The sequence below is a fragment of the Haemaphysalis longicornis genome, unplaced genomic scaffold (assembly GCF_048455015.1).
Source record: "Haemaphysalis longicornis isolate Haplotype H1 unplaced genomic scaffold, Haemaphysalis longicornis Haplotype H1 scaffold_20, whole genome shotgun sequence".
NCBI classification, from domain to species: domain Eukaryota; kingdom Metazoa; phylum Arthropoda; class Arachnida; order Ixodida; family Ixodidae; genus Haemaphysalis; species Haemaphysalis longicornis.
The window spans coordinates 7,781,246-7,853,334 of record NW_027526296.1 but is presented as its reverse complement, the minus strand read 5'-3'; positions in this window follow the sequence as shown (position 1 = coordinate 7,853,334).

Here is a 72,089-nt window from a genome sequence, read left to right as displayed (position 1 = left end):
CGGTATCTTTTTGGTTAGACGGAAATAGCTCTCAGGTTGTACCGTCGCTCAAGAATATTAAATATTACTCGCATGCAAATGCACAGCTGTAGTTGTATATTAAAAAAAATTTTTTACGATATTGGCCATGATGATTCCACATTAATATGGGACAAAATTAAGAACATCTGTTTACACTGCATTGACTACTTCAATCCTACCAAGTTGAAAAACTGCACCATGGATTACCGGGTTGATTATTGTTTTGAAACGCAAGGCTAACCGCCTGCGTTACAAATGCAAATCTTCGCCTAAGCTTACCGACATTTGCGCAACTCTGCCGGATGCAGTTAAGAATGGGCACTATTTTAACACTACTTTGACTAGCTTAATGGAAGATAGCCCATATAAAATCTAGAATTTTACTTGTGTGCGGAAAAAAAGAGTTGGCCACATTGCGCATAATTGTCACCTCTTAGCTGATCACAAAGTTACAGTAGACCACTTCAATAACTACTCTTACTGTGTTCCTGCACATTCTTACCTGCAAGTCGAAAAGAGTATGCATTGGTTTTTCCCAGTGCCCAAGTTTTCTCGTATTCTGGTGTGTCAGGTTGAAAACAAAATCATCCACTGGTCCCGATGGTATATCTAACGCCTTGCTTCGGCGTTATGCAGCAACCTTGGCTTGTTTTCTCCTTCCTATGTTCCAGGCATTCCTTAGATCAGCTACTTTGCCTCCTGATTTTAATGTAGCATGCATTGTTGCCGTTGATAAAAGGGATGATCTTCTTTTCATTCCGAAATTGTGGCCTATTTCACTTATCTCTCCAGCCTGTAAACTTCTTGAACACATTTTAGCAACTTGCATCTCTGATTTCCTAGACCAGCACAAAATATTCACCCATTTTCAACATGGATTTCAGAAATGCCTGTCTACAGGTACTCAACTATATACATTAATTCACTCCCTTGCTTCCACTCTATATAAACACGGCCAGGTTGACGTCATTTTTCCTGATTTCTGTAATGCCGTCGACCGTGTCCTTAAGGCCTTCGACGTGTAATAGGAATTCCTCGTTTCCTTATGCCATCGGTTTCTTCCTATCTCACTAACAGTAAGCAGTACGTGAACTTTATTACCACATTTCCGATCTCCTCCCAGATACATCTGCTGTTCCAGAGGGCAGCGTACTTAAGTCCCAACTTTTTGTTACCTATTGTGATGATATTGTTGATGTTGTTGTTGATCGTGTACAAATACCATTGTAATCTGTTTAATATCATCAACTCTTTAGATGACCAGTGAGCCCTAGAATATTCTCCTAACGGTACCCTCTTATGCTATCTTGGCATCAAGGCTGACAGAACCGAGGCCCTCTGTAAGCTTTCGCAGGATAATATGATTTGGAAATGAGGGCCTCGTTAGGACATACAGAAAGAAATGCCAGCAGTCTACAACGCCAAAGGATGCATAGGAGAATAGTTAGACTGTTTTTTTGACAGTTGGTGAAGCTATGTTTTTTTTATACATTTACGTAGAAAGAAAGAACGAAAGAAAAAATTGCCCCCACCTCCCCGAAGGGAATCGTCAGGAAGTGCGAATGCATTTCTTGCGCCGAGAGTACACGGCGTAGTAATTCTGACATCGCCTTGAGAGGCGCCCAGCCAGCGAACGGTCTAAACTGGAGCAGAGCGAGCAGGAGACTGTAGCGAGAGAGCGCGCGCGAGCCGACCCACGGAGGTCTGGCGGTTTATCGCTGCATATAAAGGGGGGTACGCCGCGCTGAGCGCGCCGAGCCAGGTGGCTGAGAGAGAAGGCGGGCGCGCGAGAGAGAGGGGTGCGTGCGCAGCTGCAGCCAGCGAGGAGAGAGGAGGAGCGAGCGAAAGGGGAGGGGGACGCGCGCAGCGGCGCACGGCAGCTTCCGGGAGAGGAGGTGGTGCGTGACGTCACGGCGCGGGTAAGGAGAGGGATGCGCGCGGCGCACACCGCCGCGCCGCGAGGGAGCGGTGAGGGCGTGGCGTCACGTGGTGAGTGACGTCACTGCGCCATTGCTACCGACGCTACTCTCCGCTCTGCGCCGTTGCTAGGGAGAGCAGGGCTGCGGACGCCGCTGCCGCCGGCAGTGGATGGTTTGGGGTCGCTTATAAAGTGCATCGCACTTAAAACACGCGCCCCGATTGGGGACCGAACCCAGGCCTTTCGACTATATATCGAATGCCTTACCAATTCGGCTATCTGGGCGACTGTGTTCTCCTTCATTTTCTATGGTATTTATATTTACTACAACTGTATTTTACGATCGAGGGTGGTAGCCAGCGCCACTCAGACTATACCGGGAGAAGGGGACCTTCATTTGAACCGCGGGGCGTGACTCGAATGTCTACAGCCTGTCATGAGCGCGTAACTGTGGGTAACCCTTTTATACAATATTGGCATTAAGGCTGCCAGAACCGAGACCCTCGCTAAGCTTTCCCGGATAACCTGTATTGGAAATGAGGGGCTCGTTAGGACATACAGAATGAAATACCGACAGTCTACAATGCCAAAGGAGGCATAGGGAAATGGTTAGACCTTTTTTTACCATTAGTGATGTTATATTACTTTTATTATTTACATAGAAAGAAAGGATGAAAAACACGCGCCCAGAGTGGGGACCGAACCCACACCTTTCGATAATATCTCAAATGCCTTTCCAATTCGCTTATCTGGGCGACTGTGTTCTCCTTCCCTTTCTGGGGTATTTATATTTACTCTAAGTTTATCTGAAGCTTGACGGTGGTGGCAAGCGCCACTCAGACTATACGGGAATAAAGGGACCTTCTTTTCGAACGCCGTGGCGTGACTCGAATGTCTACAGCCTGTCATGAGCGGGTAACTGGTGGGAAACCCTCCCATGCTACCTACTCATCAAGGCTGTCAGAACCGAGGCCCTCGCTAAGCTTTCGCGGTTAATATGATTTGGAAATGAGGGGCTCGTTAGAACATACAGAAAGAAATGCCGGGAGTCTACAATGCCAAAGGAGGCATTGGGGAATGGTTGCACTATTTTTTGACCGTTATTGCAGTTATCTTATTTTTTTAGGTTACGTAGAAAGAAAGAAAGAAAGAAAGAAAAACACGCGCCCAGAGTGGGGACCGAATCCACGCCTTTCGATTTTGATCTCGAATGCCTTACTAATTCGGCTATCTGGGTGACTGTGTTCTTCACTTTCTGGGGTATTTATATTTACTACAACTGTATCTCACGCTTGAGGGTTTTAGCTAGCGCCACTCAGACTATACGGGGAGAAGGGGACCTTCTTTTCGAACCCCGTGGTGTGAGTCGAATGTCTACAGCCTGTCAAGAGCGGGTAACTGTCGGGAAAGCTTCTTATTCTAACTTGGCATCAAGGCTGCCAGAACCAAGGCCCTCGCTAAGCTTTCGCAATATAATATGATTTAGAAATGAGGAGCTCGTTAGGACATACAGAAAGAAATTCCGGCAGTGTACAACGCCAAAGGAGCCTTATTTTTTTTACCGTTAGTGAAGTTATAATTTTTTATTATTTACGTAGAAAGAAAGAAAGACAAACACGCTCCCAGACTGGGGACCGAACCCACGCCTTTCGATTAGATCTCGAATGCCTTACCAATTCGAGGTCTTGGCGATTGTGTTCTGGTTCACTTCTTGGGGTATTTATATTTACTACAACTGTATCTGACTCTTGAGGGTGGTAGCCAGCGCCATTTAGACTATACTGGGAGAAGGAAACCTTCTTTTTAAACCCTGGGGCGTGACTCGAATGGGTACAGCCTGTCATGAGCGGGTAAATGGCAGGAAACCCTCTTATGCTACCTCGGCATCAAGGCTGCCAGAACCGAGGCCCTCGCTAAGCTTTTCCAGGTAATACGATTTGGAAATGAGGGCTTCCTTTGACATACAGAAAGAAATGCCGGCAGTCTACAACGCCAAAGGAGGCATCGGGGAATGGTTAGACTATTTTTTGACCATTATTGAAGTTATAATATTTTTATCATTTACGTAGAAAGAAACAAAAACACGAGCCCAGACTGGGCACCGAACCCAAGCCTTTCGATTAGATCTCGAAATCCTTACCAACTCGGCTATTTGGGCAACTGTGTTCTCCTTCACTTATGGGGTAATTATATTTATTACAACTCTACCTGACGCTTGAGGGTGGTAGCCAGCGCCACTCAGACTATACGGGGAGATGGAAACCTTCTTTTCGAACCCCGACGGCTGTCATGAGCCTGTCATGAGCGGGTAACGGGCGGGAAACTCTCTAATGCTACCTTGGCATCAAGGCTGCCAGAACCGAGGCCCTCGCTAAGCTTTCGCAGAATATGATTTGGAAATGAGGCGCTCGTTAGGACATACAGAAAGAAATGCCGGCAGTCTACAACGCCAGAGGAGGCATAGGGGAATAGTTAGACTATTTTTTACCGTTAGTGAAGTTATATTATTTTTATTATTTACGCAGAAAGAAAGAAAGGAAGAAAAACACGCGCCCATAGTGGAACCGAACCCACGCCTTTCGATTAGATCTGGAATACCTTACCAATTCGGCTATCTAGGCGACTGTGTTCTCCTTCACTTTCTGCGGTATTTATATTTACGACAACTGTATCTACGCTTGAGGGTGGTATCCAGCTCCACTCAGACAATACGAGGAAAAGGGGACCTTCTTTTCAAACCCCGGGGCATGACTCGAATGTCTACAGCCTGTCATTAGCGGATAAATGGCGGGAAACCCTCTTATGCTACCTCAGCATCAAGGCTGCCAGAACCGAGGCGCTCGCTAAGCTTTCGCGGATAATATGATTTGGAAATGAGGGGCTCGTTAGGACATACAGAAAGAAATGCCGGCAGTCTACAACGCCAAAGGAGGCATAGGAGAATGGTTAGACAATTTTTATAGTCGGGGGTTGTCGTGCGTCCCTTGGCCGGCGTCCGTAGCGCGTCTGATGATGATTGTGGCATGATGCCCCTAAGGATTGGCCAACCAAACAATCCATCACGAGATAGCTTCGCGTTCAACCACCATCGTCATCTTCCGGTAGGGGAACCGCTGAAGAAGAAGGAGAAGAAGAAAAAGCTGCGAAGAGGAGGGCTGCGTGAGTTTTGGCTACCGTTATCCTCCTCGGCCAGCGCATCTTCCCGATCTGAACCCGGTCAAAGAGCGGCTCATCGCGCCTCGACTCCCCTTCATGAGCATCAGGCGGCTGACTCGAGGCAACGGGCACGTTGGTATCAAGGGACAGGCGGTGAACGTGCCCATCGACGTATAAAAGGTTGTGCGGTGCCTTCCTCGGATGGTTCCCGAGGACGTTGCGTTCGACGTTCACATCAAGCAGAGGCTGATGAGTCCGGCAACGTACAAGCGCGGGTTGGTGAAGCGCGGCAACATCCTGGCTTGGCTCAAGCACCTGGAACACACCCCGCTGTATCGCGCCATGAACATTCGGGTCGATTGGAGTCGGCTCTATCACTTCGATGACGGTGGCGAACGAGAGGAACCTCAGGAAGACGACGTCGATGATGCTGACGGTGAGTTCGAAAAGATTCCCGACGACTTTGACGTGAACGATCCACTGCAGTTGGCGGTTGTGCTCAACGCGGCCTCGAAGACGCTTCTCTATAACGAAGCGGAAATGACGGGTGTGGGAAAAGAAAAAAAATAAATGATTACGCTCACACTCTCGCCTCTCTCTTCGCGATTAATCGCATCACACTCATCGGTGCACCCAATGCATTTCTGCATCCTCAGAATCCCCCTCGGGGAGGTGCGGAGGAATTTTTTGACCGTTAGTGAAGTTTTAATATTTTTATTAATTTACGTAGAAAGAAAGAAACGAAGAATAACACGCGCACATAGTGGGACGGAACCCACGCCTTTAGATTAGATCTGGAATACCTTACAAATTCGGCTATCTAGGCGACTGTATTCTCCTTCACTTTCTTGGGTATTCATATTTACTACAACTGTATCTACGCTTGAGGGTGGTAGCCAGCTCCACTCAGACTATACGAGGAAAAGGGGACCTTTTTTTCGAACCCCGGGACATGACTCGAATGTCTACAGCCTGTCGTGCGTGGGTAAATGGCGGGAAACCCTCCTATGCTACCTTGGCATTAAGGATGCCAGAACCGAGGCCCTCGCTAAGCTTTCGCCGAAATATGATTTGGAAATGAGGGGCTCGTTACGACATACAGAAAGAAATTCCGTCAGTCTACAACGCCAAATAAGGCATAGGGGAATGGTTAGACTATTTTTTAACCATTATTGAAGTTATATTTCTTTTAATAATTTACGTAGAAAGAAAGAAAGAAAGAGAAACAAGCGCCCAGAGTGGGGACTGAACCCACGCCTTTCGATTTGATCTCGAATGTTCACCAATTCGGCTATCTAGGTGACTGTGTTCTTCACTTTCTGGGGTATTTATATATACTACAACTGTATCTGACGCTTGAAGGTGGTAGCGAGCGCCACTCAGACTATACGGGGAGAAGGGGACCTCCTTATCGAACCCCGTGGTCTACAGCCTGTCATGAGCGGGTCTACAGCCTGTCATGAGCGGGTACCTCGCGGAAAACTCTCTTATGCTACCTTGGCATCAAGGCTGCCAGAACCGAGGCCCTCGCTAAGCTTTCGCGGATAATATGATTTCGAAATGAGTGGCTCGTTAGGACATACAGAAAGAAATTCCGGCAGTCTACATCGCCAAAGAGGCATAGGAGAATGTTTAGACTATTTTTTGACCATTATTGAAGTTATAATATTTTTAACAATTTACGTAGAAAGAAAAAGACGCGCCCAGAGTGGGGCCCGAACCCACGCCTTTCTATTAGATCTCCAATGCCTTACCAATTCGGCTATCTGGGCGACTGTGTTCTCCTTCACTTGCTGGGGTATTTATATTTACTACAACAGTATCTGACGCTTGAGGGTAGTAGCCAGCGCCACTCAGACTATACGGGGAGAAGGGGGCCATCTTTTCGAACCCTTGGCGAGACTCGAATGTCTACAGCCTGTCATGAGCGGGTAACTGGCGGGAAACAATCTTATGCTACCTTGGCATCAAGGCTGTCATAACCAAGGCCCTCGCTAAGCTTTCGCAGGATAATACGATTTGGAAATGAGGGGCTCTTTTTGACATACAGAAAAGAAATGCCGGCAGTCTACAACGCCAAAGGAGGCATAGGGGAATGGTACTCGATGTTGTGTTCTTTCATTGTTCTATTTTGGATTACAACATTGCTGCGGTGTCCGAAATATCCGATCACGAAATTATAACGGTATCTTTTGTTTAGATGGAAATAGCTCTCAGGTTGTACCGTCGCTCAAGAATGTTAAATATTACTCGCATGCAAATGCAGAGCTGTAGTTGTATATTTAAAAAAAATCTTTACGATAGTGGCCATGATGATTCTACATTAATATGGAACAAAATTAAGAACATCTGTTTGCACTGCATTGACCACTTAAATCCTAGCAAAGTTGAAAAACTGCATAGTATACACCATGAATTACCGGGTTGATTATACTTTTGAAACCCAAGGCTAACCGCCTCCGTTACAAATGCAAATCATCGCCTAAGCTTACTGACATTCCCGCAACTCTGTCAGATGCAGTTAAGCATGGGCACTGTTTTAACACTACTTTGACTAGCTGCATGCAAGATAACCCATATAAATTGTGGAATTTTACTGGTGCGCGGAAAAAAAGGGTTGGCCACATTGCGCGTAATTGTCACCTCTTAGCTGGTCCCAAAGTTATAGTAGACCACTTCAATAACTACTTCTACTGTGTTCCTGCACATTCTTACTTGCAAGTCGAAAAGAGCATGCATTGGTTTCCCCCAGTGCCCAAGTTTTCTCGTATTCTGGTGTCTTAGGTTGAAAGCAAAATCATCCCCTGGTCCCGACGGTATACCTAACGCCTTCCTTCGGCGTTATGCCGAAACCTTGGCTAGTTTTCTCCTTCCTATATTCCAGGCATTCCTTAGATCAGCTACTTTGCCTCCTGTTTTTAATGTAGCATGCATTGTTGCCATTGATAAAAGGGGTGATCTTCTTATCATTCCGAAATTGTGGCCCATTTCACTTATCTCTCCAGCCTGTAAACTTCTTCAACACATTTTAGCAACTTGCATCTCTGATTTCCTAGACCAGTACAAAATATTCACCCATTTCCAACACGGATTTCAGAAATGCCTGTCTACAGGTAACCAACTATATACAGTAACTCACTCTCTTGCTTCCACTCTATTTAAACACGGCCAGGTTGACGTGATTTTTCTTGATTTCTGTAAGGCCGTCGACCGTGTTCTTAAGGCCTTCGACGTGTAACAGGGATTCCTCCTTTCCTTATGCCATCGGTTTCTTCCTGTCTCACTAACAGTAAGCAGTACGTGAACTTTAATTACCACATTTCCGATCTCCTCCTAGATACATCTGGTGTTCCACAGGGCAGCGTACTTGAGTCCCTACTTTTTGTTATCTATTGTGATGATATTGTTGATGTTGTTGTTGAACCTGTACAAATACCTTCGTCTTCTGGTGATTGTATTCTGTTTAATATCATCAACTCTTTCGATGACGAGACAGCCCTAGAATATTCTCCTAACGGTATTCTTTTGTGGTGCATGGAATCGGGTATAAGAAATATATACGAAAAAGATTATCCTAAAATTACCAATAATACCTTTTCTGGGAAGTTTTGTTACATGATTTTCAACAATTACTTAGCTGAGGTTGTTTATTATAATTATCTCGGTGTTACAATTACTAAACACGGAAGCTAGAATACTCATTTCAGAAAATTTGCGCTTCAGCGTTCCGTAAAATATGCCAACTGAGACATAATTCTGAGACACAAATTAGAGATTCTCCCTTTCATAATAAATACCAGGCCTACACAACCCTCATAGGAGCTAAATTAGAATATGCTGGCACAGTGTGGGACCCATACATCACAGTTAACATTAACAATCTCTCGAAAATCCAAAGAAGGGCTGTACTTTTTGTCTATTCAAAATATAACCGCCTTGATTCTGTATGTCAAATAATGAACACGAATAAGATCGAAACTGTTGAACTAGGGCGCACATATCTTCGCTTGAAAGTTCTGTACGAATTGGTCAATACAAAGCTGGTATTAGATAGTAGTTTGCACGTATCCACTTTCATCCAGAACTCGTCACACCGATGACAAATTTCTAACATCATATTTTGCTCGGAATAACATTTTATGTTTTCATTTCTTCCCCAACTATTGAATAATGGAATTTGTTACCTGCTGTTTCTGCACTTTCTTCTGTTGAATCCCTCGAAGCATGTTTTAGCCCAAATGGTAGTGTGGTGAGCTGATGCCTCGCCCTTGTTATTTCAATTGTTTTTTATCTCTATACCTTGTATTATTCCTTACACAATTGTGACTCACGTATTCTGGTATTTTGTACGTTTGTTGTCCACTCCTGCTTGAGCTGTCAAGCCTGCAGTATTAAGTAAATAAAATAAATAAATAAATAAACCTTCTATCATTTGGCCGCATATTCCGCGCGCGCTGCCTACAGTCACCGATGGTTGATGGTTAATATGTCACCTCTCTTCCCTGTAGTGGAAGGAAGGGCTTTGCTTTAGCCTGGTGCCCTACAACATCCGTACTTTGGTCCTTGTATCAAAAGGAACTCTTCAATTTCTAGATAGCATTCAAGTGCAAATATTGCGGGTTTGCATTGGTGTTCCAAAGACAACTGCTGCCGTCGGAACTCTTACACAGTGCTGGTGGCTCAGACCAGCTCCTCTGGGAACGCCGGAATTATTTCTAGCATGTTTTCCGACTCTGGCAAAAAATCGCGGCAAACATTTAGCAAAACGCAGGGCGAATTAAGTGCGCGACTTGCCAGAGCAGATGTATCAAGAGCCTGCTCCTGTTGAGCATCCGCCCTGAATGTTCCTTCCCATACCCCATCACGACTATTGTGCCCGAAAGTAGCAGAAATGAGCATTTTCTGGCTCCTGCCGTGACGCCTGTCTCTCTGCACTATATTTTCCGAAAGTACAAAGTCCACGTTCGTCGGCACACTGATGGGTTGGTGTCATACTCATCATCCCCTATTGTGGTATCGATATCAAGATCACATACCACTGCCGGAAGGTGGCACATCAAAGATGTCGGCGGGCTCTTCGCTTGTACGAATATTGCCCAAAATACCAGGTACTCCCGCTCCAAGCCGACGACAACACTTCCTAGTGACTCTTAAACATGCACTGTAACGCGAGAGTGCTTTGCCACCTTCTGCCATCCTAGTTTATAGCATCTACAGCCGTTTGTGTAATCTTGTCTTTCTGGTGGTTGGAGCACCGAAGCAACGAGGATAGCGGGTAGACCCAATTGATTCGTCTGTTCGCAGCGTGTCACGGTCAAGCAGCAATATTTTTTCTGTGCTTCGTTTGGCAAGTGCATGCATACAAACTATATTTACGAGCCCGACCAGAATCTCAAACTTCGCGCTTGTGAGCTTCCTTTTCACTGCAAGGTCCAAACCCGATGATAACACTGTTTGGTCAGCCGATACAGCAGCGTGCGCCTCGCCTGTCTCTCGATAAAAAGGCATTTTAACCCTACCCTGACGATCTTGAAAGCCAACTGGGCAGGATGAATGACCTTGTCAATGTGGTGCAAGGTATTTTGTTTCTAACGGATGAGCAGAAGCAGCTACGGGAGGAGAACGTCCGTCTTTGCAGGAAAACGTCGCAGTCATCGGAAGTACAGGTGACCGTAAGCTTAATCATTGGCGTGTGTTATCTTCATCGAACTCTAGACATCTTTGCATTCGGGTCTCGCTTTTATCACCGCCCACAAACTGTACACTCTGGAAAGTGCAACATTCTCTTATTCAAAAATTTTAACGTACCCGGCTGGTGGTACATTGAAACCCAGGGGAAATGCTGGCAACACTTTCAAAGCAGCTTAGTTGTTTAACTTCTCATTTACCGGATTGGCTTATTCCGCCCACCTCCTAACCCCGCAGGAAACGTCCTAGACATTTCTTTCTCCAACTCGACTACTTTCGATCTTAAACAAGCTCGAGCAATTGTTGTACCGGTGGGCCTTTGGCATAAACCTTTCACCGTCACGGTATTATTACCGGTTGCTTTTGAGCGGCGCATAGAGGCCCCTTACTTTGATTTCCCCCCTGGCAATTATAACGCACAATACGCAATGCTCAGCGGGACGAAATGGGAGGCAGTCTACACTTCACATCATGCTGACGCATCGGTGCAGTAGCTAACAAAAACTGTTCAAGAATGCAATAGATGAGCACATACCGGAAAAGTGTAAGCACCCTCCAAAATTTCTCTTCTGGTTTAGCAAAGAACTCCACAGGGCGTTGTGCTCAAAGTGTCAACTCTTCGAAGAAAAGGAAAGCTACTAACGCTCTGCTCACCTGCATGAGCTCCAAATACCAGCGCTCACTTGTGAAAGCACTCGTTGCTCTGAAAATCTTCGCTTACCCGTTCCCTGCGTAACCTCTTGCGAAACGCAAAAATGTGCACAAGAAAGACCCCTGAGCGGATTACTTTGCAGGATGACGACAACATCGACTCCGACCCATCAAGAATATGCCAAATATTTACAAAACACGTCTCCTCTGCGTATTGCTCGTCACGAGACGGCGGCTGCCCACTTGGATTCGCGCACCTACCGGATGTCGTACAGACGCCGAAAATATCTGCTGAGGATGTCAAGGCTGCTTGCGGCAGTCTGCCTTCAAAGCACTCTTCTGGTCGCGATAATATCCCATTCCTTATTGCCAAAGGTTCCTCTGATGTTCTCTCACCGTTTCTCTGTCTCATCTTTTGTATTTTGCTTAAAGCGCTGCATTGTCCGACACATTGGAAACCTAGCCTTTTTTTGTTCTCCATCAGTCCGGAAATGCGTTGGTGCCTGGGAATTATAGACTAATTTTATTCCTTTCTTCTTTATCAAAAGTTTTCAAAAAAGTGGTACACCGTCATCTCTTGACCTAAACCCGTCCGCTGATACACAGTCAGCGGGCTTAAGGCTGCCCTGTCTGTCGAGGTGGAGTTTGCCCGCTTTCTGAGTTACGCCAGCAAATGCGTACCTTCGCATATTCAAATAGAGGTCATTTACGTCGACTGCAGTAAGGACTTCTACCGTGTAAACCATGATATATCTAAATTTAAACGCTAGGAGAATACTAAAGAAATTACCTAGCCTTCTGTTCCTTGTTTCAGCGCGCTCTCCTAACGTTATCGGCACAACCGAAACGTGGCTACATGGTGGTATTCTTGATTCCGAGCTCACAACCCCAAATACACGGCAGTTCGCACTGATCGACTCGTTGGGAAAGGGGGTGGTGTTGCTTTTCTCATCGGTTTTGAATTAAAATTTGCTGTGATTCGAGGCCCCGCCCACACCGAGCCTGTTTGGTGTATTATTTGCCTCGACAAATGTGCAATTCTCATTAGCGTTTTCTATCGGCCTCCCAACTCGACTATTGAAACGTTAAAATTCCTAATAACTCCATGTATGAGCGCAATTTTAGTACATGCAACTTCAATTGCAAGGATTATTTTTGTGCCCCAGGCATCTACTGGCCTCTCCGTACGTGGGATGTTGGCGAAATTATTATTTGCAGAGAACGCATTGATTTTACAGTATTCTTCGGCCTATCTCAAATTGTTCATGGTGCAACCAGGTTGAATGGTGTTCTGGACCTCGTATATTTAGGCACCGCCCTTTCAGATAATTGCTTTTACTTCAAAATTATTAATTTCTTGCGGGACCATCACGCTGTTTTCGTTTCCCTTGCATGCGAAATCAATGCGCCGCGATGTGTTTTCACTTCGTTTCCTGACTTCGAACATGCGGATGACCTTTCTGTTTTAGACGCTTTTGCCAATGCGTACGATGCCTTTGTGCTACTCAGCGCTTCAAGACACATTATTACATTAACTAACACTTCTGAAATGCTGGTAAGATTATGCATTTCGGACTCTGTTTTTTTAAAGACTAAAAAACACTGACGTTCCCTGGACGAACCGCGACGTTTTGCACTTGTCTCGTAGAGTCCTGAATCGTCTGGTAATCGAGAAAGCATTGTCAGGTTTAATGAGGCCAAGAGGGAACTTCTAGGAACATCGAGAAACCACTTTTTCTCCGAGTTCAACTGCAACGTCTACTATTTGAAAATATCCCGGCAAAGCTTGGCATTGCGTCCTGCCTTGTGATGCCTCCTACAATTCCTTGAAAATGAACGACGGAATCATAAATCATCCAGTAGAAATTTCAAACGCCTTTATTCGTTTTTCAGTGTCTTTTTACAGTAGAAAATCGTGTTCTTTCTTCTTTTCTACCTCAAATCCAACGTCTCCAATTCGAGATATAGCGGTCCGTGAAGAGGGCGTGTTAAATCTCGTACTTAATCTGGACAAAAAAAAATGTAATGGTTCTAACATGTTTCTGGTTCGCTACTCTCTGTGGACCTTTCTCTACCTTACAGTAATTTTTAATGAATCCTTAAAATCTGTAGCGTTCCCAGACCTTGAAAAAACGGCAAAATAGTACCTTTATATAAATCTGGTTACAAGCCAGTCTTCAGCAATTATAGGCCCATTTCGCTTGCTTCTCATTCGTGCAAGCTATTAGAGCACATTATCTACAAACACATCATTGAATTGCTCGAGTTAAGCAATATGTTGTCTCATTTCCAACACGAATTCAGGCGTGGTTATTGTACCGGGACCCTGTTAACTGCATTTGATCTCGAAACTGCTAGCAACATGGGCATTGGGAATCAAGTTGATGCACCATCTATTGACTTCTCGAAAGCCTTCAATACTGTACTTCACTCTATATAACTATGAAAATAAAGACCATTTCGAACAACCCACAAATAGTTACTAGGATTTCTAATTTTCTTTCTGACACTCCCAATACGTTTCTTATAAGTCGGCTGACTTCAATGTTGGTATGATTCAATTAAAGAATTTTCTGAATCGTGCGTAACCTGGAAAATGAGTATTAACTTTAACAAATCTGTGCTTATGTCTTTCACAAATAGCAAGCCCTCTTCCTGCTGCTCGTATGCTTTTAACGGATCCACTCTAAAAAAAGTAACAGAATACAAATATATTGGTGTTATCCTTTCTACCAACCTATCTTGATCTCCACACATTAACACTGTCTGCATGCGATCTTTAAAAAAATTGGTTATTTAAGACAAACGCTGTCCCAATTCCCATAAAGCACAAAAGTATGAATGTACAAACTTTATTTGGCCCATGCCTGACTACGCATGCCTTGTATGGAACCCTTACAAGCAAGGCGACATCGATAACACTGACGCCATTCAAAAAAGCCATCAGATCCATTTGTAATCGTTATGACCTTTTCTTCTCGCCTTCCCTTTCCCTTCCATCCCTAGAACTTACCCCACTATGCACGCCCCGGCTATGAAACGGCTTCACTATTTTATTCATTCAGCTTATCGCTTGTCTGATGCTACAAACATTTCATTTGCCTACTTGTCCACCCCGCACGGGGCACCTTGAGTAATCTTGGTGAAGGTATTGGTGACACCGTGGACCCCGAGCCGTCAACATAAGCTGTAACCTACCGTAGTGTTGTATTTTTAAGGTGAAGGGTAGAAACCTCAAACGGTGACCGTCGGAGCCCAGGTCAAGCTCCAGCGGATGGGCTCCCTGTCTGTCTACTAGGCAGCGAGCTCCGCGACCTCTCTCGGTATCGGGGTAATCGAAGCGAAGAAAGTACCCCCGTCCCCTGATTTTCCTATGTCATATGATAAATCGAAAAATCCCTCCAAACTTGATCGAACCCTGAAAAGGGTCCACCGAAGTATTTTTTCCTCCTATTCCTGCCATCAACTCCCGAAACTCCACAACTACCCTCGCTTTTTGATAGTTGAATCTGTTGACAAACCCAAGCCTCTTTCTTCACAATCCGTATTCCTTGTTCAAGTTTCTTGAAGAGATACAATACTAAAAAACTAAGAACTGGTGAGGTCTTAGTTCAGGTCGACATGCAGCAGCAAGCCACAGCTCTCATGAGCCAAACCCGCATGGCAGTCCTGGATATCAGAGTTACACCCCACCGCAGCCTCAACAGCTCCCAGGGTGTAATATCTGAGCCAGATCTCCTAACCGAGACAGAGACCGATCTGCTCGAGGGCCTAAAAGACCAGAGCGTGGCAGCAGTAAGGCGCCTCATTATTAGGAGCGAAAATAAAGAAATCGCCACGAAACACCTGATACTGACTTTTGACCGCTGCACACCACCCGAGCATGTCAATGCAGGTTTCATTCGCTGTTCTGTCCGGCGGTACAGAACAGCGAACCCGCGGCGCTGTCTCAAGTGCCAGCGGTTCGGGCATGGTACCAACTCCTGTCGTAGCAGAACAACATGTGCCAAATTCGCCCGACAACTGCACTGCAACCAACGTCACCTGCCCGAATTGCCAGGGTCGCACGAAGCATACTCTCGCGCTTGTGAAAAGTTTCAAGTGGAGAAAAAAATCATTAACCTAGAGGTAACAGAAAACACCACCTCCCCAGAGGCTTGAAAGAGGTTCGCCTCTTTCCCTCTGAGGAGGTACGCCGACTCGGCTCACTAGGGGGAGGAGCGGCGTCTCGTTTCAGCGGGAACCCAGTACCGCTAGTCATACTTGGTCCCGCCCCAGCACCCCCCTTGGTTGCCTCAGGCAGCCCAACCCGCCTCCGCACCGCTCGCTGAGCCAGCAGCGGTGGTGGGGGCATTAGCAACTGTTGGACCTGATGCCCTCCGGCCCCGGCTTCGTCACCCCCCTGCTTCCACTGGAGCATGCGGAGGACATTGACACCGAGGGTCCCGCATCGGCTTCCACCTCTGCATCCCGGCCACTGCCATCTGTGGGGCTCCCGACCCCATCGGCGGTAGCGGCTCAGAAAACAAAAGGCACTCGAACGGGTGCCAAGTCCAAGCCCAGGCGGGCCAGAAAGTGTGCCCCAAGACCGGCCCTTCTATGGCCGTTTTCTGGCATGTCCGGCCAGCATCCAGGATCTGGCAGCCACTGATCATGCGTTGAACGGCCAACATTCGGCAACCAGCGCTTCGGTATTTTTCCGTGCACCCGTGTCCGGACGCACAACGGCAGCTAACCGGCTGCCAGATATTCAGTTCTCGTACGGCTGCCGATGTTGAGAAAGAGAACGGCTGAAGTACCGCCTTAGGGCATCCGTTTTTTCTTCGGGAAGCGGTAATCGGACGAAGCACGGCAAGCGACCGGCCACAGAATATGCGTATTCTTGCGGCAGTTGGTGTTCGAAAGGAGACCGGCCGGAGCGCGGCTGCCGTGCATTCGTTGTTTCAACGGTGAACCGCGCGTTCAGCGGTAGAATATTCCTTTTCTTCGGGCAACCAGTGTTATGAAGGATACCGGCCGACGTACGGCCCAGAATATACGTTTGTCATTCGGTTAGCTGTCCTCGGCCGAATTACGGCAAGCGAATGGCCACAGAATATTTGGCAACCGGTGTTCAAGAGCAGAACGGCCTACGTAAGGTATCTGGCTATACGTTATTTTTTCGGCAAACGGCATACAGCCGAACAACGCCACGCGCCTGGGCACCGAGAATTCATGCACAGACGTGTTTGGAAGCACACCGACGGGTTTTTTCCTGGGGGGAGAAAAAGCCGTTAGGGAGCTGAACGACGGGGACGCGTTTTTCATCCGCTCCGTGTTTCTACGTTTTAAATGAACGAACATCGTTTGTCAAACAGTAATGAGTGTTCTCGGTGAACGATCAAGGTGCAAGGACTCACTGGACATTAGCAGGGAACCTTTTAGGCCGTCGAAATGTCATTTATTGCCACAAGAAGACTGTGCCACACCGACGGGTGAGCTAAGCCTCGCCAGTCATCGCCGCTACCACGCCTCTGCCGCCGGCTTCGTCGACGCATCAGCTCGAGGCTATTCGCCCGCTGAAGAAATGGAGAGCATTGGAGACATCGACCCAGCAGAGATGTCCGATCCGAGATGGAGATGGTTCACCAAAATAACTGGCCTTCAAGGGCGTCGAGCAAGCGGCCACCACGCAGGAGCTAAACCGCCACCATGTCAAGGACTCCCCACCAAAGAAAGGCAAGTGCGAGCAAAAGCGCAAGTTATTCTGCTTACAATTAAACTGCGACAAGCAATGCTGCACTATGTTGTTTGGGATAAACGTAGAAGAGACTCGCTCATGCATTGGTAGGATCAACTTCATGCCCTGCATTATGTTACTTCATGAGATTTTACGACTGCCTATTTAGAAAAAAAATCATTTTAAATTTGCGATAAAAAACAGAGCCTTGTCAGTGACGAAGCCGAGTTGTTAATTTAGTTTCGATGTTTAAGGTGAGCTTAGCTACTCCTGGGATATGACTCATTTGGTTAAACATAATGGCCAGTATCCTAGCAACCACGGATTTTGTCAGGATTTTCTTGCTCAATGCAGATTGTTGAGTTCACGCACGATTTGGCTCTTGCAATAGATAAGCTTAAAGTGGTTGACTGTATATTCTTGGACTGCAATAAAAGCAAATGATGGTGTTCCATATCACCTTCTGCGTAGCACATTTCATCCTATGAACTGAATGAAACGGTTTCTGCATTGTTATTACTATTGGCCCTAAAGCTTTGTTCAAAAGTACTGTGTAGTTTACCGGACTATAGCCAATGAACGTGATTCCGTATACCTGCAGCTTTATTCGAATTTATTAACATCCTGGTGAGCTGATTCAGAAAAGTTTTTGGATGTTAAACAGTGTGTTAACGGCACCTTTACAAGAAAACCTTCATTTCAATTGAATACGTATACCGTAATATGCTGCTGTGACAACGGCCGAGGAATATAAATACCTAGGAGTTTATTTAGGGAGTGGTTAGAGGTTAAATAGGCAGGTTCACACCATAAAAGTTACGGCTGGATATGTTTTTGGCTTTCTGAGACGAAATTTCAGTGAACCTCCATGTAACTGAAAAGAACAACCGTATTTCACTCATGTGAGCTCAATCTTGGAGTACGCATGTGTTTTCGTGGATGCCTACACCAAAGAGCTGGTTGATACGCTCGACAACATACCGAATATGTCAGTGTGATTCGTATTAGGTAATTGGCACGCTCAACTTAGCATGCGAGAAAGTAAAAGTAAACTGAAATGGCAGGAGGTGAAAGATGACAGACAAAACCAAAGGTTGAACTTTTTTCGTAATATCTATCATTCGAAAACTGGGGCGGTATACTCGAGTTTTGTTCCTTTTGCGTCCCTTTCAAAGCAAACAGCCGGAAGGGGTGTAACGCAAGCGCGGCAAACCTATTGCCAATTTTCCTCCATGCTGCTAAGGTCCACTTCTTAACCGGAAGTACGTCACGATAAAAGGGACGCAAACGGGACGTTTTCAAAAGGGACACTTACGAGAATACCCCCCCTGGAGAAGAAGGGGAGACTCCCAAGTGCCATTCTACATATCGCAAAGTGGGACCGCTAGCTTAAAGCAAATTATTAACTTTCCTTTAAAGGTGACGCCTTGCGCGATTCATTTTATTTTACATCAATACTGCAGTGTAATTATCTTCCACGTATGATTGCATTAACGGTTTATAATGACGATTTTCAGCGCGCTTTGTAGAATTATTTTGTTATTTTGTCTCATATTTAATGCTTAGTGTTATGTATCTCCCTTCTGTAATGCATGCAAAGGCAAGCAGGCATCAAATAAATAATTGAATAAAACAATGAATATAAATAAATAAATAAATAAATAAATAAAAAATAAATAAACTTCCAGAGGCGCAAGTTTGCCTCCGACGGGATGAGAACCCTACGCATTTAACCTTGACAAATAAAATATTTATTACCCTGTTCGTTGCAGTATGCAAGGTTTTCTGTATGCATGATACAATTGCTATGTTATTGATTTGAAACAAATTATGTAACTCTAAATTTACGCCTTTCCTTGCGTGAACACAGAGGGATACAAATGCAGCCACCTGAAGCAGGGCGTCATTCGCAACGTGTCTAGAATTTTTTTAACGTAGTATGACATTAGAAGAAAATGAAGTTCTTTTGGACTATTCAGTGGTGTGAACGTATACTCATGAAAACAACATTAAAATAGATTGAAAATGAAAGTACCTGTTCGCTGCTTTTTAGGATCAGTCCTGCGCAAGATCATCAGAAACGTTGATCGAGTAGAAAATGTCTTTGCAAGGAAAAAGGGCAAAAACTGGACATACGTTTTTGTGAAGGAGTTATAATTAATGCTCCTGGGTGTTTTGTTGATAACCGAAACGCTTCGTAAAGGCATTCACACCGGTTTTATATACATCAAAATTGGTCAAGCAACTGTTATAAAAATAGTTTATGTAGTCATAGCATGAAAGTGTTCCTGAATATTGCCCTAAAAGAAATTGGCTAAAAGCGGCGGAATTTGTCCCTCTGAAATTCAACCCACTAAAGTATGCGCCCTCCGCCGCCGCTCCCTCTTTCCCCGTTTATTACAGGTAAGCCGCCCCACAGAGGATATCAGGATCTGGACAATACATCTATTCAAGCTCTACAAACAACTGAATATTTTCTGTGTTCGGCAGTAAAAGAGGCGCAGCAATTAAAGGAACGACAATTTCTGAGCACTGTTAATTAAATGAATTTTGCTGTCAACTGAGGCTGGTAATTAAGCAAGGCTGCGCTGAAAGCTTGACGGCTGGTGGTTGCGCGCGAGCTCACTTTGATGTGGCTGAATTGGACCCAAAATGCTGGGTTCGTGCTGCTTCTGCACTGCGCGAATGAGGCATCTGCTTGAGCGACATGCAGTGACCGGCCTCAGTAGACTTAACGTACTGTGGCTGAACTCCAATGCCCGTAGCACGGCTGTATTTCCGTTAGCTTTCGTCCGGCTGGAGTCCGATCACCACATCTCGGCTGTCCTCCGGCAGCCGTACTTCGGCCGTACACGGGTGGCTTTGGAATGGCCGGAGCCCTACAGCTGAAATGTGGCCGTATGACCGTAAGCCGGTCGACTGGCCGACGGACACTGGCCGTTGGACAGCCATGGGAGTACAGCCGTATACGGCCAAAAGGCCCACATTTGGACATGGGCCGAACATGGCTGCCTGAAAACGGCCGGGGAGAAAATCACCGGCCAAAGTACACCGGCCTGTTATAGCCGAACAGTCCTGTGCTGCCTGGGAAGTCCATCGGGCAGCCCTAGGACATCTGAGGATGAGATGAACGTGGGACCATTCCTGTTTGCGTCGCAAAGAAAGGAACGGGTCCATGCATCGAAACTTGTAGAAAGGCCGAAAAATCCCCATCCGACAGTCCAAGCCCCGAAAGACGTTACATAAACAACACACTCCAGTATCTCCGAACACTTCATAATGGAAAGAGAAAACATAATACAATATAACTGCAGATGCCTTCTTAATAATTTTGATGAAATATGCTAAGCAGCCAAGGGTAATGTCTGTTCAGGAAACACTTGAATTCTAAACGCACCAATTTCTTGAATAGTTACCTGGTATAAGGAAAGGCGAGGAATGGTTGCACACACTCTTCTGCCGGTGTTGCCATAATCGCCCGGAAATTCTTAGCTTGCCAACCTGTCACATTGAACACTGTCCTTGAGGCTGTGCAATCTACACAATAATATTTCGTAGGTTGATAACGATATATTCCTATACATTCCTCCTGATCTTGCACTTTGCACCTCTGATGTCGAGCGCTGGTTGACCAGCTTCCCGAACCATACGTCCTAAGAGGCGACCTTAATGCACACAACTCTCTTTGGGGCTCTTTGAGGTCGCCTGATAGAGAAGTTGTTAACATCCTCTGGGGCATGCCTTTTATACGAAACAGCCCGCATACCACAGTATAAGAATCAACACAGTCATTTCTTGACTTGCCTATTGGCTACGCAGTTATCTTTCCTTGTCTCGAGTGGGGTGTGGGCACTGCCCCATATGGCAGTGACCACTTCCCCACCTCACTAACATATACAGGTAAGGGTCCATGCAGTTTATCTTCCCAGGACAGATTTAATGAAGCACGAGTAACTCAAATACATTTACAGAAGCACCCAAACTACACAACGCAACCATAACACACCTACACGTAGATGAAGCCGCCCAACTCCTCACGGCCGACATCCTCGACACCGCCGAAAAGTCCATTCTCCACGCCTCTGGTGCCCTGCGCAACCAGGAACGGCCGTGGTGGAATGACGACTTAGGGCGAGCGCGAGAGGCCCAGAGAAAGGCGTGGGGTATCCTCCGTCGGTACCCCGCGTCGGTTAACATCCTTTGGTTCAAACGGGCCAAGGCGTTAGCAAAACGTGTCCCGTGAGGCAAAAGAAGAGAGTTGGCACACCTTCTTGACATGGATTAATTCATACACGGACACACACAAAGACTGGACACATCTACGTGAGCTCAAAGCACAACAGACACACAGCCTGCCCTTGGTTAGCACAACAGGGGACACACTCGAAGACCAGGCTAACACACTTGCGCAACACTTCGAACACGTGTCCAGTTCAGCACACTACCCTAACACCTTTACGAAACACAACACATCTGTAGAAAAGAAGTCCCTGCGTGATAGCAACAAGTGGTACACTGGCTACAATTTTCTTTTTTCAATTCATGAGCTGAAGGCAGGCCTGACCACATGTAAGCCTTCAGCTTCAAGTACACACAAAATCACCTACACCATGATACAACACCTACACTCAGACACCCTTGGAACACTTCTACATCTATACAATAAGATATGGCATTGGGGACACACTCCATTGTCTTGGTGGGAGGCTATAGAATGTGGCCTTACTGAAAGAATTGCAGGACCATTTCTCTCCTGCCAGTTACCGGCCCATTGCTTTGACAAGCTTCCTGTGCAAGCTCCTCGAGAAGATTATAAACGGGAGGCTCGTGTACTTCTTGAGGGCTGCCAGGCCGGCTTGAGGGAAGGGCGATCCACTAACGATAAACTCGTCGCGCTCGAGTCTTATTAAAGGATGTGTTTATTCATAAATAGTTTTGCGCAACGGTGTTTTTTGACCATGAAAAGGCCTATGACACCGCCTGCCGCTACGCGATCCTCAGTGACCCGAAGTCATTCGGTGTCTCAAGCAACATGATGAACACTCTTGCTAGTTATTTTTTCGAAAGAACATTTTGTGTGAGAGTTGGTAGCGCACTCTCAAGGGTTCATACGCAAGAAAACAGTATTCCGGAAGGTGGAGTTCTAAGCTGCACTCTGTTCATAGTTAAGATCGACCCCCTTCGGAAGGCATTGCCGCCTACAATTTCTTATTCTATGTAAGTAGACGACGTCCAGGTATCTTGTAAATCATGCCATATGTCCATCTGCGAGAGCCGTCAATCTCGGTGTCAAAAAACATGCCAGAATGGCAGAAAAGAACGGTTTTAAACTTAACCCAGAAAAAAGCACTTGCGTTGTCTTCTCCTGGAAACGTTTTATTCATCCGGGCATAGACATTAATCCTAATGACGTTTCAAATCCCGTTAAAAAGCCCAAGTTTTTAAGCGTAAGATTCAATAACAAAGTAAAATTTGTTCTACACTTGAAAAATCTTAATTTAAGCAAAATGCCTAAAGACTATATATTTCTTAATGTTCTCTCCCACCAGTCGTATGTTGCAGACAAGAAACTCCTTCTGCATGTGTATAGCGCCCTATTGGGATCTCGCTTGGACTACGGCAGTGTCGTATATGAGTGTGCAACAAAAATGGCTCTAAAATGCTGAACCCGGTGCTGCATTTAGGAATATGCCTATGTAGAATATAAAGTCTATATGTAAAATGCAACAAATGGTCCTTAGATCACCAGAGGGTGGATATGAACGTTTTATAAGCCTCAATATATTGTCTATGACAAATAATATTTTTACTCCGACCATAATGATGTATCCTCACTTCAACTCTTCTTAAATCGCCAATAAATCTCCATGCCGTTTCCTCTAACAGTGCGAGAAGAAGCTTCTGAGCTATCAGTCTCGTTTTCAGGCATCCACAAGACGCCCATCATTGATTCCATTCCACCATTGGCATGCCCTCCCTGTGTCATGTGACCTGTCTTTTATGCAATTTATGGGACCTGTCTTTTATACAAGAACAGGTCACCAAGAATAGTGGTTCTGCAGCATTTCTTGTTTGTGCAGGACAAGTACCGTTGTGCGTTTTACAGTGACGCGTCGAAGACTGGAACTGGTGTTGCTTGTGCTGCGCATGGACCAATCTTTCATGTCAATAAAACAATGAACTGTTGTAGCAGTATATTCACAGCGGAAGCATACGGTATTTTAATGGTATTAAATCACATATTCCAACATCAAATCTTCAAATCTATCCTGTACCCGGATCTTCTTAGCGTTGTACCTGCACTTGCATCCGGAAAGCGCCCAAAATACTTTGTCATCAATCATGTTTTTAAGGCTTTCATGTCTGCATATGCATCAAACCTTCAAATAAATTTCTGTCTGGTTCCTGACCACTCGAATTGCCTCGAACGAGGCTGCAGTTCGGAGGGCCACTGCTGCTACACTCTTGAATACAGTGAATATAGCAGCAGTGCCATAAACAGACATGAAGCCACACATCAGACACCAATTTCGCAACAGATTGCAATCACACTGGAGAGAACAAAAAGATAATACGTTACACGTTATAAAACCACGCTTGGGACCATAAACCACTGACATGCGCAACAGAGACACAGAAGTCACCCTTGCAAGTTTACGAATAGGGCACACACATGTCACACATTCGTATCTCCTCACGGGGTCTTCAAGACCCCTGTGTGGTAGGTGTGGAGAGGATTTGTCCGTAGTTCACATACTCATTCAATGCAAAGCACTTCAAACAACACGACGCAAACACTTCCCACAACTATACAGACTACACATCCCACTACACCCAGCATTTTCCTTGTCAGACGATCCAATGTTTTCTATCAAGTGTGTTTTTAAATATCTAAAAGTTAAAATTTTAGACCTGATTTCATACCACGCATAATCACAACCTGGCCTTCTACACCAGTCATCCTCGCTGTCTTTAAATAATTGTTCAGTGATTTTAGTGTTTAGACCTTCATCCTTCATATTAACCACTGTTTTCGCACTCTTTGCCTCCGTTGTCTTTGTGCCATAAGCATCCAACCATCATCATCATCGCCGTTAATTACTAGAAGCAATGACCATGGTAACATCAAACCTTACCACTGTAGAACTAACACATTCAAGTTTAGATTTTAGGCTTCGGATGAGTGGCGTCCGTGTCAAATGGCGGTCGAAGAGAACACCCAAAAACCTGTGATGGATGACATACGGTGTCGGTGCGCCTGCGGCCGTTAACTGGTACCTCATTCACGCAGATCTTCGGCATGCTTTCCAACAGCACTGATTCATGTAGCGTCAGCTCTCTTTTACGGCTTTACGACGCCCTCTGCGAAGGCTTACTTCGCAAAAGCCTCCCACCCCTGATTTCTCTGTTCAAAGGAAATTCTAAAATACTAGAGGGGTTGCAGGCCCGAAAACTGAGGATATGTATTGGTGTTCCAAAGACCACCTCTATAATGGGAACCATGACAGAGATCAGATAGCTTCCGCCCACTGCTTTGCAAGCAATGGAACCACTTCGCACGGGCCTCGTGCGTTGTGGCTAGGCAACATGGGCGTCCTCTTGCTGCCGCCTGGGCCTCTACAGAGAAGCACCCTATGCCCTCTCAGTGTCAGCCCTCAGCCTCTTCTCCTCACCTTCCGTGTTTATTCCCTCCAATGAAAATTGTCACCACGGTACCTGGATTTGATCGGAAGGCGAATATACCAGCCCAGGCTCTAAATTTTTTTGCTTTGGAGCACATCAACAACCAATACAGAGGCCAAACTCTTGTGTTCACTGATGGCTCAGTGACGGCTCAGTGACGTCGGTGATAGGGATCTCAATACCTTCGTCGCTCGCTACCATCTGCGCCCTACTTAGCAGCAAGTCCTCGAGGGCAGTTACTGAGCTTGCTGGACAGCGCGCTGCTTTTCAGTATATTCTAAAGCAGCCGGCCAATTAGTGGGCAGTATTTGCAGGCCTACCGATTTACAGACAGAGTTCTGACCTGGAAGTCAGCACTCGAGTGTTTAAAGTCCCTTCCAAAAGAACAGCTGGCTTGGGAAATCAATATTTTGCACTCACAAGCCATACAAAGGGGACATAGCGTAGGTCTGTAGTGAAGTGAAGTTTATTTTGTTTTCATAGAAACTAGGGGACCGAGGCAAAAGGTGGTTAAGCATGACGAGACCTCGGTACCCTAAGCCTGTAAGCAGTACAGATACAAACGCAAAAACACTAATTACATAGAAGGGACAGCAATCAAAATACAAAACTAATATATGAGCAGTAACACTTACTAGAATATAAAACATGTGCACAATCATGGGCAAATACAAACTGATACTTGTACAAGTACACTTTCGTACATACGAATGAAATAAAGTAAATCATTCGACTCAAGTACTTGTGTGACAAAGATAGAAATATAGATATATACACTTACATCCACGTACAAACATACATACACATATCGAAGACGGTAAATTGCATTTTTACATTAGAATATTACGTTCAATCAGATGTTGTTTGGTCTTTTTAGTGGACATGTTTCCAGATAGAAAAAACTCATCAGGAAAGGGGAATTTGTCTAGGGCATTGGGTACTTGACACTTGACAACTCAGTTTTTGTTCACCATAATTTGTTCGGGTTTCGCTGAACTCTTAGTTTTACCACGCGAACTGTAGTGGCTTTTTGCCCAGTGCGGAGTTGGCGGGAATGACTCAGCTCACAAAGCCGCCTAATCTGCCCACAGTCTCTGCACTCAAACTCTGCCGATCCCATTTACCAGAAATAATGCGGCAATGCTGGCCTAATCAACCGCAAAAAAAGCGCAGATGTCTATCTGGACTGATGCAAGTCAGCAATACGCACCTCTTCATGCGATTGGTCCAAAGTGCACCTTCAGAATGCCACCTGGACTTAACAAGCGCGAGGAAGCCATTCGGCATAGGCTGTGCTTGAATGTGGCCTACACGGGACACTACCTGTATAAAATCCAGCAGCCATCTTCACCTCTTTGTTCTAGATGTGACTCACGAGAAGAAATTATTCATGTCATATGCGTGTGTCTAAAGTACACCATGCAAAGACAGAAACTCATTATCTTTGTGCAGGCAGCTTGGTGTGGGACTTGAGCTGAGGGCTGTTTTGGGTCCTTGTTTGGGTCTTAGTCAGGCTGCACGTGCAAATGAAGCTCTCTTGGTGTTTCTACGGAGCACAGAATTGACAGAGTTCTGTGAGTGAAAATTCTAGCCGCAACAAATGACATCTTTTCATTTTGACATTTTTTTTTCTTTTTTTTTCTTTTTTTTTCTCTCATCTAGTGTAGCAAGCAAGCCCGACGGCTCGGCTAACCTCGCTGGTCTTCATTAAAGTTATGCTCCCTCTCTCGGTCTCTCTCGGTCTCTCTCTCTCTCTCTCTCTCTCTCTCCTTTTCTCAAATTTAGTTTTTTTCCTTTAACCGCCGAATACTGAAACCAATTGTCTTTTGACACCCGTTTCCTTCTGCTCAACAGCTCCGGAAATATATAGTTGCCTTTTCTAATTCCTCGTGATAGTGCTTTTCTTATATTGTTCCGGCACTCTGTTTTATTGCTGTTCGAATTTATTGTGTTGTATGCTCACTCATGCCAGAGCCTCAAGTGTAGGGCTGCAGTATTTACAAATAAATAAAATAAATAAATATGCTTCCTTCCACGCTGTGCGCGTATGGTCTCTCTCCTGCTTTCTGTGAGAGGTTCTATACTTACCTCAAACATAGAAAAAACTTCGTTCAGCCCGATGGCCTAGGTCTTGCAGCTTCGGTGTGCGATCCAGGGTACCCCAGGGCTGCATCTTCGGCCCTTTACTGTTTTACGTATTTGTGAAAGATGTGCAGTTTACTGTAAAACATTCATCTCTGCTGCAGTCTGCAGAGGACATAAAACATAAGCGCGCAGGAGTATCAGAGGCAGATTGCGTTCAGCTGCAGAACGACGTAGACGCGACTTTTCTTTGGTTCAAAACTCGAAACTTAGGCCAGATTTCTGAAGACTGTTGCTATTACATACAGTCTAAACAAATATTCTCTAACCTTTTTGTTCCCCATTGAATCTCAAATGATAAAGAGCAAGTGTAACACGTGGTTTGGGTGTGTCAATCAGTTTTAAACTTCGATTCAGATCTCATGTTCTCCGCGTAGCACGCACACTTCTTCAGAGTCTGGGTGGGATCTCTCGTGCCACAAAAGACTACTCAAATGGATCGTATAATCTAGCCCGGTATAAAAACCCTCGCTATCCAAAAGGTGGTGATTGGGTCGGCAGTATGGAACAGCATGAGTGCGTCATCATCTGTGCGCTTAGAGAGGGTGCAAAAAAGGTTCACTCGCGTCTTCTCTACCTGCTACAGCCGACATAAAAAATACACTTACAACATCTTCCTCAAGCAGCTTTTCCTGGAAGACTTAAAATGTAGAGGCACGAACCGCAATTTGTGTTTTCGGTTCAAGTGGGAACACTTTGAATTCGACAGACCAAAATTAGTGAGCTCTATTGGCCTAAGGGCACCAATACGAGCACTCTGTCCACACAAATGCTTTCATGCAACGACCACAGAGATGCTCTCTCCTGCATACCTTCGGGAACGCCTGTATAATCATGATTCTCATGTATCCTTAGACGGCTTTTCAGGCAATATTATTTCTTTCAAGCGTGCTCTGAATAGTGCAACTACCTGAAGCTCACCATGCCCCCTCAGTACGTATGCAAGGAATTCCGACTTCCAGCTTTTGTTTGCATGTATGTGCGCGTGTTCACACGCGCTTATGTTTATGTACATACATTTCAATGCACTTTACATGTATTTCGTGATACGCTTTTCCTCCAATATGACACTTCGATTCGAATGTTTAAAACATGCGTGCTTGCAGATGCCTGCACTATTAAATGATCCGTCTCTTCGTGCCTGCTAATGCACTCGACCGCAATGTTCATATCTTACTCGTCTAATTAGTGTGAGCGTGTGTTTATGTGTGTGTGCGCGCGCGTGTGTGTGCGTGCGTGTGTGTTTGTGTGTATGGGTATGTGTTTGTGGGTGTGCGTGTGTTTGTGTGTGTGTGTGCGCGTGTGTGTCTGTGTGTGTGTGTGCTGCGCTACGGTATTTTCGGGGATTCAGTGCACTTCGCCAGCAGTATCCTTACTTCATTGTTTCTTCTGTGTGTCACTCGGTACTTCCAAAGCACTACCCAAAGGAGGCCCTGCATTCCCAAGGTTCCCAGGCAGCACAGAAAACGTGGCCAGCCTTTGGCCTATTTTTGGCCGATGCTTGGCCTGTTTGGCCATTGGCAAAGTTTGGACTGCCAGAGAACTTATGTTCGTTGGCATGCATTTGGTCACGGAATACTTGTCTGTTCGGCCAGCCATGGTCTTTACACCAAAGGCAAACATATGGCCATAGAGAACATGTTTTTTCATTAGTCACCACACGTCCGACGACGAACAGCACGCGTCCGGCCACAGATTACTTGTTTTCATTTTGGCCAGCTGAGGTCGAAAGACGAACTGCAAGCGACTGGCCACGGGGGCCGCGTGGTCTGTTTGGCCAGTTTTGGTCCCCAGATGAACGGCAAGCATCTGCCCACGGAGTACACGCTTTCTCCATGGCCACCATACGTCTGATGACGAACAAAGAGCGTCTGGTCACGCATTAATCCTTTCCCATTTGGCCAGTGGAAGGCGGAACACGAACGGCAACAGTCTGGCCACGAATTACTTCTTTCCTGTCTGGCCAACAAAGGTCCGAAGACGAACGACAAGCATCTGGACGCGGAATACTCGTTTTCTCGACGGCCACCCATGTAGAAAAGATCTCCGGACAGAAAATTGCGTGTATGTACGTGACGACCTCTGGAAGGAGGGGTCGCGGTGGACGGGAAATACAATGATGCGGGAGAACGAGCTGCTTGTCTGCTGGGACTCTCTGGCCTGCAGTAGCATGGTATGTAGTTTTGCGAGGGCCTGGCGGTGGCAGTAACCTCTACGGCGAATCTCCCTTTCTGTGAGTCAGGTAATAATGGCCATTGTAGGCAGAAGGATCTCTCCTTTAGTTTATAAGCTCTGATAAAGCAGGTAGGGCTGCTGACATGAGACTTGCTTTAACTAAAATGTTAGTGTGTGGGATGCTAAATTCAACTTCAAACATTTTTTTCGCGCCGAAGCTGGCTTAAACAAAAAGGTATACTTAAATGCTACATTTGCATCACACGAGGGTATTAAGTTAGCGCCGCAAAGGCGACATCAGGCATTCTTTTAAAATAAACGAAAAAAAACGGCAGCTGCTGCAATTGATCTAACTAGTATTCGTGTGGTCTTCGGAAGCACCGTGCCACTCTGGTTACTTTAGGCGTGATACCCATGAATAAAAGCAAAAACAAGCAATGAGCATGTTGACAAGCCATTATTTTCTTTTTCCCAGCCTACCAAGCACATGCATATGCTCCTAGCATACAGCTAAATGCCCGTGATACACGTGGCGCTACTGATTCACATCAGCCTTTCATTTGAGACATGTGCTGTGTTAATAAATATTACTAAATTTGCGTCGTAATAACAACATACCCCTTAGCACTGCTATGCATGACTACATACTTCCCTGTGCCACGATGTCTAGTAACCTAGAAACATCGCCGAAAACACGATGTTTCGTCATTGGTGAGTGGAACATCCTTGACGCTTCATTTCAGTTATATTTCCCATAGAGTTCAATAACTGGAAAAAAAAGAACCCTTCGAGGATTCGAAATATGTATTTTACGATAGCTACAGGCTATGCTGAGGTTTACGCTCTAATGAATATTTATATGAAACGCGAATGCTCTGAAACGTCGTGAGTTATTCATCAAAAGTTGTGGGAACCACGAAAGTTGCGAAGCCGTATACTTCTGGCACCCAGGGCATAAGAACTCTCCTGACGTACAATGCGGATAATACAAGCGTTACGATGTTGACCGCAGGTTGTTGAATCCAAGCTATGCATACGACGATTGTGAATACCTTAACAGTGTGAAATCACGTGCTGGGCGCGTCCTGAATTTGGAAATAATGTATTCTGTGGGTGTGATGAAACGCGTATGCGTGTTATAACATGGATATTTAACGGAACGTTACGCGCTGTTTCCCTACAACGCCAAAGCATGCTTTCAGTTATCGCTTTAATAATCTTGTCCATGTCGTTACCACAAACATATTCTCACACAGGCAACGTATGTATCACAGCTTTTTTTTTCAAAGTAACGAATCAAGCGCATTTGAACGCTTTTTTCACGCTTTTGAGTGCCGCCATTTTTACGCAGACGAGGTGATCAATCTCTGCCTCCAAAATGAATTATTACGAGAGCATTACGAAGAATTCCTTCCGTACAATTTCCTTGTGAGGCTATCAGTGGCCAAGTACTTCAATAGTATATTCAATATCGTCAGCGACAAGCCATCTATAAAGTGAACAACACCCGGGGCGATTCCCCCCCACGAGGTAAAATTTGCTGGTAAAATTTCCCGCGCGGAGAATTCGAAGTACGAGGACTCTGATGCACAACGCTGCATCTGCGCTTGCTGCAGAGCTGGCTGAAAGGCATTCATTCTTGCTGCTGAGTAATGGCGAAATTAGCCACTTTTCTGAGGTGTAAAATAAACAACTTTCAAACTGCCAATCTTGCTACACATGCTGTTCTTTTCAGTCATTTGCTGGCCCGCAATCAGAGCATGGCCGGTTTACATTTTCAAAATGGAGCATATCCTGAGGCTAGAGCCTATTAAACGTTTCGAAACCACAACATGAAATTTTCTAGTTTAACGTTAACCATTCCCCCAAAGACTTATTGCAAGGCATCTATCAATCTATTCATGATTTTATTTTCTATACACTAGTAACACATTTTGAGTATATTTGAAGCAGTATTTTTTGTGCAATTAAAAATGAATTACTACTGCGTTTTGGACGTATTAAAAATTACATTTTCTGGGCATTTCTAATGCAAATAAAATTCATTAAATATATATTTTCGATGTTAATCCAAGGTTAACGGCCTGCTGTAGGGCATGCATGGCAGTAGCCTTGGGTGGGCTTCCTCTGGCCTGCAGAAAATAATCTGAATCAGCCCAATGGTAGGCCATACATCATTGGCCAATGGTAGGCCAGACATGTTCGGCCAATGGTAGGCCATGCATGCTCGGCCAATGGTAGGCGATATGTGCTTGGCCAATAGTAGGCCATACTTGTTTGGCCAATGGTCGGTCAGCCAATGGTATTAGCGGCCATAGTAGATTGGTCAATGAATGACAGCGAAGCTCCAGCCTTACACGGCCAAGGACCATTTTGGACTAAGGGCCGAACACTTTGGCCGAAGATTGGCGGGGAGGAAAAGGGCTGGCCAATGTTCTTTGGGCAAAGATTGGCCGCACATGCTCGTGCTGCCTGGGTTTACAGAGGTACCGTTACATAGCAGTCCAGTGGATTTTTGCTGATTGCGCGACAGCTGGAAATGTGGAAGCGAACATAACTGCGTCCGTCGAATGACCATCAAGCACAGGAAATGTCGACGCCAGTCTCCAGGAAAGATGCTTATCTTCTTGTATCTCGCGTGGCATGAAGCATGCAGCGTTTCACCTGGGCTGATGTACCACGTCGTTATGCCTTTTTTAATTCCACCGATACACACTAATTATTCAATTTGCCGACGGGACTCTCCAAGCTTAATAATTCGATTTTAAATCCAAAACGGTATATTGTCGTACACATTGGCAAGTTTCTACTTATGGTGGAACAAACTACATCGCCACTCTCACCTACTGGCATGTGCGGGCTCGTCATCTGCTAATGCGCTCTATATAGCATTACCAGCATTACCGGTTTCTGTGAACTTAACATTCAACTGAAGGACGTGTAAGCTCCGTGGACATGTCCAAGACGTGATTTATAGGACACAAAAACTTTTAAAACGTACCTTTAGCACACACGCCTGAACCAGCCTCTGCAAATAACTGAACGCATTCCTGCGCGTCAACGTCTTCGACCCCACCCCACAAGAATATAACTGTCAGCACTTTTATGTGGCATAGGAAGCTACGCACGGTAGCCAGGCTAACGTTGCCACAGTTCTTTAGGTCCCATCTTTCTATTCTCCCTTTTTATTTCTCTCGCTATGCGGATGGGTTTGTCGACAAGTTCTGGTCTCAGCAATATTCCGGGTGAAGGTTTGTAATTTTTGTTGTGCGCGGCGACTTTGCAGAATTTCATCAACGGACAACATTGCAGTTTCAGCTCACTGCGGAGGTTATGCAGCTTTCTAGCGCGCATACTCTTACGCAGGGCGAACGACTGTGGACAGTATGGTGGGAGAGGGTGTTAGCGTATGACATTTCGATAAGTATTATATAGGTTCCCTAAGGCATAAGTAACGCGCCTTCATATTTCGAAGCTATAATTATGGGTTTGTGGCTATTCGGTCAATCCTAGGTAATTATTGGGTTCATAAATTCGGGCCCTCTCACATTCTTTCAATTTGTAATGGACAAGTGACTGCTGAGGTTATTAAGCTGTGCTCAAAAAATTCGAAGGATACTTTAATGGTGTGTCTACACTAACAGCAACCTAATAAATATAGCAAGCAACCTTTTGTGTTATTGCAGCTTCACTGGAGCACTGTTAAAACTTACGCGCCCTAATATCAGACTGCGATTTACATCTTTGATAACGTGAAGACTGAAATGTTAAAAAGTGTTGTTAAAAACTGAGATGTTAGTTAAAAAGCTGCTAGCGTGGCAGATACGACCGCCGTAAGAAATGGTGCTTGGTTAACTTCAATTGACTTGTCTCGCGGTGCCATTACCAGCTTTGTAAGACAATTTTCAGTTTAGTTAGCTTAAAAACGTTATATTATTCATATTAAAAATTACCTCTAACAAAAGGGTACCATGATCATATTTGGGCTCACATGCCAAATGAAAGAGCACACAAAGTGCTCCACGCCTTGGGGTGACCTGTCTTCCATGGGCGATTGTGCCTGAATATTGGGGGGTTCAACTCAGGCATGGACAGTATGAGAATTGCGCTGGCCTGAATTGGGTACAGGATGTTCACCGCTTACAATTCTTCGCGTCCTTTTTGCTTGAATATGCTTGAATTTTACAACTAGCCAGTTAGATATATGTTGCGCCGCTTTCTTGTAATGGATGACGGTCGATTGTACTAATGAGAATTACTCATGTCATCCATCATTGCTTGAGTCATTGGGTCACGTTTGACTTTGTGCGACTTGCGACTGCCTAAACGTGCTGCTCCATATGTTACTGGGCAGTGTTGCCGTCCGGTAGACCTACGGATCGCACAAGCACGCCTGTAAAGCTGGTAAACGGATCACTGCAACACCAGTACACAGCACAAACACTGTACTTCACCTGAGGATATACGAACGTACAGAATAACGAATGTACAGTCAGCGCAAAACGGAAAAGGTCGACCACATCCCCGTCTCGGCATGATGTGGTCGACCACATCCCCGTCTCAGTAGCGGCAGCCCAGTCAGTATGAAGAATAGGTGGTGTAACATGGCTTTGTGTGTAATGTGGCACAGGTCTTGTGGGAGGGAGAACAATTTTATTCGTGGGGAACGGGAGCCCCTAAGCTCAAGGAATGTTGCGGGTCAGTAAGGAAATGACTATACCCAGGTGGAGCTGAAGGGAACCTGGGAATCGCTAACACCACCTTTGAAGCACCAGATCGTCGTACTGTTTGCAGATCCCGATGACGGACACCGTATTTACCGGTTTCACCCCACTCTAAGAAGTCAGGAGGGACGTTTACAGCATCCCGGATGACACTGCCTATTGCGAACTTAGGTCACCCGAAGGAACCGAGCTCCGTCGGCTCTCATAGTCTCGCTGCATGGGCAACGACACAGAATATCAGCAAGACCCGCGGCCCGTCAGAGACACGGCACCTTCGGCCTGCTGCAACCATCATACAGATGCAGCTACCTAAATAGCGTGCGGAATGGGATAACAACCGCACGATTCCACAATGCTTTCAAGCCATCGGGCGTAATGTAAAGAGACAGTACACTCGCATTGAATTCGTGAGCAGAGCCGGTGGCTTCTTGTAGAGGCGGCGCCTGCCGAGCAAGACGACGGAGCAACTCGTAGGGCCGATTGGCCCCACAGTCACTGCGTTGCAGACGACACATCAAGGTTGCCTCTGGCAACCTGTGCAGGCGCAGCCCAGAAAGGAATGCCTGTCGCCGATCTGCGGATGGAAAGGTGTTCAATTAAATGTTAGGCGTTTTTGAGTGCTGTGACATCTGTCACGCGCTTCGCAAGGGGAATGCTGTAAGGAGCAATGCCACCCGGCAACTCACTTCCCTTTCACTTTATATTCCAGTTTTTTACAGGCAAAAAAAAACTGAAAATGGCAAGAAAAAAGCAGTCATTAACGACTGCTTGACGAGCCTCGCCACCCCTACATGTCAGCGTACGTAACAACACTGTGCAATTTTAAGAAAAACAATTGTCGTTCTCTAGAGGAAACAAAAACAGCATGATTAATTGCAGGCATTCCAAACATTTGTTCACAATCAATATGTACACATCAGAAGCATTTGTTCATACAAGCATATCAGGAAATACAAGGCGAAGTAAAAACGGATACACTGGCTAAAGACGCAGTTAAAAAGTTTAAAAACTTTAAAAGCCAAAAACAAGACGCTTCGGCCTCGCTACCGAAACTTTGTTTAAAGACGAGCTTCCGGCTTCACAAAATGTAAGGTACTTTCCTTAGGAAGCAATGACAGTCAATTTTATATAAAAATGTATTCACACCTTATGTTACAAAGGTATTGCGGAGTGCAGTAAATGACATGCGGGTCACGTCCTCATACAATGGCGTGTTAAGATAGGTTGGAAGAATGTGTGCTAGCATACTGTAGCCATAATTTGTTCTACACCGTGGTAAGACAAATTTATTTGTTTTGCGAATCGGGTACGGATTGTGATTATGTGTGAGCATTACGAAACTCGGAAAGAAGAGGTCATTTCGGCTGACTGCTTTCTTATAGAAGACAGCAAATTTGTAGTCGAACATGCGGTCAATTTTCACAATTTTATGCTGCTGGTATAAAAGAAAAGTTGGGGAATCATACGACACGTTTGCAACTGCACAAAGTAGTTTCTTCAGTAGAATTAGAAGTTTTTGTATATTTTTTACCGTGGTGTTCCCCCATACTATTACACAGTAACTGACATGGGAATAAAAAAAGGCATATTAGATATCCAATTTGGTTTGTGCAGGTAAAAGACCTTTGTTGCGCCAAATTATCCCATTAAACCTCGAAAGTGCGACACAGATTTTGCTTACGTGGGCGTTCCACGACATCGTGGCAGTAAACACTACGCCAAGTGACGTAAAATTGCCAACATATTTAATGGCAGTATTCTCTAAAAAAACACGAGGCGGGTTCAGGACATGTTTTACTTTTGGATGAAATATTATAGCCTTAGTTTTTCTCTATTTATTTTTAAGGAATTAAGGAAAGACCATTCTGTTAATGATGTCATTACCCTGTTGGCCGCACTTGTTAGTTCAACAATATCACGGGAAGAGAGGTATATGCTGGTGTCTTCCGCATAAATTATATATTTCACGTCCTTACTAATGTTGCAAATATCATTTATATAAACCTTAAAAGAAGGGGTCCTAGAAGGCTGGCCTGGGGTACACCATTTCTAATCTTTAGGTTTTCAGAGGGACAGTGGTTTAATACAACGTATTGTGAGTGGGAACTGAAATAGGATGTAATGAGTTTGAGGGCGTGCCCACGAACACCATAGTGCTCCAGTTTTTTTTAAGAAGATCTTATGATTCAAACAATCAAACGCTTTACTGAAACCAACGAAAGTGCCTAAGGTGAGCAACCGCGATTCAAAATTGTTTAAGATGTACTCCTTTAGGTCAAGCAATGCGTGCTCAGTAGACCTGTTTCTGGTGAATCCATACTGGCAATCAACCATTACAGAGTATTTTATAAGGAAGTTATATAACCGTCGATGAATTAGGCGTTCGAGCACCTTAGACAAAAATGGAAGCACAGATATTGGCTTATAATTTTCAGGTACATTTTTATCGCCTTTTTTGTAAATTACCGCTACTCAGGTACGTTGCATTCCAAACAGGAAATTGTCCCAACTTTAGTGCTAAGGTAAAGATGAGCAAGAGGCAAGGTACAATTAAAGGCAGCACGTACTTTACCGGCCGGGTTTGAACATTACATGAATCAAGGCTTTGGGTATCTTTCAGACTACTGCAAACTGAAAAAACCTCGACTTCATCGGTAGGTTCAAGAAACCGAGATGGTCCCACCCTGTCGCCTAGAAAACGGTAAAAACCAGGGTTGTAATTACTGTCGCCAACTTCACAGAAACATTTATTGAAAACATTGCCGATACGGAACCTGTCAGTTCCCTGCCGTCAATGTTCAGACTTGTGATTTGCTGGGAGACTTTTTTTTTGTTTAGAAGTGCTGTTAGCCTTTTCCATTTTTCTTTTGGGTTGCAAGTGAGGTTTTTATCGAACAGGTGCTGGTAGTAGGCAACATTCGATAACCGAATTTCTTTGTTTAGCCGGTTTCGCACAGACATGTATTGAACTAAATCCCGCGCTTCTTTACTCTTCAGGAATTTAGCGAACAGTTTGTCTTGCTTTTTTACTTGTCGAATAAGGCGAGCCGTCACCCATGGTTTACGAGCATTTTCAGCGGACAAGATATCGACAATCGGAAAACATTCATGATAGATAGGGAGAAAAGGTCGGAGAAATTCATCATAAGCATCGTCAGCTGTGGCTTCCTGAAAAACACATAACCAGTTGACTAGTGCAATGCGATTTTTAAATTGGTGAAGACGTTTCTCCGAGATGAGCTGTCGGCGTGCTTTTAATTTATGTTCGGAGCTAGATTCCTTTTCAATAAGAGCAACAATAGGTAGGTGGTCGCCAATATCTACTGCAATATGACCGCCGTGAAACCTGTTTTCATCGTTTGTTACAATTAAGTCCAGGCTAGTAGAAGTACTAAGGGTGACATGTGTGGGGCTCCACATATTATTACGAAAACTTGCCGACTGTAGAGTAATTAGCAATTGTTCTTGCACGGGACTGCTTGCGCTCATGTCTATATTAAAGTCGCCGCCTATATATGTCAAAAAATGTTCAGAAAGAAAGGCCAATTCACCCTCAAAGCGGTGAAAACACATGCCTAAGTTGCCCTGAGGAGAACGGTAAACGACACAAAAAGCAAAGTGGCCGGAACTAACTGTCAGCATTTCAATATTGGTATCACTGAAACAGTGCTCAAATAACACATGGCAGGAGTACGCATTTCGAACAAGCAACGCAACACCTCCACCGCGCTTTGTAGGGCGATTAAGAAAAAATTATTCATAGCCAGGAAGGCGGATGACGTCGATATCCGAACGATACCACGTTTCTGATAATGAGAATAGGATCGAAGGAGCAGGTAAAGCCATGTAAAAGGGATTGTAGCTGGTCTGTCTTGTTCACAGCTGATTGTATGTTGATATGTATATACTGGAAGCACGGACGGTGGTTTTGAGATAGAAATTCGTTAAACTGGGTGGGTGTGAAAAGCGGTCTGACTTCCATTGACCACGTTTGGCTTAGGTTGCTTCTTGTGGGCTGGGAAACTGCGTTACTGCCACCATTTTCAAAAGGTCGGCCTCGGAATGGATGCGAACAGTTTTAGAGTTTTCATTTCGACGAGCAAGAATCGCACCATTTTTGGTCCACGCCATCTTCCAGGCCACTTCCTTTTTCCTTGCTACTGCAGCGACAAGAAGCCTTTTGTTTTGCTGTGTTATGTGCTCATTTACATATATCGCAGTCGAGTCATCAAATCCAAGGTCCTCGTTGGTTATTCGAATATTTTTTGTCTTCTGCAAGGCTACATCTCGCTTCGCACGTGACCTGAACTGAACTACAATGTTTGATTTGTCGGGGTGCCTGGTTGGTACGCGGTGGCAGCTCTCAATATCTGATTCGGTGATAGATTCTTGAATGGTATCCATGCTTAGAAAGAATACCAGCCACATTTTCACCCTCTTGCTTTACGACGCCTTGAATCTCTAGGTTAGAACAGCGCGAGTACTGCTCGGCTAGATTAAAGCGCTTCTGTAGTTTTTGGTTGCTTTTAACTAAAGTGGTGCATTTTTCTCAAAGTTCCTCGTTTTCCTTACCCAGTTTTAAATTTTTCTCTATCTCATCTTCCAGTTCTTTTCCTAGGTCAGCAAGAACCGAATGCGCGTGCCCAATGCTGCGAGCCATTTCTCCCTGCTCGTTTCGCACTTCCCTGGGGTCACTTCGAATGTCCCGTTCAAAGGATTCTCACGATGACTTCAATTCTAGCTTCAGTTGATCTTTTAGTTTGGAGAATTCAGCTCGCATCTCCTCCTTTATCTTCGTTACGTCCTTAGCCATTTGCACTAGGGGTACAAATACACTTCAACTCAAAGCTTGGCAGCAGCGACGACAAAATGAACGAGAAACGAGCAGAGGAGCGTGAGGTGCTGTTTGCACTTCGTCGTCGCCGCTGCCAAATGCCGGTGACCGCCCGCAGTAGGTCCTTTGTAGCTTGGTGAAGGCGCGTCACTGCTGCAGGGGCTGCAGACCACGAACGCCGCTGACAGAAACCGCCTCCTGGTGCCGGATGTCCGTTATCTCTGCGCGTCCGTTGAAGCGAACTGCTCCGGAGCGTATCGGGTGGTCTGTGCAGCTGCGCGCAGGGTCGATCTGCAGAAACGAGCAGATGAGCGTGAGGTGCTGCTTGCACTTCGTCATCGCCGCTGCCAATTGTCTGTGACAGCCAGCAGTAGGTCCTTTATAGCTTGGTGGTGGGGCGTCACTGCTGCAGGGGCTGCCGACCACGAACGCCGCTGAGAGAAACCGCCTCCTGGTGCCGGATGTCCGTTATCTCTGCGCGTCCGATGAAGCGCGCTGCTCCGGAGCGTATCGGGTGGTCTGTACAGCTGCGCACAGAGTCGATCTGCAGAAACGAGCAGAGGAACGTGAGGTGCTGCTTGCACTTCATCGTCGCCGCTGCCAAACTAGTGATAACTTCACTCCGTGATAGTACAACCCATGGGCCTTGCCGATGCCGCTTAGAGTCACCGACGTGCATTTTGTTGTGGAAACTGTGGGGTGGGTGTTTGGGAGAAGTGGATGGGGCGACGAGGCATCTTTGTAGGGCATAGAATAGCCCACAAAAAGATAGCGAAAGCATCTACTGCTAGTACACACTGGGGATAGTCAAGCTTTTGATCAACAAAAGAAGCTGTAAGATCTAGTTAAGGAGGCTGCAGAGTAGGAAATGGGCTACTCAGTGGAATATGAATATGAAAACTCCAGAATGTTTACGGGAGGTACACGTGTGGGTTATAAAATTGCGAAGCTAACCATCGTGTTCAGACGGGAAGATGCATGTGGATTTATTTGTAGCAACTGAGACGCGAACAGACAGGACGTAGTTAGGGACACGTAGAATTGATAGAATTTGCACACTTGTGACCTAATGGGTCTTCTTTAGTAGACGCCGGTTATTGACCGTGAGAAAGAAAGGGGGGGGGGTCCTTGCAAGACAGGTATACAGGTGTAACAAAAATTCAGAATTTCTTCAGGTGTAGGTAGAGACGCCACAGCAAGAACGATAGTGTGGTAATTAGTATGCAGCCTTGTGTTCGGCCATGCGCTATGTAGGTGGAGGAAAGTCGTGTCATAGTGTGCAAAAAGCATAGGAGAAAGAATAGATTAAAGTCTCCTTCATGGGACTATTCGGCGTTAACAATTACTTCGATGAAACATAGGACAGCTGTTGCAGCTAATTTATGTTATCACGCAGTAAACTTAGTGGCACCGCACTTAGTATTTGACAGGAAACCTTAAAGTGCTCGTTTGTGTGAAAAACCGGCTTTATTTTCGTTGTCAGAGTTGTTATTTCTGCCTAGAGCAGACAAAAGCAATAACTCCACAGACAAAATAAAATACGGGTACTTGTGATTTCTCAGATAAGCAAATGCCTCGCCTGCACAGCAGGAACCACACGCGTTACCACCAGCCTACGTCGGCACGTTACCGTAAGGGGGACAAAAATCCTACTAGTGCGCGCGGTGCGACAGGTAAGCGGGGCCGGATGTGAGTAGACTATGTTTACGGCAGTGATGGATATTTTTGATTAAAGAAAAGAAAACTATCAAAACTTTTGCCAGTTTTTTGCCAAGTATTTTGCGTCAACCATGAAGAATCGAAACGGAAGAAAGATATGCAGGCATGGCGTAGCAGTTTGGGTTTTTGGTAACATGGTCAGGGTAACCCGTAATGCTCTGGCCATGAAGCGGGTAACCACGCTAAATCTCACGATGAGTTTTATGCCTTTTTGGTTTACCCATGTACTGTATAAAATTTGATTTTAGTGTCTTGATGGTAAAAACTTTTTTTATTTTAGCCGATAAAAATAAATACCAGAAAGGTGGGTGCCCTCTTCTAATTTCAATTTCAGCTTTCATTTTAGCGTAAACATACAAAATTTTCAGCTCTTCATCAGGAGTACGATGTGCACTGGGGAAGAAGCTTCAAAACCGTTATTTATTTTAGTGTTCCTCTGTTTTATAGCGTTTACTACCGAATAAGAGGCTTGTTTATATTTTATGTCATTCCCTTTTTGTATAGTACACCATATCGTTTAGAATAGATAGCCTTTCACACTCCAGCCGGGAAGGATCTTCTCACAAGTAGAGAACGAAAGAGAAGGTCCTCATACACGAGCCTGTTGGCGAACCAATGGCTAAGTCCGCGCGCTTGGTGGCGTGCAGACTTAGCCATTGTGCTTCCAGGTATTACGTACTGATGGAACGAAAGCTTAAAACGATTTTCGTAGGTCAGGCACATGATAACGTTTGGTCACTGGAAGCTGACGAGAATTACATTTATTGGCTACATTTAGACCCATTCTCTTCTAACACTGCTATTGGAAGTCTTTTGAACCTGATACATGGTAAAGAAATCGCTAGCAATGCGAAATAGCAGTTAAGTTCTTATGGTACGTTTCACCTAGAACTGATGATGATGATGATGGTTGTGTTGTTTACGGCGCAAGGCCGACTAAGGGAAAAGAGCGCCAGAAAAAAGGGTATTTAATGAAATGAAGTGGTTACCACAAATAGGTAATAAAAAAACATGTCAACCCAACACAGTAAAATCAGTTAAAGATAATGGTGATGGCTGGTGTATAGGGCCAGATTTGATTATGCGTGATAGGAAATGAGGTTGAAAAACTTAACGTCTGACAAATACTCAAAGACACGTTTCACAGAAACAATGGCATCGTCACCTAGAAACAGCGATGGATGTAGTGGGATATGTTGTCTGTAGAGTTCTCTGAAGTGTTTGTGTCGTGTTGTGTGAAGTGCCATGCATGTGATTAGTATGTGCACTACGGATAGGGCCTCTCCGCACCTGCTGCACAGAGGTCTTTGAGATCCAGTGAGCAGGTGCGAGTGCGTTGCATGTGTGTGCCCTATCCGTAATCTGGCCAAGGCGACTTCAGAGTATCTATTGCGTGTGTCGGTGGTGTATGGTCCCAAGTGTGGTTTTATTACGTGTAACTTATTGTCTGTTTGTTCACTCCAGTGTGTTTGCCACGTTTTGCGAAGTTGTTGTCTGATGTGTGGTTTCAAGTCGGTATAGGGTAATGTGGTTATGTCTACTGTATTCAAGAGTGTAGCAGCAGCAGCCATTCAATCCGCTGCTTCGTTCCCGGCTATACCACTGTGGCCAGGGACCCAGCAAAGAACCTGTTCAAATTTGCGTACATACACCGACATAATACCCTTGACGACCAGATTGACAATGTGGTTTTTCGAAGGCACTGTTGACGACAGTGCCCGCACAGCACTGAGGGAATCTGTATAGATAATGGATTGTGGGATGAGGCTTTGAAGTATGTGATAGACAACAAGAAGTACACCGTAAGCCTCTGCCGTAAAGATACTAGTATGACTATTCAGAGTTCTAGTGACATTAAGGCCGGGCCCATGCGCCGCGCAGGACACAGAGGTGGCAGTTCTAGAAGCGTCCGTATAAAATTCGGAACACTCATACTTCTGCTGCAAATACAAGAAATGCTGCAGAATTGCACATGTGGGACCTCGTTTTTATCTACATGTGTGAACGATGTGTGGCATGATACAGGTCAGAGATGCCATGGTGCTATAAAATCCGTTCGAGAACTTTGGATTGCATCGAAAAAGAAGACAGGAAGCTCTGACGCTTCCTCTCTAACTTTGTAAGAGAAGGGCGCAGAAAACGATGGTCGATTTAAAAGGAGGTCAGCCATAGACGTATCATAAAAAACTGATTTAAAAGGATGGTGAGGCATGGATGAAATTTTAAAAACATAAAGGGGATCTGTGTATGCCCGCTGACGTTGTAGGTTCCATTTGTTGCACTCCACATAGAGGCTTTCCAGAGGGCTAGTGCGGCAGCCCGAGATGGAGCACTGGGTCCAGAATTTTCAGGGATGTTTTACTTGCTGACCCATAAACAACCCTACCATACTCCAATCGTGAACCTATCAAGCTGGTAAAAACACGTAAAAGAAGTTGTTTGTCAGCACCAAAAGAGATGTGCGACAGAACCTTCAGGATATTCAGTGTTTTTAAGCATTTATGTTTTAGTTGTTTTATGTGTGGAATGAATGTGAGCTTTTCGTCGAACAATGTGCCTAAAAACTTGTGTTCCTTTTTGACAGAAATCGAGACACCATTGAGATGAATGTCTGGATCCAGCCGGATGCTGCGCCTCTTGGAAAACAAAACACAAGTGCACTTTCCGGGATTAAATATATAACCATTGCTATCTGCCCAGCCCGCTAGCTTGTTAACGGCAAGCTGGACCTGGCGCTCACATACAGACAAATTACAAGATTTAAAGGAGAGTTGAACGTCGTCTATATAGATTTAACAGGAAATCGACGACTGCAGCGCCTTCCTAAGGGAATTCATTTTCACAACAAAAAGGGTGCAACTTAAAACTCCACCTTGCGGCACTCCATTTTCCTGCACATGAACCCTAGAGAGTGCAGTTCCAAGTCGCACACGAAAGGTTCTTTGAGACAAGTAGCTGGCAAGTGTGTTCATCATGTTACCTGTTATGCCGAAGGACTTGAGGGCGCTTAGGATGCCATAGCGCCCCGCGGTATCGTACGCTTTTTCCAGATCAAACAATACCGTCATACAATATTGTTTGTGGAGGAAAGCATCCTTTATATAGGACTCAAGCGCGACGGGTTGGTCGTTGGTGGACCGCCCCCCCCCCCTGAAGCCTGCCTAGCAGCTCTCGAGAAGACCATTGTACTCAAGAAAGTACACGAGTCTCCTGTTTATCATCTTCTCGAGGAGCGTGCACAGGCAGCTTGTGAGGGCGATCGGCCGATAGCTAGCTGGAGAGGAAGGGTCCTTTCCTTCAGGAAAGCCACTACTATGGCCTCCCTCCAAGAGTGAGGAACGTGCCCCGAAAGCCATATGTTGTTGTATAGATGTAGGAGTGTTTCAAGAGTGTCTGGGTGTAGTTGTTGTATCATGGTGTATGTCATTTGTTCTGCACCAGGAGCTGAAGGCTTACATGTGCTCAGAGCAACCTTCAGCTCATGAATTGAAAAAGGAGAATTGTAAGAAGTGTGCGACTTGTTGTTATCACGCAGGGACTCCTTCTCCGTAGATGTTTTGTGTTTCATGAAAGTGTTTGTGTAGTGCGGTGAACTGGACACGTGTTCGAAGTGTTGTGCAAGTGTGTTAGCCTGGTCTTCCAGTGTGTCCCCTGTTGTACTAACCAGGGGCAGGCTGTGTGTCTGTTGTCCTTTTAGTATTCGTATTCGTGTCCAGACTTTGTGTCTGTCAGTGTATGAGTTGATGGAAGTGAGGAAGGTGCGCCAACTCTCCCTTTTCGCCTCACGACGCACTCGCTTCCCAAAAGCATTTGCCCTTTTAAAAGAAATAAGGTTATCTGACGTGGGGTACCGGTGAAGGATACCCCACGCCTTGTTCTGGGCCTCTCGCGCCCGCCTGCATTCCTCGTTTTACCAGGGCCTCCTTGGGGTGCGAGACTCAGTGGAGGCCTGGGGAATGAACTTTTCGGCGGCGTCGAGGATGTGCGCCACGATGAGTTGGGCGGCCTCCTCCACGTGTAGGTGTTTTATGGATGTGTGGTGTAGTTGAGATGTTTGTGTGAATGTGCTCCAGTTTGCTTTTGATTCATTAAACCTTTTATGGGAAGATGGACTGCCCTGGCCTGTACCTATATACGTTAATGAAGTGGGGAAATTGTCACTACCATATGGGTCTGTTCCCACACCCCACTCAAGACATGGAAAGAGAACTGCGGAACCAATCGCCAAGTCAAGATGCGAGTATGCATTGTGTCCTACGTTATGGTATGTAGGCTGTTTCTTGTTGAAAAGGCATGCTCCGGAGGATGTAAGAAACTTCTTTATCAGGCGACCTCGGGCATACGTTCTGGAGGAGCCCCAAAGAGAGCTGTGCGCATTAAGGTCGTCTGTTAGTAGGCTATGTATGGTTTTGGCAGCTCGTCAACCAGTGCCTCGAAATCAGAGCTCAGAAGTGCGAAATCAGGAGAGATGTAAATGGAGCATACCGTTATCAACCTAATAAATATTATTGTACGGATTGCTACAAACCTCGAGGACAGTGTTTAAAGAGAGAGGGTGGCAGCCTAAGGATTTCCGGGCGACAATGGCCACACCTCCTGAACAGTGGGTGCAGCCAACCCTGTCCTTTCTCAATACCAAGTACCTATTTAAGAAAGTTGTTTGTTTAGAATTGAGGTGGGTTTTCTGGAGACACATGATACTTGGCTGACTGGCATGCAGAACGTCATACACATCGTCAAGATTTTTAAGGAGGCCTCTCCAGTTCCATTTGATGATGTTTTGTGTTCTCATTATTTAAATTTAGGAATGACTGGAGTGTGTGTGTTCGTGGGTGTGCATGTGTCGTCTTTCGGGGCTGTTACTCTTGGATTAGGCTTTTTTGGCCTTTCTAGTGGCTTGGCCGTCGAAGGCCGCTCCTTGCGCTGCGTTGCAGGCAGGAACTGCGTGACGTCCATTTCGTCATCAGATGTCCTGGGGGTGCCCGTCAAACCGGGCCCCCCGGACTTGGTCCCCCTTCGGGAGCCCTTCGTTTGAGCCGCCACCGCCGCGGGCGTCGGGGACGCCAGAAGTGGCACGGGCGGTGCGGTGACGGTGGAAGCCGATGCGGGGCCCCCGATGTCCATTCCCTCGACACCCTCCAACGCACTGGAGTACGGGGAGGAAGCGGCAGGAGCGGCACCGGTCCCAACGGAAGAGGTTGGCACCACAACCGCTGCTGCGTCAGCAAGCGGCGTAGTGGCAGGTTAGGCTGCCTGAGGCAACCCAGGGGGGGGGAAGGAGGGGCCAGGTCAGACTCGCTGAACTGGGTCTCTGTGGAAACCAGACGCCGCTCCGCCCCCCGGCGAGCTGCGTCGGCGTACCTCCCCAGGGGAAAAGAGGCGAACCTCTTCCGCGCCTCTGAGAAGTAATGTTCTCAGTTACCTTCATGTTGATTATCTTTTTTCCAGTTTGAAATTTTTCGCACTTGCGGGACTAGGCTGCATGCGCCCCCCCACCCCGCAGTTCACACAAGAGAGGGTGTCGGATGGACAATTGTCACTCGGATGGTCATGCGACGCGCATTTTTCACACGTCGTTCGGCCACGGCAAGAGTTTGTACCGTGCCCGAACCGCTGGCACTTAAAACAGCGCCGAGGGTTCAGGATGTAGGGACGGATGGAGCAACGAATAAAACCTGCATTTATGTGTTGTGGAAGAACTGCGTGGTCAAACATCAAGACAATGTGCTTGGTGGGAATCTCCTTGTCGTCTCTACAGATAGTGATGTGTCTCACGCCAGTGACGCCCTGATCCTTCAAGCCGGCAAGGAGATCCGCACCGTTTCGTTCAAGAGATCCGTTTCGGATATCACACCTTGCGAGCTGTTGAGGCTCCGATGCGGTGTGACCGTGATGTCTAGATCAGCCAGTCTAGTCTGAGCTAGAAGCTTCGTTGAGTGCTGTTTGTCATTTACCACGATTAGTAGTTCAGCATACCATTGCTTTTGCACTTATATGATTTTCCTATTATGGCTTCAAGATATTTTGCGATGAAGAAGACTGACTGCGATACAAGAGGTTGGGTTGGATTGAGCGATTCCATCACAAGAAGTCGAGAAAAATTATCCGGTACAGGAAATGTTAAAGATGGCAATGAAGGAAAAGATACTTCGTGCGGCCCCTTTTCAGGGACCCATCGCGTTTGGGGGGGGGTTTGTAATTACCATAGGGCATAGTATAAAAGCAGGGAGACTGGGGTACTTTCTTCTTTGACCTTACCCTGGTAGTCAAAGAGGTCCCGGAGCTCCCTTCCTTGTACACAGGCAGGGAGCCCATTGGCCGGAGCTTAACCAAGGCTCCGACAGCCACCGTTTACGGCTTCTACCCTTCACCTTTAAACACCTCGCCACGGTTGGACACGGCTTATGTTGGGAGCTCGGGGTCTGCGGTGTCGCTGCTCACCGTCACCATGAATACTCAAGGTGCCCAGTGCGGGGTTTTACCTAGAACTGCCTAACACAGCAATTAGCAAGCAAATTTTTCTCAGCATCCTCCAATACACAAGGCATATTGAAAGGCCAAAGATTACTCATTTCACCTCATTAGACACTTACTACAGATGCACACCCTCTCTGGTCTAGTAGTACATTCCCTCGAGAGGAAAAAAAAGAAGTAGGCATAATATTGGTATTCGAAAAATGTTTGAGAAGAGACATTATGGCTTATATTAGCTGTATTCACACACTTCTTCCCTTTACTTCATGTGGTCCCTCCGTTAGAAAGGGATCACAACTACACACCCACGGGTTTGCTTGGATGCCAATCCCATTTGGGAGAGGAATGCAATCCTGGAGATGTGGCAAAGGCACGTCATTTTGCTACAGTATGCCGTCTCTCATCATGGCTTCAATGCCCTACGCCGCCACCTAACATTACCCACCTAATTAACAGTTCGCTATCAAAGCCCTCTCATTGTTATTCTCCTGACATTAGTTAATAACTAATTATGACGCTCACGTTATGCATACCGTGATGTACGTATATAGGAATGGGAAGTATTTTGTTCAGGGCCCGACATAAATCACGGCAGACTCAGATGCGTTGCAGCGGAAGCTTTAAAAGGTTATAAATAGAAACGCCAGGCGTGCAAGGTCGCAAACAGACAAAAGCCGCTGTTGTGTATTGTTTTCAACGTCTGTCAGTGCCGCCATCTTGATCACGTTGTAAAAAATAATGTATAAAGGTACTGCGTAGCTCTAAAATATAATTTTCAAATTTGAACAAAGTTATTCATATATTTGATAAAAAATATTATGGATATATAAACGCCTATGTAACCCGTTAAACTCTTACGTTGACAGCAATCGTAACTGCGTTTGAAAAATTGTGCAATTACTTACATATTGCTTACTCATCTCCCGTATTGCAAACCACCACCACGGCATGAGGGAACTCAATCTAGTAAGAATAGTTGATACTTTTGTTCCAAGCACGATAACGTATGTCTCTCCGTTCTTAGACATTAAAAAGGACGAAGAACACAAAATCGACGCTGTCACAAGGCGAGCTTACCAGCAAGCTATCGGAATACCGCTCACCGCATCGACTGAACGTTGGAGGCACTTGGGCTACACAATACGCTAAGCGAACTCATCGAAGCTCAACGCTTACTGCAAGGAGAATGACTTAAGTACAGCGCGACTGGATGGCACATCCTCGACTCTATTGGCATCACTTACCCGAGTACTGCCACAAACAAAGTCTCACTACAACCAGACATAAGAGAAGGCATATCCATACCACCCATTCCAAAAAACATGGATTCCGTGCACAATATGGAGCGATGACACGCGTGGGCCGAAGCACTCCACAAACAGTTTGAAAAATCAGAGAACGTGGCACACGTGGACGCAGGCGATTACGAAGGCCGCGACGACATGGCGTTCGTGGTGGTCGAGCGGCAGAAAAATTTGATATCTTCCGGCTTGATTCGCACGAAGGAACCGGAAGTGGGAGATGAGGCGGCCATAGCACTGGCAATGACGGCCTCCACAAATATCAAATATGTCATAAGTTATTATAAATCTGCCATTATAAATTTTTCGAGAGGGCGGATCTCCCAAGAAGCGTCTGATATTCTTACATCTGGCTTCCGTCGCGATTCGCGGACCCCAAAATCTACCTGATATGGCACCTGCCCCCTCCGGCCTGGCCAGGAATGAGTGCGCGAATGATGCTGCTCGAGGATTCACCGACCGAGCTGACATTGACCCTAACAACCCATCCGCCGATTCGCTCCGATGGTCGAATAGGGATCGGCTCGTGTCCTACAGGGACATTAAAAATCACTATCGTCTGGAATGGGCCCGTTTCCCCCCGCTCACCCGTCACTCAAAAAGAGACAATCCGTCGTATGGCGGCTACTTCAAATGAACTCATATCCAAACCCGGTTATGTATAGCTACTGCTATCCAGGGTAAAATTCGGACAAATGCCATAAATGTAAAGAAAGGACAGATCTAGCACATATGCTATGGGCCTGCCCGCAGGCGGCTATACCCGCGCACCAAATCACTCGTGCGGAGCAAAGGGAGGCCGTGTTGCTCAGCCACGACCCTGCGGATGAAGTCTGGGCCGTCCAGCTGGCCCAAGACGTTGCTAGAGCCCAAGGCTCTTGACCGACGCCTACGATCACCAGCCTCTCTCAGTAAAGTTATTCCTCTCTCTCTCTCTCCTGCTTACATAGCGCTCATTTTGGCGGCTTTATAGCTACTGTTAGACTGCTGTACACTCTGTCTCATATCAGTTACTTGGTGGCGCTTCATGCATAACTAATAAGGGTACTATGCAGCATGAAGTAACGCGAAGCACTGGTAGAAGCTAAACAGCGTCGTTTCTTGGGGGTACCTGGAAGAAAATTATTTAACCAATTTTGGGCGTTTGTTTCACTTTTATAATCAGAGGGGTGCTTACCAGGTTACTAAAACAAAAAGATTGTACGCATTGGAGAAATGAGAAACGCTCTATCACAGTCGTCATCATAATCATTATCATCAGCAATTCGAGAAACGTTACCCCCGCTACAGGTTAATATTGAACCCCCCTACTCGCCCTCCCCTCGATCACTGCAAATCCAGCGATTGTGGGTTTTCGCTTTATTTTAATACGTTTTTATGCCTTTTTAAAAGCATACTAAAACTGTATTTAAACACAGGCGTGTAACTTTCTAGGCAACAGCACATACATATACGCAGGCACTACAACACAATAACACGACAATTGCGATAAAAAATGCGGCAAATCCGCTGCCTCCTCTGAAATAATATTGTAGCGGTGTCTATTGTTACAGTGGCGACGCGTTCAATCCCGCTAATGGTAGCGCGAGAGTGTACTGGACAAAGAGAAGGACGAAGGTCTCTTGCCGGTGCTCTTGCTCCAGCTGGCTCGCCATTTTGACTCTCCGTGTGCTGAGTAATTAAAAGTGGCCTCTCTTGTTTTATCCATACGCTACAATATCAAGGGCTCCGCTAAATTTTGTATTTTCGGGTATGCACTTTTTGGACAAAAATTTACGAAAACCTCACAGGAGGGTCCGAGCCCTCCGTCTGTTATCTCTTTGATTCAACAATATTATGCCATATGCTTCACAGAGTCGGCCGGCAAATAAACTCTCTGGAGAAAGACCACTAAATCCACTACATATCAGGCACCTGTTGGCAGCTCCTGAACGCCCAGCGGTTTCTTGACACGGCCCCCGCATTCATGGCTAAGTTCCACTTTAGAATCAAAACTCTACATAAAAGTTTATTTGTGACTGACCTATTCAAGGCTATGAACTCATCCTGTCTGTCCCACGCGGCACACTAATTTCTCGGTTTGACTCCCGCTGGCTTTGTAAACTCCACGTGGAAGCTTTTCCTAAAACCAATGGTAGGGCCTTATACTTTATAAAATATATCCTCCCTATTGTCAATAAATTGGTGGACGCTGCCCCTGACGCCACTGTTTAACTGGTTGCTATTCTACTCGGACACTCGGCGAAAACTTGTGACTATTCACTACTTGCACATATTGGCTGAGCCTACGTTCTAACTAGTTGTACAGCATGTGACCATGCTCTGCGTAAATGCTATTTCAAACTTCACTCTTGTAAATTCCCAATCCCTCTCAGAGAAGCATATGGCCCGTATGCTGCGATCGCGGTTACTTCTTACTGCTTTTATGGTTTTTTTATGCCACCCGTCATTCTGCGCCCTACGAATGGCGGCCCGTGAATTGTGGGGCTCCCATATGGGCGTGTTCGTCTCTCGTGGAATATTTACACCAAAGCTGCTAAGCAAATTTTTTGTGCACGGTTTCCTCAGTTCAAAACACCAAGAAAATGCCTCGTGCTCTTGCACGCGTGCCTGGATCGCACGGTCGTCAAGCCAATCATACCCACACAGGAAAATAGGGAAACATTGGCCGCAAGGACACTCCACCATTCCCCGAATCGCGGCAACACCGGCTCAAAACAAGAGAGACGTGTCATAGCGTACGCCTCTCGTTCGTTCCTGCTCGTGTCGTCATGCGCATGCGCTCTGTACAGTTCAAACGCCGCAACTGGAATGTCGCAGCTGCTATAGGTGACCATGGAATTTACATGGCCCAGGCGCGGATTGTTCCCCCAGCCCAGGGGGAAGAGGGCACTCTGCTTCGAGAGGCTCAGCATGCAAATAATCCGCTCGAGACGATTACTTACAATTGTAGAGTGCCGTACAAAAACGCAGACCAAAACTACGACCTCACTCTGGCCTTGCTCAACATAGGGTCATTGAAATGTCATGCCCCCTACGCCAAGCACGACACCACAACGATACTACAATTCAACTTTGTGACCGTCAAGGATTACCTACAACAGATCCGCCATTTGGATCTTGCGCATCACTGCGAGCTTCTGTGATTTTTTTCATTATCCTGGTCACTGAATGCTCAAACAGCCTTGTTGTCGGAGCTCTGCTGTGGAAATTGTGCAGCGGTTGAGGCACTAACGGTGGACCTACAGCATCGGTGCGCATACAAACGGTATTCCTCACATCGTCCCGAGCTGATGCAAGTCTTGGGTATTGCTTGCATGCCAGCATGACTTTCAGTTGACCAGCCAAAGAGGGAGTTCACTGTGCTTGACACTGTTAGTGTTCATCGCGCAGCGCACATTTAGAGCTCTCCAAATCGGCCCAGTTCTAGAGGGATCAATACACTTCATATCCTGCAGTATTTCCGACGGACACCTGAAACTGCTTTTCTGGTTTTAACTCCTTTGGTCAATGTGTTGCCAAAGAAAGATTATTAAATACGGCATTACAGTGCTAAGTGCAAATAAAACCATACGCTTTCTAAAAATATATCTGGGGTTTGCACTCATCGGAACAAAAAAGTGCGTGCGAAATCATGACGCTCTCTCCTCCTGTACCATGTGTTATTTAGTAGAATACAATATATACTGCTGAAATACTTGAGCCTTACTCAGCACTAGCTCCAAAGCTGAACTTTCACTGTTGGTGCTGGTAACTTAAAAATGTGATTGACTTTTCGACTGATGACCTCTATCATTTTTATGAAACCTCATTAAAAGAGTGATTCTTTTTGTCGTTCGTCGGCTTGGCTTGCCTGCGGTATTTGTACATTCACAATCCGTCAACTTTTTTCAATGCGCGAGGAATCTCGTTTCTTCAGTTATTCACTTAGAAATGTGCACACTCCTTGAATTGAGAAGCAAATCTTCGGTTTGTTGCACCTGTGCTTTTCTTGAAAAAGGTTATTGTTGACGTGAAGGAAAGCTCACTCGCATTTCGTAAAGTAGATATTTTGGGAATTTGTTCTGCAAAACGCGTCAGACGCATCAAGTAATGCCAAAAGTGGCCGTCATTTTTAGAAACGACCACCGCTGTAACGAGAACATAGATAAAACATTTAGTTTTGCATGATTCGAAACCAGGTCGCAAGAGCACTGGGAGGAGAGCTCGGAGTCTGGGGAAGCTGCTTCGCGAATAGCGAACAGTGTGCCTTTCGGAGTAGTTCACCCCAAAACATGAACAAAACCAGAAAGGAGAGATACGCAGAGACGATGTAGCAGTCGAGTATTCTTTGACAATTGCTAGGGTTTTACATTCAATGGAGGCGAGAAAAATTGCATTCCTGAGGAAGTTTCAGGCGTGGCATGCGAAAAAACATTAGGCACGCTAAAAATGCGCATTGGCATTTGTGGACGCCACCGAAAAATAACCGCCTTCACCTTAAAAGGGACATATTGGATACTTGCTGAAGGGTGATTTTCAAAACAAAGCTGCGGAAACAGAGATAAAACAAAACAAAGAGACAGCTTGAACGTAGTGCTGTTTCATCTGTTGGGTTTCTTTTGCTCTATTTTTGCTTTCGTTTACAGATATGTACTTTAGCATAGCAGGGAACAATGTGAGGCTTTTTCAAGATGTCCGCAGCAAACCCGAGAAGTTATTAGCTGTACGAATGTGTTAGGAAGGACGCCCAACGAAACTGCGGTGTGTTTTATCTTTCCGAATAACAATACTTTTTGATTAATTAACTAAAACGGGACACAACGGTTGAATTGTTTGTAGTTCAATGGGTGGTAGAGGTGTTAATTCAGTACACGTATGTGAAGTTAAAAGCACTGTCATCCTAGGGGGTTTTCTAAGATTCATCATTAACGACTCGATCAGCGGACAAAACACTTCACATAAAAGACGCGACACTTTTTTGTCCTGTTGTTCTATTCCGCCGCCATGATCATTGGTCAGTTCGCATCACTTGACATTTGTTTATACTGCGACGGTGTATGGGCGCCGCCTTTTGTTCTTTATGTGTTTTAGTCGGTCAACTCTGGTAGGGTTTTCTTGTCCTCTCTCTTCTGCGGCTGCGCGCCACTGACATCGTTCCGAATGCGAATGAATGATATTGCAACAGCTTTTCGGCAGCAGAAGTGTGACCCAGAAGCGGAAAATGCGGCGCTCGGCGTGGCCTGATGCCTGTGCTCGGCGTCCTCGGCAACAACTGATCCACTAGTCCTGCGGCGCATTCAAAGAAAATCTGAAAAAAAAAATCTCTGGAACACATGGCAGAAGAGTCCCATTGTTTACAGGCGCCTTATCATTCCCAACGCGGTTTCGATGCTTGTTTTGTGGTTGTCTTCAATTCTGACGTCTATGCTGTCTGCCAGATTAGCCTGACGCATGGGCTTGGCGTCTTAGTCCCTGACGTCTTAGCGTTTTTCACCACGAAGATTGTTTTGCCCATGGCGATGACATTGTTGCGAGGTAGTAACATGCAGCTTTGTTCTAAAAAGCGAACAGCGCTATTGTGAAGGTGATTTGGTTTTTGTGACTCGTATTTTGTGCGGAGATCGGTAATGATGCGCATCGTTAATGATACGCACCCGCCGCGGTGGCTCAGTGGCTTAGGTGTTGCTCTGTTGAGCACGAGGTCGTGGGTGAGATTCCCGGCCACGGCGGCCGCTTTTCTGATGGAGGCGGGAAGCAAAAATGTCCGTGTGTAGGATATTTCGGCGCACGTTAAATATCCCTAGGTGGTCAAAATTATTCTGGAGCCCTCCCCTAGGGTGCGCCTCTTGGCCTGCGTTGCGTCGGCATGTAAACTCTACAATCAATCAATAAATGCGCCTCGTGATGCACACATCTCATGCGTAATTCCCACGGTAGCCAAGTTTCAGTAACGACTGCTAGATGCGGGTCGTAAGTCAAAACTAGGTCTTCCAGCTTATCGATGCTAGTTACAACACTGCATAAATTTACGTTTCGGGCAGGCATCCCGCTCGACGCCAGCTGTTGTACAAATACGACGCGGCCATTGCAATCATCCGAAGCATAGGGAGTGCCATCTTGTTTCAGATAAATATGAATAAACACTGCTTACGTGCCGTTAGCTTTCTCCTTCCTCGCCGTTTCTCACGAAGGTATACGCTTGCGCTGAGTGGCTCTGCTAAAATTTTGTACAAAAATGCTTGTAACCTTCAAATTATTCGAACTGAAAAAAGTAATCATCTTGCCAAGAAAATCTTCAAAGTAAGCAATCACTGGTCTTTACGGCCGCCAGGCCTTCCAATGCGATGAATCCTAGGAAAGGAATGGGATTTATGTTTGGGATTCTGTTTTAATAAAATGGACTCTACAACCGATTCTCTCTCTGAAGCTTTCATGCTTCACCCCCCTGTGTCCTACTTGACACCAACAACGACAAGGATGCAACGGCGGCTTCGGTCCACCACACAGACACGTTTCACACTTTTGCTCAGTTGTCTCTTCCAGAATACATACCTTTGTCTGCTGTGTCTCAATTTTCAAGCCTCCTCCCGCGTTTGAAGAAGTGGTCTCTGAAAGACAATCCATGAAGTGTTCAAAAGGGCAACAGCAGTTTCATTCGGTAGTTTGAGTAGTTTGAAATGGCGGAAGCAAGAGCATAAACCCGAAAAGTTTTGGACGTCCTTTGGTGAGCGTGGCTCATGGAATCGTTAGACGCGACGTCCTGTTTCAGTTCCACCGCTCTTGTGAAAACGATCGACAAGGATGGTTATCTGTCGGCGACCAAACCGCAATTTCGAGGAGGTCCATTGAAGGCCCACACGCCTACGTATTACGAGGATGTCTGAAGGGTGCCTAAGATGCGTTTAAAAGGAGGAAGAAACTATTAGGACATCATGTAGGTCGCCTAAGCATGTGGAATATCTGAAACCGTGCAGAAAAGAATCCATCATTTGTTTGAACATTGCGGGAGCAATAAATATTCCGAATAGCATAACTTTGATATGGTAGGGGCCGCTTGGTGTGACGAAAGTTGTCTTCTCTTGGTCCATCTAGTCAAACGCTATCTGCCAGAAGCCAGCTCGGATGTCAAGAGAAAAGAAATATTTAGCACCAGGTACAGAGTTGACGGCACCAGAAATCCAGGGTAGGGGTAGACGTCTTTTTTGTGTAATGATTAAGATGTCGGTAATCAAGGCAGCATGGACAGACGCCGTCTTAATTGTTACCAGCACGACTGGTGAGGCCCAGGGGCTGCACGAGAGCTGAATACTAACACCATTGGAGAGCATTTGGACGACTTCGGCTTGGATGACGTCCTATCCAGCGAAACACACACCACACGGGCGACTGAGAAGAGGGGTGGCGTCCCCTGTGTCGATACGATGTGTGATGTGGTTAGTTCCGCCAAACACTACATTTTCCAGACAAGGATATCAGTGCACGATGACAACACCTCACGACAAAGGTAGAACGTATCTGCGGGAAGGTCAGGGTTTATCATAGCGTCGAATTTAGTGCTGAACGGACATGTAGCGGTTGAAGCACGTGGATGGAATATGGGGTCTATCATAAAAGCAGAAATTTTGAAATCAGAGGCGGGAGAAGAACTGGCTAGAGTCATTCCTTGTGGAAAAATTTGGGTGTAGAATCTGAAGGCGACAACAAGGTAGAGAGACGTGGTTCTGTCGTATGGTAGAAATAGTGTGGCCGAAGGCAACGCTGCGGGCGATGAAAACATCAAGGACGGCCACAGTGATGTAATATCCGTCTGGCACGGTCATGCTTGAAGAGAGAAGGACATAAGTAGGAGCTGAGGCGACACGCAGATGTGCTCATCAGAGCGTAAGCGGAACAAAGAAGGGGTGCGGTTGCTGGAGGAAAGTGGGAGCTCGAGGCGAAGTCAAGTCGACCAGTCGAGTAATGCGGGATGATCTGGGAGGAAACCGCTGCCAGGAATGACGCCATAGATTAATTTGTCCAGAAAAAAGAGCAGAAGACTGACGGGGTGGTCAGCAATGCTCACTCGGGCACTGCACATGCCGGCGATTGCTGACGTTCGTGCCACCAGTGGCGAACACCATTGAGGGCAGGAGTGAGGAGCTTGCGCCGGTATGATCGAAGCTTTGCGATAATGAGGGAGATGTGAGACAGATAGCGATTGGGACATTTACAGGTGTGCCATTAACTTCGGCTACGAGAAAATTGCCTGCACGTGAAACAAGTACGACTGCCATCTGGCGTCCTCCTGTTTGCGGGATTTCGGAACCGTGCAGAGCCGCATGCATTGCGAGGTCCGGGGGGGGGGGCATAAATGTAGCACCCGTCGGCACGACTTCAGGTAAATTCCGGCTGGAGGTCGATGTTGGTATTTTCGCCAGGAAGAACACATTGAATCAGCGAAATGACTAGAACATGGCAGTCGACTGCATATGGCATAGTTTTGGCAGGCACAGCCGCTTCAAATATTTGGCGTACTATTTTGGACGGTGTATTTAAGGACGTCGCGTTAACAAGTCACCGGCGAAAACGCGTTGGGGAAGGGTGCTTTGCAGGAAGAAGACGAAGTGGTGTTGGGCAGCCGTTCGAAATGCTATGTGAAGCGGCGACTGGCTGCTTGCTTGAAGCGTAGGCATCATTTCACGATGGCATTCATTATCGTAGTGTCCGCGCATACGAGCAAGTGAAAGACGTCAGCAAGTACTTTTTTGAGCACATGCCCAACCTTGTCCTGCTCAACCTTCTTATTATCGAGAGAATGACAGGAAGCCAGAGCGTCTTGAAAGTAGGACACGTACAGCACGAGATGCAACGTCTTTTTTTGCACGTAGCTAACGAATGGCGGGTTTGCGAAACAAGTCCAAAAGCTTGGTTTTAGAGAGAGGGAGAGAGAGAGATAGAGAGAGATATTTGTAATGAAGTGTGGCGATGTTAGCCTGGCTGAAATACCCAACTTGTTATGCCAGTTGATGACATGATGAAGATGATCGGGACGATGTACAAGAACTTGATGCGCACTTAAACGGCGAATTATTCACATCGACTGGTCTAGACCTGTGTGTTGCAGGTACTGTATCAGAGCATTTCTAGCCCGCAAAACACGTTTGGGACGAGTCCCTTGTCCTAAAACATCCTTTAGCTGAATGTCCACGGAAGGCGGCAGTCCCAAAGACACCGCGAATGACACTCTCTGAGCACTGAATCGCGCACAATCACAGAGCAGGCACTGGAGGGTTTCTCGCACATCACAGTGTGGGCAGAGGGCCGACATAGCTCGTTTCATCTTCAAGGGGAAGTAGCGCGTGTATGCGACATCTAACTTCATGCGATGTAGAATTGGTTCTGCGCATTTGAAAAGTCCTGGTGGCATTTTGAAGCTGCAGTTGCTATCGCTGAAGGATATCGCCGCGTAATTACGTGACACATCATCCCAGGCTTCAGGCTCCATGTTCAATGCCACGCTGAATGCAAGGACAGACGCATCTTTCCTGGAAAATGGTATGGATATTGTCGATGCACGATAGTTACTCGAAACGGATGCAGCGATGCCCACCTTCATATTTCCAGTTATCCCACAATGGGCTGGAATCCACTGAAGTACTATGCGATGGTGCGCTTGTAGGGCTTAGAGATGTAAATCGTGGATGTCAGACACAAGCTGGTCGTTTGGAAAAGACGCTAGACATTGATGAGTTGCCTTTGAGTCTATGAAGGTGGCCCACTCTCGTGGAGGTTCCTTGATGATATCAGCGAAAGCCCCTTTCGGAGCTACAAATTCGGTAGCCGTAGTTAACGTTTTGTGACTGAGCATGGCACTGATGTGTTGCGTGATGATAGTATCCACACCCCCATAGTGCATGATGGAGTAGGAGAAGGAGAAAACTTTATTGAACAGTGAGATCGAGCTTGTAAGTGGTCGGGGTTTTAAGTCCAGGACTCCATTGGTGCGGCCTTCCGTGTTCACCCTTTCAGCTAGCCAACGCTGCTTACTTAGGTCCGACCTGGCAAGTTCACTCTCCCACTGCTCGTATCTCGGACTGGGAATTGGTTCAAGATGTGGGTTTGAAGTGCATGCCCAACCATATGGAAGAGGGGGGGGAACAACATCTTTATTTGCCGGCTAAAAGGTCACGGTGGCTCTCCCTCGCTAGGAGGGGGGTGCCGGCCGTGACTGCTGGCGTGTGATCGCCGCCAGCGCAAACTGCGCGGCGGCTTTCTGTGCGTTTTTGTCTGTCTCGCGCACCGCACGCGCGAGATGGGGCGGTAGTATGTTTGTTTCCTCTTCCGCGTCGTTGCACTCCCACATCATGTGGGTCATGGTCGCCCTCGCGGCCCCGCACACCGCGCACTGGTCCGTAATGTATCGTTCGGGCGTGACATGCACGGCCCACACCGGGGTCCACGTCGCTCCCACTTGGAGTTGTCGGAGGAGCGCCGCCTCCTGCCGGGTGAGGTCCGGGTGCGGCGCAGGGTAGCGTTTACGTTGCTCCCTGTGCCATTCCAGGACCCCTCCATACGTTGTAATCGGTGCGGGCTCCTGTTCTTCCAACCCCGCGTCTTCTGTGTTGTTGTCGTTGTCTCTGGCGGCGTTGTTTTCCTTGGCCGCACGAGGTGACGCGGCGCGCGGGCCGACGGGGCGTCCGGTTAGCGCCCTCGCCGCCCTGTCTGCGTCCTCGTTGCGGTTGCGAACGGGTCCCACGCTGCCCATGTGGGCCGGGAACCATCGTAAGGTTATCGGCGTCCGTGAGTCCAGGGCTCCGCACACCCTCACTGCGTTCGCACACACTTGGTTCCTTGCGAAATTGGCGATAGCCTCCCTTGAGTCACTTAGCACCGTCGTGCATCCTCTGGCGGTTGCCGCCAGCGCTATGGCCGTTTCCTCCGCCTCCGTGGCCGTCTCGACACGCACGCTGCACGCCGCGACGACTCTGCCGGTGGTTGCTTGCACGACCGCCGCCGTGTAGGCACGTCGGTGGTTGTCGGGGTATCGGGCCACGTCGACGTACAATGCGCCGGCGTCGTCGTCGTACGTCTCTGCCAGGGTGCGAGCCCTGGCCAGGCGACGCTCATAGTTCTCTGTTGGATCCATGTGCCGTGGGATCGGTGCGACGCGGATGCTGTCGCGGGCCTCGCGCGTCAGCGGCAGCCGTCTCTTGCTCTCCCGCAGCCTCGTTTCGTGTCCTACCGCGACAAGAATGGCCCTGCCCGTGCGCGTGGTTTCCAGTCTGGCTATCTGCGCCGTTGCTTGCGCCTCTATAATCTCGCTCAGCGTATTGTGCAAGCCTAAGTCAAGCATGTTCTGTGTGTTTGTGTGGGTGTATAAGCCCAGCGCAGCTTTGTATGCCCGGCGTATGAGAGCGTCGAGCTTATTGCGTTCGGCCGTGGTCCAGTTGTGAAAGGCGGCCACGTACGCCAGGTGGCTTATGACGAACGACTGGACCAGCCTGAGCGTGCTGCGTTCCTTCATGCCGGCGTGCCTGTTGGCAATCTTCTTGACGAGGCCGAGTGCTCGGCTTGCTTTGATTTGCAGTTGCTTGACGGTGTGAGCGTTGCGTCGGTGTTCGTGGATGTGTAGTCCGAGGACTCTGATGGTCTCTACCTCGGGTATGGCTGAGCCGTCGCCCGTGCGCACTTGGATTTTTGCCGCCTTCCCGTTCCTGGGGCTTCGCGGGGCCTTCAGGATTAGTAGCTCCGACTTGGCGGGGGAGCATTGCAGCCCCGTTCCCTCGAGCTGGTCTTCGACCGCTTTCACCGCGCACTGGAGCGAGTCTTCGATCTCTCCGTCGCTGCCGCCCGGCACCCAGATGGTGATGTCGTCGGCGTAGATTGTGTGGTTGACGTTGGGAGCGGTGCCAAGGCGTTCCGCAACCCCGATCATCACCAGGTTGAATAGCGTCGGAGAGATCACCGCTCCTTGCGGCGTGCCCACGCTGCCCAACGTTTTCGTTGGTAGTTCTAAGTCTCCGGCCACGATGGTCGTTGTGCGTGCCGTGAGGAAGTCTCTGATGTAGGCAAACGTCCTCCTTCCCATGTTGAGGCGGGACACCTGCCGTAGTATGGCGTCGTGGCGAACGTTGTCGAAGGCGCCTTTTAGGTCCAGGCCCAGGACGGCGGCGTTGTCTACGGATCTCTTATTATCAATAATATCGTGCTTCAGAAGCAGCATGGCGTCTTGCGTGCTGAGGCCCACACGGAAGCCGAGCATCGTGTTGGGATAGTGCTCGCCGTCCTCGAGATACCTTTGCCATCGGTTAAGTAGTACATGCTCCAGCACCTTGCCCACGCACGACGTGAGCGAGATGGGACGCAGGTTCTCGATGTCTGGGGGCTTGCCCGGCTTGGGTATTAGCACCGTGCGAGCCTCCTTCCACTTGGGGGGTAGGGTGCCGCTCCGCCAGCACGCGTTGTAGAACGTCGTGAGCGCGGTGATGGCCTCGTCGCTCAGGTTTCGTAGTTCCTTGTTGGACACGCCGTCCGGGCCGGCCGCCGACTTGCCGTTGAGCTTTTGCAGGACCGCACGCACCTCCCACTCTTCGATGTCGGCGTCGAGCGCCTCGTTGGGCTCGCCCTCGTAGTCCGGTAGCGGAGTCGGCGGCGTGGCCAGCAGGTACTTAGCGTCCAGTCTGCGCCGCACCTCGTCGTCCCCTAGCTCCCTGCGAGCCTTGAGGAGGGTGCGCGCCAGGACGTGCTGCTGCTCCCCTTTGGTCTTACTCTCGTCGAGGAGGTGGCGCAGCAGCTTCCAAGTCCTACTCTTGTGTAACTGTCCGTCGGCCTCTTGGCATACGGCGTGCCAACGTTGGCGGTTGAGCGCTGCGCAGTGCTTTTCGATTTCCTTGTTAAGGAGTGCCACGCGCTTGCGAAGCGTTCGGTTGCGTTTCTGAGTTCGCCATCGGCGTTTCAACGAGTCGCGCGCCTCGATGAGGTGCGCGAGCCGGCTGTCTACCTCGTTGACTTCGTCCTCGGCTTCGAGCTCGGTGGTGGCCCTCTTTGCTTCCCGGCGGATCGCCTCCGTCCACCTCTCTATGTCGTCTATGACGCTGGGTGCGTTCGCGAGGTTGGTCCGGAATGCGTTCCAGTCTGTGTGCTTGTGTGTGCGTTTGGGACTCGCCCTGCCTTTTAACGGAACGGTTAGCTCGAGGAGACAGTGGTCGCTGCCGAGCGTCTCGGTGGTGTTTCTCCACTTCACCTTCGCGTTGTTACTGAAGGCGAGGTCCGGGTTGGTGTCCCGGTGCACCGACGTCGGGGCGTGTCTGGTCGGGATGGAAACGTCGTTGACGAGGTGGTAGCCGGCCGCTTGCGTTTCCGTCAGCAGACTCTTTCCTTTTGCCGTGTCGTGGCCGTAGCCCCATTCCGTGTGCGGCGCGTTAAAGTCGCCGCAGAGCAGCGTCGTGTGGTCTTCGGCGAGCCGCTTGAGCTTCCCCACGATTGTTCCGTATCGTTGTTGCGCGTACCGGGGTTTCGCGTATGCGTTGGTGACGTAGACGTGCTCTTTCTTGCTGCCGCGGCCGACCACCAGCTCCACGGTTAGGTGCTCGACGTTCGCGGTGTGCGCGAGCGTATGCTCCAGGCTCGTTATGCCTTTCTTGACGAACGTGCAGACCCCGCCGCTCACTCGGGCTCCGCGTTCCGGGCCCTTGGGGTGTGCTAGGGCGTAGGTGCGGTACCCCGGCAGTGTCGGGGCGTGTTCGCTGTGAGTCTCTTGCAGCAGGATCACGTCCGGTCGGCGTTCCGTTTGCGTTACGTATTGCGCGAGCGTCGCCTTCCTCCCTCGCAGGCCGTTGATGTTCCACTGCCATACGAGGAGGTCGTGTTGTTTCGGCTGCGTCGTCGTCGTCGTCATTACGGGGACGGTCTGGGTGACGGTGTTGTTGAGCGCGATCGCGACGTGAGCTTCTTGCACAGGGCCGCTAACATGTTCTCTATCTTGTCGGACCGGGCTTTGAAGCTCGACAGCATCTCCGCCTGGGCTGCTTCCACGGCCGATAGCCGGGTGTTAAGCGTCTCAAACTGTCTATTTGTGGCGTCTTGGTAGCTTTGGAGCTCTTCCCTTGTTACGTACTGTTGCCGCGCGTCGTCTCGCGCCTTCGACTTGAGCGCGCGCCTCCTCTTGACGGGCTCGTTCTCGGCTTCCATGTCGTCGTGCATTGCCTCGACGTTTGCGCCTTCGGATGCGGAAGGGTCGTCGTCTTGTGCGTCCTCGACCGGTTCGAGTGGTATCCTCACGGGCGATGGGGCGGCCGTCGGTGGCGTCGTCCTCCCCGGCGAGGATGTCGGGGTGCTCGTCCCCGGCGACGATGACGGTTGCCATTTCTCGAACACTTTCTCGAGCTTGCGGCACAGCTCCGCGATGGTATCCTCTTGGCGTTCCATTTGGGCCCTTAGTATTGCGTTTTCGCGCCTTACACTTTGTAGCTCTCTTTCTAGCGCGGAATCGCGTCCGAGGCCGTTGTTGCCATCGCGGGTCGGCTTGCCCATTGTTCCCGCTCCTGATGTCATCGCCGCCCACGTCACTTCGGTTGGCGGGTGCAGTTGCACTCTCCTATTGTCCAGTGTTCCGCTCGCTCGCGTTGACGCGGTCATTGGCGTAGCTGCTGACGTAGTTGCCTTAAGGTTGCCGCCCCTCTGGCCCCGCGATGTCGCGAAGGGGGCGTTCCCGCTTTGCAGCTGTGGAAAGTTCTCCGCCGTTTTGCGCGGGGGCGCTGCTTCTTTCTGTCGTTGCGCGCGCTCCCCGCGACGCTGCGCCACCACGTGGGGTAGCTTGAAACGGTTCGTGCAGCCCGTGGCGCCCGTTGCGTGAGCCCCGCCGCAGAGTTTGCAACGGGGTCTGCACGTGGCCTCGTGGTTCGGCTCTGGCTCGCGCTTCCCACACGCCAGGCATACCCTGGTCTTCGGGTTGGGGCATACGTCCGCGCGGTGTCCTAGCTTGCCGCAGCAACGGCAGAACTCGTGGTGTTGGCGATATAGGCTACATTTGACTATCATAGCACCGTACTTGACGGAGTTGGGCACCTTGCTGCCATCGAAGGCCACTATCACTGTGGAGGTGTTACCTATCCTGTGCGCCTCGAGCGCTAGTGGGTTGGCCGCGTTGACTATGTTGGCTTGTAAGTCCTGATACGATTCGGACGTATCTATCCCTCTGATAATGCCCTTTACGGTGCCGTCGGGGGCCGATACGTACGCGAACGTTTCGTATTCGGCGTTGCCTATCTGGAGTTGCTTTATCTGTACGTACCTCTTAGCTCTGTCGTCGCTGGGTGTACTGACTATAATGACGTTCTGTGTGGCGTTTGTGCAAATGGTGTCCTGACTCGACTCTTGCATGGTAGTCCCCGCGGCCTTAAAGATGGCCAACATTAGGCGCTTGGCCTCCGTGCGAGCTACGTTGAGTCCGCCTCTCGGGCGGAGGATAATTTTGGTTTCGCCGCGCGGTAGCTGCACGGGTAGGCGCGCTGCCTTGCTCAGTCGCGTGGTAACTTTCCTAGCGAAGCTAGAACTACTCTGATGCTGCTTTGAGGCTGCGGGAGAGGCAGAAGCCGGCTCACCCACTTTCGGTGCTGTGCGTCGGCGTAGTCTCCTTCCCGCGACGATCCAGCCCTCGTCTCCGTCGTCGTCATCGCCCTCCTCGGTGTGGCGCGGTGGCAAACTTTCGTTGGGGGCCGACATTTCGGCGTCGTAGATTTCCTCGTCGTCGGGGGCTGGCGCCGGTGATCGAGGGACGGTCACATTCTGGGTCGGTGGCGGCGAAGCCGTGGTCAATGGGGGCAGCGTGGTGATGACTGGTGTTGTAGACGCAGAAGGCTGAAGCGACGCCGGCTGCAAGTCCAGCACAGGGGGCCGCAGTAGCGCCGGCGGCGCCGACATGATAGCTGCGAGGCCTAAGGCAGCAGTGGCGGTGATGGGGCTAAACAGCCCCGCGGATCAACGAAACTGGGGAAATCGGGTATTAAAATGAAGCGGGGCGCTTAGCAAGCAGCGGGGTATCACTAAAAGAAGGTGGGTGGTAGCGAACACGCTTTAAAAGCCGTTGAAGAAGGAGCCGATACGTAACCATACAGGCAGGCTCTTCTTCGTCGTCTTCCTCCACCATATGGAAGAGCGTTGCTCGGCTGCCGCAGTGTCCGCAAAAGGGGTAGTGTAATGTGGGGTGAATGGCATGTAGCCGTGTGGGACGTAGAAATGTGTTTGAAGTTGTCAGAGGGTGACGTGTTGTTCGTTTGTTAATTTTTCTGCCAGAGGCGGGAAGGTGCGTCGTGTGAGCATGTAGTGTTGGGTGATATCGTTGTATGTAATAAGTTGGTGTCTGGTCCTCTCAACCTCCCCTTGTGGTGCCCGGCGAGCAAGATCTCGGGCGTGAGCGTGAGCCGCTGCATTGCCGCGAAGGAATGAGTTGGCAGGCGTTCAAATAACTTTGACGGTTCTTTCAGGAGGGTCTTGGACTATGATACGTAGGGCTTTCGTGGAATATCTTCCGGCTATGTACTTCCGACACGCCGCTTGCGAGTCTGTAATAATAATCTTGGCTTGGGTCTGGGTTATAACTAATGCGAGCGCCGTTTCTTCCGCCTCGAGGATGGTAGCCTGGCGGAGGGTGACACTAGTAATAAAACAAGTGGGGGTGGCGACAACCGCTGTTTTGGTATTGGCATGTGCGTAGTCCGCTGCGTCTGTGAATACTGTTTTTTGAGTGACAGTACAGCCTTTCAAGGGTTTTTGCCCTGGCTGTTCTTCTGCCTTCATGGTGCTGAGGAGTCATATTTCTTGGTAGGGGAGCAATTTTTAATTCTACCTAATTTTTGGTGGAATGTTTTCGGCAGGCTCAATTTCCATTAAAGGGTCGTATCCCAGGTTCATAAGAACTTGCCGGCCTGTTGGAGTAGTACTTAGTCGCGCTTCCTGGGCAGTGAGGTGCACTGCTGTAAGCTCGTCTAGGGTATTGTGCACCACTAGCGCCATCCAACGAGACGAAGAAGTTCTTGTCGGAAGTCCGAGGGCTGTTTAAAGGCTTTCGTATAATGTTGTCAATCTACCGTCTTTCTGCGGCCAAGAAAGTGGCGTAGGGGACGACATATGTAATTTGTGAAATTACAAAAGCTTGAACAAGCCTCAGCATGTCAGGTTGCTTCATTCCGTGTTTTTAGCTGGCAACGCGGCGGAGCATCCTGATGACCTGAGCGGTTGATGAGTCCAATTTTCGGATTAGTTGCGTAATTTTACCATTTTTACTATAGGTCATTCCTAGAATTTTGATGTTTCGAGTTGGTGAAATCATGATGCCATCCAACATGATGTGAATCTCCGTGGTGGGATCCCAATGGCGTTTTTGAATCAAGAGATGCTCCGATTTGTGAGGCGCGCAGGTGAGGCCGCATTGCTAAGCGTACGCGTGGACAGCGTCCGCGGCCTGTTGGAGGTGGCCCTGCATGGTTCTCAGCGATCCCTTACCCACCCAAATCGTTATGTCGTCGGCGTCAATGCCGTGCTTGACGTCCAGAATGTTGTTCAGTTCTTTCAGGAGGTTATTCAGGGCGATGTTAAACAGTATTGGGAACAGAACCGCGCATTGCGGAGTACCCCTACTTGCGCATGAGAAAACGTTGAATTGCAGGTCTCCCATCTTGATGACAGCTTTGGGGTCTGTGAGTAAACAACGGACGTATTCGTACACTGTTTCGCCGCAGCCGAGATCATTGAGGTTCTTCACAATGACGCTGTGAGCTACGTTATCTAAGGTCCCCATGAGGTCTAATGCGTGGATGGCCTTCGGCGTTTTCCTACTGGCTGCTTCGAAGATGTTGGCCCGGGAAACCGTTTGATGTCCTGATCCCGTGGGCCTTGCCTTCGAACGGCGCCCCCCATGGCTGGCTGCTCGACGCACCGCACTGACCACTGGGAACCCGGTAGTGTCCAGCAGCAGCAGCGTATACAGAAGACCCTCCCTGTGGACCTTCAGCCTACTGAGCACAGGGAGGTCATGCGTGAACTGAAAGAGCTGAGGGACACTCTCCGTGCGAAGATAACCAAACTCGTCAGAACAACAGACAACCTTGTGGAATCCCCGACACCGAGAATAAGTACACTTAACATCCTCCTCGAATCTTTACCCGAAGTTCTGGACGACATAAATATTCTTGACAGACAGGTATGGGATCTCCTAGATATTGAAGACTACGAAAAGGATTATGAAGAATCTGACAAATACTTGTATATGATTTTCCGCGCGAAGTGGCTGCTTAGTGACAAGGTATCCAAGATGAGTTTGATCCCGAAAGAGATAACCACGCGGCATGTCGCGAAGAACAGTCTTCCACAGAGACCGTCGGCAACCACTCAAGTCCCACCCGTCCAACCATCATGGAGCTCGTTGATTACCTCTCCAGCTGCCCGTGATAAGGTATCTGAGTGCGCAGACCTATTACTCATAACGAATACGACAAGAACGGAAACCATCCCCCTGCCAGCAGACGACTTGAGCGCTTCAACGCATGCTACGCCATGGTCACGGATAGACTGCGCTAAGAGTGAAGAACTCTCAGCAGTACCTACAGAGTACGTGCACAATCATCAAAAGCCCGTTGTTTCGACGCATCTGATCACGAACAGTGATGCCATGAACACCAACATGGACCGGCGCAAGAGGCGAAGACTTCGGGACAAGCCTAGCAAACAGAAAAGGACTGCCAAGCTAAACACGAGACGCAGAGTTTGTGGACATTCGCCTAAGGTACGACCCAATTCTGTCAGGCGGGAGACAACTTGTTCCTCCACATTTACAAGGCGTGTTCAGACACGGGTGGTTCGGTCGAGACAAGTGCGATCCCGACAAAGACAATGCGAGAGACGACGCAAGACAGCCCGAACTTTCTTCGCTGCAACACAACAGAGTGCTTCGCTACCTTCATCGCCGATCCTAACTAAGACCGTCATTAGAAAGCAGCATCAGGCGTCAAAGCACCGATGGAAAATTAAGCTGCTGACGAACGGTGACCGAACGGCTAGGCGGATTCGAACCAGGCCACTGAACTGACTAGAATTGTATTTTTCTGGCATGTTTTTCTCCTCAAGTCTTTCTTATTCGTAGATACATCACTGTTGCGGGCGGGAGGATGTTGCGAAAAGGAAGAGGATCGATTGCCAACGGGCAGATCATCATCATGAGCGAGTAAAGAAGAGAAGATTAAAGGGGTGTTCTCAGCAGAGCCATGGCGCGGGTCTAGTTCCTCAATAAGCCCTTTGACAGTTCGTTTTGATAACTGGGTCAAAGCAGAGGTGCCGTAACCCATCAGGCCAGCGCAAAGCTCTTTGTATACCCGGAGAAGAGAGTTCACTGAAATTCCGCCGGTGTTGGCGGAGAGCATGCGTAATATGTGGGCGATTGAATTAATGTTGTCCCTGAGGTAGCGAACATGAGCCAACTAGGTGTGCCTACTACCAAGTACTTGTAGGTCGGGACATGGAATTGCGCTTTCTCCAACAGTGTGGCCGTAGCACGTAAGGTGACGCTTTCTAAATGCTATCGCAGCCCATTTCACTGATCCTCGAGCCGGCACAAATTCCGCAATGAAGTCAATTGCTCGCTGCTGGCTTGACCGTAACACTCGCCCATTACAGCCAGAACTCGATATGCAGATGTCGTAAGAGTACAGAGCGATTTCTACCGACTGTGGCACACATTTTTCCAGGCGAGCTATGGCAATGTTAGTCTAGAGCTCAGCAACCCCCCCTGGGGAACACCTATGGTCACGTGGTGTAGCGATGAATCGCCGCTGTCTATAGATATGCACACATAACACCGATAGCAATGCGTACATGCGGCCCTTGATGCCTGAAGACTTCAGCGCCAAGCGGCGGGGTATGACCAGCAACCACTTTCGTGAGAAACCTGCCGGCGTAGGGCCCGAGATCCTCCAGCAGGTGATGTTCCGGAGAGCATCAAAATAACAGAACCAATCCACTTGTCCTTGCGTTGCTCGGCTGATATGTTGCTGACGGCAAGATGCGGCAGACATGAGTCACAGTCACTGGTTGCACGGCAGAAAACTTCAGCAGGCACTGGTGAGCGTGAAAGGGCATCAGCGACAGTGCTTTTGGCCGGTACGGTAAATGACCCGAATGTCGTACTATTGCAGTCGAAGAACCCACCGACCAAGACCACCTGATGGATCACTGAGGGAAGAGAGCCGATAGAGAGCGTGATGATCGGTGACACCATCGAATGGACGACCATACAAGTACGGACGGAACTTTCCCAGTGTCCAAACTATGACCAACCACACCTTCTATACTACAGAGTAGTTTGAGTCGGCTTTCGTCGGCAAAACTGGGCTTTTGTTGGGCGAGAACAGCACTGAGACCAATCCCACTATTGTCAATTTGGAGCTCTATTGGGGTGAACGGGTCAAAGTGCCGAGAATCGCAGGGGATGTAAGAAGATAGAGTAGTGTCACAAAGTCTTCGTCGCAGCAGAGTGACCACACAGATTTGTCGCTGGCACTGCCGAGAAGCTGAGTCAAAGGCGAAATTATGCTGGCAAAGTTGTGTACGACGCGTCTAAAATAGGAGCACAGACCGATAAAGCTCTCAAGTGCCTTCATAGTGGGCGGCTTCGGAAACTCGGCTACGGCTCCCAGCTTCGTATCATCTGAGTGAATCCCCTCCTTGGAAACGACGTGTCCCAGGATAGTCAGTTTGCGCTCAGCAAGATGACACATTTGAGATTCAGCTGCAGCCCAGCACTTGCAAGGCAGGTCAAAACTTGCTCCAGGTGGGTGAGGTGCGTTTTGAAGTCCGAAGAGAAAACAACGACGACGCCCTCCAGACAGCCAAGAGAAGTCTTCCACTTTATTCCGTGCAAAATACTGTTTATCATCCGTTCGAATATGGCAGGGCCACTGAAAAGCCCAAACGGCAATACATTAAATTCGTAAAGCCCGTCAGACGTAAAAAAAGCAGTTTTCTCTAAGTCAGCCAAAGCCACAGGAACCTCCAGTACTTCAATTGTAGGTCAAGCAACGAAAAATATTCTGCTCCCTGCAAAGAGTCGAGGGCGTCGTCTATGCGAGGAATAGGATACACGTCCTTGCTTGTTATGTTGTTCAAATGTTGGTAGTGTACGCAAAACCTAATGGACCCATCCTTCTTTTTCACAAAAACCACTGGTCACGCCCAGGGACTCTTGGAGGGACGAATATTGTCACGCTGAAGCATGTCATTCCCGTAGTCTTCAATGGTACGTCGCTCTGCCGGTGATACACGATACGGTCTTTGTCGAAACGGGGCATGCGAGCCAGTGTCAGTGGAGTGGTTCCCAACAGACGTGCGCCCAGGAGAACTTTGTCCACTATCGAAAGACAAAAAACTGGCTCTATGTAGTAAACTGCGCTAGTTGTGTTGCGTCCAAATTTTCGTCGATTGTGCCGCGGAAAATCTCGAAAGATATTTCGCCCCATGTGCGTGGCGTAGTAGTGCTCTGCTTATCGACTTGCATATGGGTTGGATCATCAAGAAGCTGCGTAACAAGACGGGGGCCGACGGGCTGTACAAAGCCGAGTGTTTCTATGTGTAAAAGCGCGCACGAAGTCGTCGACAGGCTCATAATCATGATTGAATTAGTGCTATTGCTAACTGTCAAAAGGGCGACGGGTAGCGGAAGACATCTGCGGTGGAAGAAAATGTGGGATGGCGTAAAAAGCACTGTGGCCTCAGAAATAGATGTGCAGAAAAAAGGAATGAGAACACAAGAACGGGGTTGGACGACAGTGCCTTAGACGATGACCAACTTAGCGCTGGGAGCACGGAAAAAATCTTTGAATCTTCGAAAACTTGAATTCTGCAGGTGCACAGCGTATGACGGCATGATGGCGCGACAGAAAGACCCATCTCAAGATTACATCATGAGAGCAAGACGGCAGTAAAAATTCAATGGTGTGCCTAATTTTCTGAATAACGATACAGGCCGTGCAGGCTGCAATGTTCCTAATCTGTTGTGCACTGGCGGTGCGCAAGGATAGCCCGGGACGTGGCGTCAGAACCTTCCGAATTGAATGACAGAAGTCGACATGAACGACAGAAATGTCGAGGAACACGTCAACCGTAATGTTACGCAGACACTTTGCTTGTCTTATGCTATTCGCAAGGGTGGTGACTTTGTCGAGGCTGCTACGACCCTTGCGGAAACCAGACATCTGTGCTGGTGATATATCAGCACCATCTTTTCTATCAGTTTCCCGACATGACTCCGGAGTGCTATAGGTCGGGAGGACTCGATGGCGCAGTGAACATTACCTGGCTTTAGGACTGGGACTAGGCGAGCGTGTTTGCACACTGGCTCTAGATGGCCAGTTTTCCAGGAGGCAACGTTTTCTCTTTTCATCTTGATGCGAGAGGGTTGTGTAGGTGATGTCATCCGGACATGGGCAGCCGAAAGTCCTCCATGGAGAATGACTCGTTCATTGAGGACACCACACCTGAGCGAGCCTCTTTGGGGGAAAGTGTGATGGAAGAAGAGCTGCTGGCACTGCAGTAATTCTCCTGCAGAAGGTGTCAGCGACTTGGAGGTCGCTGGTGTTCATGCTCTGTGACACGTATTTGAATGAGCGCAGCTCAGTTTGTGGGTTCCACAAACTTCGGAGCAAGAGCCATATTCTGGTGAGCGGCTTCCAGGGGTCCACCTTGGGACAGAAGGATTCCCACTCATGCTTGGCGTGCTGGTTCATATGCCCTTGAATCGCCTTCGGCGCTCGCCTCCAAGCCAGGTTATCGTCAGCCGCTTGTGTTCGGCGTGCTCATATTTCTGCTCTTCAACACACTGCGCGAAGCCTCTTCCTCCGAGCCGGCAGCGGTATATCTATGAGGAAGCTTCGGTAGTTTGGTGCCTGACTTTCGAGCTCATTGACATCGTGTCCGCGAAGGCTTTATATTGTCACGAAGCCAAAGACGACGCAGTTGCCTTGAAGGAAAAAAACAAGTTTATTGGAGCCAACTTGTGCTTCCCTAACAACTCAAAAATACACAGGTGGCGAAGCATCATTCAACAAAGTGACGTGTGCCGACCAGTTTCGGCGAATTGAATGCCGTGGCGTCTGGTCTGCGGGCTTTTATCTTTCGGGGGGAGTATTTCTGGAACCGTCGATTTACATCCAGAACATTGTAGATCAAGGAAGATTATTCTAGGCTAGTGACATTAGGGAGAAAGACACTAGGTATCGGAATGATATAAACAGTACGGCATAAAAATAAAGAATGAAACACGCGCTTCGCTTGGTACAAAGATAAAACAGCCGAACGCGGCCGGGCAGTAAAAACAAATTATAAACCAACAAACAATGCATGGCTCGCGGCAATATGAGCTCATCAATTCTACCGCTTCCTCCACAAAAGTTTTAAAGGTCTCCCAATCAGAGGAGCGAAGCACACGTTGTAGAGGAGACCCGGAGAGACCATACCTTGTAGAGGAGAGCCCGAGAGACCATACCCTGCCGGTGGGCAATGTCCAAAGGGTGCGCCGCTTAACCCGTCCTTTACTTTCTGCCACATACGGGATGATGGGCATTGACGTCACCGGTCAAGATATTCGGGGCTTGTGTAGTACTGATGGTGCCTTCTAAGCCAATTAGGTCCAGTGCTTCACAAGGTCGAATATAGGCGGCGATGATTGTGAAGGACAAGCCGGCGCCACGAACTGTGGCTGCCACGTATTCATTCCGGGCATCGGGTGAAAGACCATGCTCTATTATGGTGAGGTCATTTTTCACGGTCAGTATAGGCTCTTGACATTTCTACGCCAGTCTGCGCAAAACTGTGCAGCCAGAAAGGCGTATGTCTTCCGTCAGTGGTGATTGAGAAGTAGGGATCACCGGAAAACGAT